This window comes from Diadema antillarum, unplaced genomic scaffold (assembly GCF_040938485.1).
Source record: "Diadema antillarum isolate AM-2024a unplaced genomic scaffold, OU_Dant_1.0 scf00000013, whole genome shotgun sequence".
NCBI lineage: Eukaryota > Metazoa > Echinodermata > Echinoidea > Diadematoida > Diadematidae > Diadema > Diadema antillarum.
The window spans coordinates 1,647,028-1,697,500 of NW_027270902.1; the positions used below are offsets into that span (position 1 = coordinate 1,647,028).

Below are 50,473 nucleotides of genomic sequence, written 5' to 3' on the forward strand. Positions count from 1 at the left end.
TTTACAATATTATGATAATTATGATATAACATATGATGTAATATGATGTATTATGTACATCAAAACCTAATATTAGATGTAAGAGCAAATCACTACAGATAGTTTTGTGGTGCACGACATGATATCGCAGTTACTCTCTCGCCGTCATTTAAAAAGCGTAATTTCTTTTCGTTTTATGGTAATGAGTAAGACGATTTACCAGTATAATGATAAGACACAGCGTCCTATACATTGCTATATGTGATGTGCTGTGGCATCTGTAGAGCTCTTCGTTTAGATTCAGTTAAGTCTTGGTGATTATAACACAGGGGTAAATGACTTCCACTGTTTGATTCACTGAAAACAGTCATCTAGCACAAACTCAGGCATGCGTTGATGTACACATCAGTGCAATGATACCCACGATCAAAAGGTATAATAGACCTAATTGTTCATATTTCACAGTCGCCATTCTTTTCCTCATACGCATTTGAGGCTCGTTGTTTTGGCTTTTAGACTTACGACGGGTATAAAGTTCATCATCGTGACTGTCTTTCTCTTTTTCCCGCGCGACGCAAGCCGATGTTAATAGAGTGGAATTATTGGATTGTCATGGTGACGCCTATCTGCAGTATACTCGACATGACAAATTTATAGCTTCTGAAATCCACCCGCCTCCCGCGCTTTCCACATACGACCGTTCACTGCACCGAAACAATTCATCTTTTCAGGCGTGAGCAAAGTTTGGGCTAGGAAGATTAATTCATCTCGCTATTTGGTGGTTTCTTGGACTTGAAAAGAACGCAGAATATCTACCATGTGCGGTTAAAAATTGTCAATGCGATTTATAGGGGGGGGGGGGGGTGGATGAGAATGCTCTATAGCAAAGCAGTATTAAATATCTGCCTTTATTATAGTTGTTCATAAGAGTGTTTCATTCTTTGCTTGGTTATACATCTTTTCAGATTCACTAGATACCGTGACAGGTCAGAAATTACTTCATTTGCTCCGTCGACCATTGCTATGAAATCTTCACAATCAAGGCTTTGAAAAGAATTTCATCAAATGTGTTCCAGAGTATACAGAGACGTTGATGCAACGTGCGTTATGTTTTCTTATCCTCCTGTTTCATCAACAATGGAAAACAAGATCTTGGTTGAAATTCTGATTTACGGATACAGGTGGTGGTTTTATGTTATGCCATCTACACTGCTATTATGAGATTGAATCCCCAGTCACAATGCTTAATATAAACGAAGAAAACTGGCGATAATCATGTTCATCTAATGTCTAACGATCACTATGCAGGGCTGACTTTCTAGGATAAAACACCTCGTTAGAGGCTATCCTTCAGAAATAGCATCATTACGTGTACTTATTTCAATACATATTATATATATAATCTCCTATGCACTAGAAAGCAAAGCTTCATGTGGCGATTATCGAACAATGTACGTTTTCCATCAAAATTGCTTAATTACAGCATTGTCAAATTCGTAATTTTGATTCGACAAAACATCTTGAGGAGATCACCGTCATTTTATCAACTATGACTGTCCTAGAGATGTAAATAACACGAGTTTAGAATTTAGGGAAAAGCCATGGAACTTTTTGTTTCGTCCACTGCTAGAAATAAGGCTTTTCATTTTTCTGCCTTCTCTACATAATGAGCATTGTGCCTTAATATGTGAGCTTATTGTTTGCTAAATCCAGTGATACCTAAATGCGAGTGGAATTACAATATTTGTGATTTTCTTTATAGTGTAAGAGTCAGATATCAACCAGGAATTGTTATGAAAAAAAAACACCTATTGTAGGCTGAATTCAGATTGTAATGCACTAACTATGTAGATGTATACGAACGGATAATTAAAACGCAGAAAACTCGACGTTAATGTTCGAGTGTTCGACGTGTTACATGTCTGCACTAAGAGCAACATCTCGATGACGGCAAGTGTCATTTCTCCCTGTGAAATTCACGATGCTAGAAAGTATGACTGAAAATCTCAAGACTGCTTTGATTAAACCCTTTCAGTGACCTGCCCAGGGGTAAGAAGAGTGTTAGGCGTTGGGTGGGAACCTCGGATACGGGCTTTAATCACTTGGCGGCGAGATGAGGGCATATCATCGCCACCGCCCTCAATCGTAGGGAAGTTAGCTCGAGAGAGCCGAGATTTCCTCGTTGGCGCTGCCACATGAATCTCTGTGAGTGGTTGGGAAAAGAGCGCGATTTCCCGTGAATTAGAGTTAGCACGAGCAAGGCTAAGGCGTCGATCTTCTGTGTGGTGCTTGAAGACTTTCAAAGAATCTCATGTCATGGTTTTCAGTAGATTGAAGATGTTGTCAGTTGCAGCGACCATGCCATGTTATTTCAAGCGCAACCCCTCCCCTTGCACGCATGGATTTCTTTCTTACAAAAATAAAATGGAAAGAAAACATATCGCCTCTTATAGTCCAACACAAAACTCCATGAATCTTTGGTTATTTAAAACTATTCCGAGAGTCTACCTCTCTTAATTCTCTTTATTTGGTTGTTTACATCTTCATGGAGAAAAGCGTGAGAATTTGGGACAAGTGTTGACAAAAGATCAAGCTGGGCGTGAAGTTTGCACGCGTCAAAAGCGTGAAGAAGCTAATGTATCCTCGTAAGTTGGCAAAGACATGATTTATGACAACATGGTGTACCAATCCACCGCTACGCAGTGAGCGTAGTAATAATATTTATCACGGCATTCATGAACCCTTGTAGAAACTTTGCCATGTCCACGTTCACCATTTCATTGAAAGATTGTGCATACAATCTAATTTGCTTCGAGGAGCAGGGCAGCTCTTTTCGCGCAAAATGACCATGTTTCTTCTGCAGAGGCGCACTGTGTTTATCAGCGGTCTGTACGTGCTACCTCGGCATCTTGTTTAAAACACACTTAGGAGGAAAAGTCACGCACAGCTGAAAAAAAGGGGAAATACAAAACCTAGATCCTAATTCCAATCAAGTGATAATGATATAATTCCAGCTCTAGACAAGTTTCTTTCCCAAAAGAATACATTATACCAGCAAAATAGAAAAGATGAAAAAAAAAATCATCTGCGAGAATGTAATAGTGGACAATTTGATGTGTAATTTGGTGTATAAGAACCAGAGTGTGTCTATGGTTAGCAGCAACAGCAAGTCCTCCTCTCTTTCATGAATATTCATTTGACATTTGACCTCTTAGCGACCAACAGTGATATACATTCCTGTTCTTAAATTGCTTTTGATATGGCGATTTATTGATTTCTCATCAGTTGTAGCGTAATTACTTTAACATATCACACAGAAAGGTCATTTCAGTAATGAAAATTCTATTTCAGTCAGCGACGAAATCAACAACAATGACTACATTATCTGCTGCTATTGCTACCACTACTATTTTTACTACTACTACCACTACCACTATTATAGTAAAACTACGATAAAAGCAAAAGATTATTAAGCAGAGGGGTGACCGATGAGGTAAGAGTTTTCTTCAATTTGCCTGGCCTCTACAAATGAAATCTACAAATGAAATCTAAATCCAATAACTACTTCTGCTATAACGGACAGTTTCCACTACTTTCACTTCTTCTTCTTCCTCTTCTTCTTCATATAAGAGTTTTATAATCTACATGACGTTTTGACTTTTGCCACACGACATACGGTTCGCCGACATCCATTCTGGGTTTTAGCGTCATTATGCGAAAATACGTGCGTACTCTTTTAAAGGAGATCTCCGGATGATTTTCAGACTTTTACATGTAAACAACTATAAACTATAAACTACAAACAACTATAACTATGTTACCTCGGTTACACACATGTTTTAAGAAGTATAGTTTGAGCTATCATGGGGCAAAATTATGGAATGATTTACGAACTGATCTTAAGCTGAAACCCACATATCATGACAGCTTTAAACAGAATATAAACCGTTATTTTGTTATCAATACTTGATAACAAAAGTATGTTCTTGTACTCATTGTATGACTTTATGATCTTTTTTCTCTCTATCTTCTTTTTGAATCATTACATTGTATATTGTTACCATGCTCATCATGTTATTATTATTATTATTATTATTATTATTATTATTATTGTTATTATAATCATTATTATTATTATGTATTCGGAATTTGCAAGATAATACAAGTGATACAGATAAACAAACAAAATGTTGTGTATTTGTTTGTAGTATCTGACTGATTATTTTTCACTTTCATTTTTTTTTGTATTGTATTGTATATTTCTATGTGTTTTTATCCGTGCACGGACATGTTGAAAAGCAGCCATCGGCTGAATCTAGTTACCGTGCTTAAATAAATGAATGAAATGAAATGAAATGAAATAAATTGGTTAAACTGGGTGCAGAGTTTTATAACGTATAGTGATTGGGATGAGGAAATACAAGTGTTTTCGAAATTTATAACAAATCACAATGAACAAGGATGATGACATGTCAGCCTCACCATAATAAGAATGCATGAGTAGTGACTCAAGGAAGTAGAACAAAAGAAGAAGGCATGCATAAATTCTACACAGGTGAACTTGTTAAGCACATGGTATTGCAATGGAATTACACTGCTACATTTCTGAAATACATGTATGTGAGGCTCCTATGTCTTCATCTTTGCTTAGTGTAATTTGTTTTTGGTTTTTCAGAGTATTGATTTCTCTGTTCAAAGACCACAATAAATTCCACATGTCTATACATGGAGCTGTCGATTTATGTACTACATGATGTTAAATTGTGGAAATCGTCTGGAATGTCCTTTTAATGAGCTTTACGACGAAATTACTCCCGAGCCTGACAGCTGAATATATTGTTTCATAACACCTCGCTGGTAGTTGTTGTTGTTTTTCCACAGAAGCAATATATAAATATATATATATATTATACACACACACACACACATATATATATATATATATATATATATATATATATATATATATATATTATAAATATATTATATATATGTATATATATATATTTTATACATATTATATATATGTATATATATATATATATATAAATATATATATATATATATATTTAATTCATTTATTTATTTAGATTTGGGACCAAGGCTAAAGAAAAAACTCTTGTAATCAATATCTGTGTAATAATTTGAGGACATCATGTACCACATTTCAGCCCTGAATGATGTATCTTTATGTATCTTTCTCAAACTATTTCTATCAAGGAAGCTGTATGACGTACTGCTCTCCCAGAAGTACCAGCATGGAGGCAAGACAAACCTTGTTACCGGCGAACACCTCGCCTGTTTCCATCGAGCTCACTTTCAATGGTGGGAAGAAAAGTAAGTTGGAAGTATGTTTGGATGCTTTGATTTATTTTTCACATCTAAAGTTACTGCCTTCATCTTTGGAAGTAAATGCAAGTAAAACTAACAAAGAAGGTGATTGAAGTTGCTGTAACTAAACATTCTATGCAAAGTACTAGAAAGATACTCGACTGCGTTACCATCATGGTTTACGACGTTAAATTCAAGTGTCTATTGCCAGCATCAGCTATTGTGCTATAAAGAAGGTACAGTCATGAAATACCTCCGCGGTAATATTCAGTGTGACCTTCGAGTAATGTTGAACGTTTCCTGACGTCATCCTATATGACAACTTAAAACATTTTTGAACGTTCATACACATATGCATTTCCTAAAATTAGTTTTACTGTTGTCATAATATATAGAATGCAATTAAACAACCAAGATATCTAAGTTAGTTTTCATTGTGACGAAAGCAGTACCGAATCCTCAAATCTCGACTGTAAGACGGCTCCATGAATAGATGTTTTCTTTCCTGTATCTTTTTCTGAAGATCTCTCCAGACATGACGCAATTTCCGCCATACAAGTCAAACACGACTCAACTGTATCACTGAAACTCATTGCTCCTAGACAACCCCGTTACCGATCCGAAGTATTCATCGTGCTTGATTCAAACTCTTCTTCAATATCCGGCCCAGTCACTCCTTCCACCGATCATAACAACCAAGTTCCTAACGAGACAGTTGTAACTACACCATCTCCCGAACGTGATCACCGTCTTGCAACCGAATGTCACGTTCTAGAACCATCAGAAACATTAAACTTCTCGTCAGAAAGTGATGGTAGTTCAACTTTGAAAAATCTGTCAGTACAAGATACCAATGAACAACGAGAGCACACAGCGAGTACAATCACCAGAAAAGCGCGCGGTGGAAACTTGCTACGAAGACAGAAACGCGTTAAAAGTTATGACGATGATCACGTGACCAGCCATGCATTCCATCCATGTAGTGCACAGACAGTGGAGGACTCGTCAACCACGCCTAGCAACCAAGCTGTGGACGAGTCAGAATATGTTTGTGATGCACATGGAGCAACGTGTGCAGTGAACATTGCTTCGATCGGAAAGCATAGCTCTTTTGATGAACTCCGAAAGTTGATACACGAGGAAAAAGAATGGCAGAGCTCAGGTCGGCAAGATTCCACAAAATCAGAAGTCATAGAGGACATAACGGTTGATGCAACCTCTCTTCAAGTACTTGATACAATTGCGAATAAAATCGAAAGCTTTCATACTTCAAAACACATTAGTGAGCCTCCTTATGTTGCAAATAGCGATAACTTATACTCTTCGGATATTTGCCTGCAAAATTCACATGAGAGAGAATATATGGACGAAAAGGGAGCACGGCATAATGTAGGACAAGACAATAAGAGACTGGATGTGAAGTTTGGACAACGTGATGGGTCGTCTGATCTAAGTGACGATAAAGGATCGTTTGGTTTCGAACCACATTACGAGGATTTCAGCGGATACATCGAAGGCAAGGAATATTTCAAAAGTCTCCCAACGTTTCACAATCTGTTGAAAAGCGTGGAAGAAACATCGCCTTCCGAGACATCTTGCCGCCAAAAGAGTGGAGACCAAGAACCTGTACCTCTAAATCAGACGACACAGATGACAGACCTGCAGACGTTGAGTGAGTACGCTGCTGATGCCAATACTTTGCGTTCAGAGCAGTGGGCGTGTCCATTTCCCAGAACCAGCGATTCCGAGGATGTCCCGACTTGCATTGAGGACCAGAACAAGGTGTTAGAAAACATGAGGAGAAAAGTGAAAGCACGATTTAGGAAAGCAGTAATTTCCAGCAGTGACAGTGGTTGCCAAGATACGGATGTCGATCATAGCTCACTTGATGAACCGGAAGTGAAACATCCGAATGCGGTGCGGAAGGCAAAGAGCTCTGAAGAATACACGGCAGGGAAGCATCGTAATCATCTAAGCCGAGCACGCACCACTGAGCCTAAACCTTCTTTCGAAGAGCCAACCATGGAAAGACGTCAAGTTCTGGCAGGTTTTATCAGACTTTGTTCTTCTTCCAAAGAGCTATTTAGTGCCCCAATAGGAACTGAAGAAACTCTACAAGCAATAATGAAAGATGAGTGCTTGAAACCCAATAGAAATGAAGTAAAGTCCGAATCGAGAGACTCTAATGCAGGACAGGTCGAAAAGAATGACGCAAGTGAACTCGTTCATGAAGACCGAACCAGTAAGTCCAAAATAGAACCGAAAGTAAAAAGAATTGATCTGTTAGAAATGGAAAGTGACACACAATCTTTGCGCGCAAAGGGATCTGAAGACATGGGAACTCTTTGCAAACCTACAACGGACAGTGACATTGCTAGAACTGACCGGACAGAGATTAAGCTGGCCATGCCGACGGCCAGCTCACCGCATGAAAAATCAGATCATCTCGTTCTTCAGCATCGCTCAAAATCAGAGGATTCTGGAAGACTTGGGAATGAACGAAGCTTAAGATATAAGAATATTGCGCCGGAGACCACTTCACAAGGTTTTGAGACATTAGCAGCAGATGGATTGGCGTTCAGTGACCCCAGGCTTTCAGGAAAGATGCAGTCCGGTTTTCGCCGAAGAAAGCTATCGAGCAAAAGGAGTATGGGGTCTGTCGAGGAGAAGGCTAACAGGAGAGTCCACAGACACAGACTCTCAGCTGATTCTTCTCTCCCTCCTGTATCCACAAACAGTGACAAAGATTTAGACTCCTTCAGAAAGAGTTGTCCGCCCATCTTAAACGTAGGACCGCACTCTGGTGAACATTTAACCCAGAATGATGCTCAGACAAGTACAGGAATTGAAACGGGCAAAGGTGAACTAAGATTTCCGGATATTTCTTCTTCTCAGGGTGTTTGTGAACCTTTGGAGAACCTCACACAATCGACTGTTAATGAAAGTGCGTCAAAGCGTTCCGAAAATACTCATAGTTCCTTTGACCATAATCCCTCCTCAATTCTTTCATCGACGTCAAAAACGAAAACAAAGGACAGTGCGGTCTCAAGTACTTACACAGAGCCACAAGAAACTGCGTTGCAGATAAGGGAAAAAGTAAAAACAAATAAAGACGTATGTGACAGTAAACAATTTACACCGCCAGATGTTGATATCGATTTACTCGATTCCGAAGTGCAGACGGTCACAAAGAAGCTTCAGTCCGTGTTTCGAGCCAAGAGAAGCTCGTCGAAGTCGAGCTCTTCCACCAGTCATCAAAAGAGCTTGTCACCAGAAAGAGACCAACCTAGTTTGCCTAAGAAGGATACATTGATATCAGCCGTCAGAGGCAGGGACGAAAATGAAACCAAAGCGCCGTCGCCATCAGCATCTGTCCCCGGAGTAGCAGTGGATGACGCTGATATCGATTTGGCTGACCCGGAAGTGCAAAAAGTGACATCAAAGTTACAGAAAATGTTTCGCATGAAGAGGGCCCCAGCTAAACATTCAAATTCATGTCAAGGTAAACGTCCTGGTGATGTGCAGAGAAATGACCAAACTCACGATGACGAAGACGTCAACATGTTGACAAATTATGCGTCAAATAAGATCGAAGCGAAGAATGTTTCAAACACACCCTGTAAGGACGCTCCAAATGTTCACGAGACAACCACACCAATGAATGCTAAACCACAAAGTCAACATACTTACCCGGGAGTGACGTATGCAGGAAATGGCAGGACAGCTCCAGTTCAGAGTGATGCCACCAGAGCCGCCATAAGCTCTGATTCGGCGGGAAACAATACAAGTACGCAGACGACTTTGAAAAACAAACCAACGTTATGTGATACTGTGATTGAGCAAACGCCAGAAATCCGTAACCCACCACAGCCTGAACGGCTGACTGCCGACAACGATTCCGTCGATACAAGAGGTCAAGACACTTCGACATCAGAGACGAAAGACGAAATGAAGGAAGATCGAAAGGAAGGCAAACCAACTAGTCTGAGATCGCGAAGAGAATTACAAGCTATCATGGGTAACACAAATTCGCCAATTCACGACTCAGCAACCATGAATCAGTTTTTCTCCGAGGATGTACATATTCAAAGGAAAAATAAAAATGTCGTAAAACAGGTTGAGGACTCCCCCAAACAGACGACATCATTCAATGCTTACGAAAACCTCGTGATAGCGAAGTCAAGTGAGAAAGGATCGCGCAAAAACGCAAATTGCTTGGACACCAGACATCAGGCCCTGACTGAATCTGATGTGTTTGGAGTCAGAAGTTTGGCAGCTGGGGGCGAAACAACGATTTCTACGGTGAGTAATAACAGGCTAAATTAACTGCAGATGAGTTTCAAATAAAAGTGTGATTAAACAACTAACGTACGTAAATGTATGTGCCGTGTACTAGTAATTGGTTGCAAAACTACTGTTATTAGCCGAGTCCGAGTCATGTCAAATTGAAACATTAGGACTACATATCATATTGTGATATTTCACCAGAACATATCATGTATTATATCACATATCATCAACACCGTAAGACAGATGTTGTAGAAAGCAATAACGATAAACGCAGCTGTTTTTCCTTTTTCGTCATTATTTACCTTACTACCATGACTACCGTTTCTAGTACATGCAACAGTGTCAGTGAGACAACTCTCGGTATATTGTACTATTACAGTCATCTTTGCAATTCTACTGCTTTTCCTATTGCAATTTTCTACTTTTTTTTCACAAGCACCACTTGTATTTGTAATTGCTTCTCCATAATAGCCATATAACAATATTGAGAAGGAGAAAGGAGCGTCAGGCGTAGCTATAGATTTCAACAGGTATTTTATTGGCCGAGCTGTCTGTACGCTTGATTGACCATCGGGGCTGCATTAACATACAAAAGAAAACGATTTCTTACAGCATTATTCTGCTTAAAACAATACATATGGGTAAATGTGTGTGTGTGTGTGTGTGTGTGTGTGTGTGTGTGTGTGTGTGTGTGTGAGTGTTCTACGTTAGTTTTGATCGCCCACACAAGTCAAAAGAGAAGATAAGATAAAGACTGCAGAGTTTTGATTATTTCAAAATTTTCGGCAATTAGTCTGTTTCGGGATGAGGCACAGTGAATCACAGTGCACATAAAACTTGATTTCAACCAAATTTTGTTCTCCTCCTCTTCCTCCCTCTCTCCCTCTCTCTCTCGCTCTCTTTGTCTTTCTCCTCCGTGTTTTCGTGTATACTGAAATTGATCAAATTAAAAAAAAGAGCAATACAATCAGACTCTATGAATTATTGAGCAAAATTTAAGGTGATAAGTAATGATGGTGTAAACATCATATATGAAGATTCAAGAGCATGATTCTCGTAGTGACAAATATATATGGGTACTTAATTTAATAATATAACTGTAATATGAAAACATATTCGTCTTTAGAATGTTATACGGCTTACTTGGTCTATCTGACTTTTTCGTTAAGGAGCGTGCAGACCCGTGTAAAGAGGAACGTGAACTCGGTGACCCGGTAAACCAGAAGTCGGCCGAGTCATACGGACTGTGCCTTCAAAACCTGCGTGACCAATCCGGGACTAAAGTTGACTCAACTCATGACGTCACAAAGAAGTGTCATACTCGGACGAATCACCCAGACGACAGGGGAGGTATGTCTAACCAACTGTTGTATGATTCGCGCCAAAGGAAGTTGCAGAATTTGTGCTAAAAAGAACGTTGTCATCATAGGGTCGTCGAATAGACCTAGACATAATCATTTCACCTTTCTCTGCAGAGGGAACGGGAATGAAGTATTCTCTTCATTCAATCCACTTCAAAAAGTTCAAATGAACAGCCTTATTTTGAGGGAAGCACTATGGGAAATGCCGTATCATATATTTGGTGAAATCGATGCTCAGTGGTGTCCCTGAGCGAAAAATAAAAACGCACTCAGTGCTCGTGTGATTCACTCCATCCCTGGCCTTCACTCTTGCGGCATTTCTCCCCAGCGATAACGGGCTCTTACAGGCTGCATGAAAGCTAGTTAAGAGCGTATTTATGTTTCACAAAGAGTATTGTGATATGACATTTATATTCATCATTTTATTCCAAGCAAGTAACATAATTATGATAAGATGTGCTTATTCAACTCCGATTGCTGTCGATGATGAAAAAGTTCGTCTAGTCGCAAAAATTGCCCTTCGAATAACTAAACGATGTGTATACTTGTTTTGTGTTAAGTGTTTGTTGGTCTGTCCATAATCATATTTGTGTTTGTTGATGTGCTTGTGATATGGCTGGGCACATGACTTAACTTGTGACCTACACTGTAGTGGGCTGTTTAAACATTTTGCACTACTATTCCCCAATTCAAAATCACAACAGACTACCACGACTTAAAGCTATATGGAAATATGAAATACATAAAAGTGGCACATGCATGATCTGCAGTGTGTATCGCGAGATTATGTTTATGAGGTAAGATTCAAGTCTCCTGTGGTAGCACATGTACATAGACACATATTTGTCGACATTAACTACAGCAGTACATGTACATATATGATGATCTTACTTAATCGAGAATGAGGACTACCCATCTAATAATGGTCACTGATAGTTATAGTATAAGCATACTGCATGATGAGTTATTAAAAGAACCTGACGTTGAAGCTTTCAGGCACAAGGCACAACTATGAATCAGAGAGTAAAACTTTGTCCTTGGTAGTCCAAATAAATCTGGTCACAAAGTGTCCACTATGACCACAGACGGAAAGTCTGTCCGGAGAAAAAGGAAATATTCTGCACCCTTCTCGCTCCCCTGTGAATAAGACCTGGAATACTGGGGTTTTCCTGACCGAACACTGAGTAGCTTTCGGTGATACACTGACGGACTCTTTTCACTCAGAACCAAGGAGATCAGAAGGAAGGATTCACACCATACAGCCGACAGAGATTTTCACGTGAACAGATGCAGACGGCAGCTGTGATTTTCTCACCATTCGCTGTTGATCTGTGAATAACGCTCAAATAGAAGCTGTTAGACCGGCAACCATGTTAAGAGTCCATCAGGCGTTCATCATACATACACGGTTTCTGTCGATTAAATCGAAAGAAACGTTTATCTATGTGCCCTGTACAACAAACACAGTGCCCGATTTGCTCGTGAGGGCATGAGGACCAATTCGATATGTGTCTTTGTGTTTGAGGAATGATCAAGCGTGCCTGGAAAGCGAGGGAAGGGCTTGGCTGAGATGCGAGGAAAATGGGGTCGGCTTGCTGCACCGCAGGTAGGAATGCAGATCAAATCAAATTTACGCGGTATCAGCGTTCTGATTGCATTTACCCGCTCATGGGACAGGTCTAAACATAGCATCGCCAATTCAAGATCTCTGGCAACACGGGAGCGGAGATACAGCTCTGCTGTGTTCATTTGTGTTGACATGACAGAGATCTTCATTGGATATCCTTCGGAGAAAGCGAATCCCCTGCCACCGCCGACAAAATACTATCAGCGAAAGATGATTTTGTCCACGAGGTCTTTGTTGAATTGTTATAATGTCTATATACACTGTTAGAACTTGCTGAATTGATTTATAGACCCCTTTGTCAGTGTTTGTGTTCGTGAAAAAAAGTAATTCTTTGGACTTTTACTTTTTTTTTATAAGGCTAACCAGAAACGTCAACATTAGAACGCCATGTGGAATCTGATTCAGATGAATACCCAAAGGACCACCATTAGATATATACCGGGTTTCCAGCTTTAAAAAAAAAATGCTATTCCATACTTAGGCTCGCCAAGTTTTCTTCTCGTCGGTCTCGAAAGATAGACTGTCCCTGCTCAGCTGCCTCGAAGCAAACTTCACGTAGACTAGGATCTAGACAATGCTACGATTCAAATTTTGTTTTAACTGATTAAATTCATTTTTTAAACTGGAACAAGGTGATTTAATCGCAAGAAAAAATAAGGTCAATGTCTCACTCTGCCTCGTACGTAACGATACTCTATTTAATTCTCTGAACAGTTGTGGAGTAGGCGCTAAATACATGTGATACTACGAGGTCCACGCAACATCGCCAAATACTCTGTGACCACTACTGAAGCCGCTACTAGATGTTTGTGTGTGTATGTGTGTGTGTGTGTGTGTGTGTGTGTGTGTGTGTGTGTGTGTGCGTGTGCGTGTGCGTGTGTGTGTGTGTGCGTGTGCGTGTGTGTGTGTTTTCTGCGATCAATAATAGACAGATTCAGGTTCATGTGGACGCTCAATGCATCTTTCATCAACACTATCGATCATAGTTTGTGCACTGTATTTCAGATTGTGATGTGTCCGTGTATTGTTAGCGTGGAAGTGTAACGTATTTCTCGTTTCTGAGCATGATTAGTGTGTAATTGCCTTTGTATGTTTTCATCTTTGCGGCCCTCATTATCTGTTTACTGGTAGGAATCCTCAGAGAAAGACATCATTGTCACTGATTTTGTCCTCTCAAGTTGAGTAATTTACTACGTCATCATTACGTACATTCTGAAAATAGAAGGATATTTTGTTGTTTTGTGTCAATATTGCTTAATATTCTATACTGGAGATGTTATGTATGAAGTAAATTGAAATCTAATTTGATTTCACATGCGTATATGGGTAACTAACATAAAGGCACCATTTCAATCACTAGGTCACATGCTTGTACGTATAGGTACCGTGCTGGTATGAACTCAAGGTGTGTACGTGTTTCTCTGCACTGACTGGCTAAAATAGAGTACGTCAATAATACAAAAAAAAAAAAAAAGAAATTGCTTGCATAGTGAAAAAATACGGGTTCATGAGAAAAGCATCGACTTTTAGCGTCTGTATCTTTGTGCAGCTATCATTTCTGTCATTATAATTACGCTTAATAACGCAAGACTTATCTTCATTCTAAACATTTTTAGTCACGGTTTTTCTTTATCATCGTCCAGGAGAGAAGATAAAAGTAGAACATTCTACCATCACGTCGACGAACTCGAGCCTCTACGAGTGTTTGGGACCGTCAATCTCTCGCTCGTCAACCAACGCGTCCCTGCTGCGGCACCACGATGACGACGTCGTCTGCTCGATGTCGAAAAAGAAACCACCACCGCTTCGTAAGCATGGAGAGTCCTCATCAATGCCACTTGGGACGCCCTTTCCGAACTCTCCTCCACCAGCGAGAACTCGTTACGTCAATGGGCCGACAATGCTGGCGATATCGAGTCCGAAGATGACCAGTATGTAACCGTAGTTTCCTTGCCACTCGAGATATCACTTACCAGTTGCTTACCGTTGACATTAACTTCTTACAGAATGAAAAATGTATATCGCCATTATAACTGTCTTTGCCTAAACCAATCGGTATGTCATTACAATGTATATTTTCATTCATACCTTGCACTGCGAGGTTTTACGATGCGATCAAATAATGAATATTGGATACATATTTCCGACCTTTATCATCAGAGTATGTCTTCAAAGCTTAGAAATCAAATCCAGTTAAATCGCGATCATGTCTTTTCAAATGTTGTTGTTACAGCAAGCAACGGTGTATATATAGTTCAAAGGAGACAAGTCGTTAATCGCTATTCATCGATAACGACAAATCGTTTTTACAGTTGCCAAAGTTGTTTTACCTTCTGCAAACAACAATCGTAACTTCGAAACGTTTCACTAAATAGCTGATACACAGTGAAAGTGACTGTATCAACATGATCAATACAAGGAACATTCAGTTTCTAATCAGCAAACAAAATATTTTCTTCTCGCAGATTATATGGAAATATATACCTACAATAATGGTATTGGTACCCAATTTCCAGCGGTGTGTTTATACATGTATATCTTGCCCTTACCGAAGGGGCACCGGCAATAGATTTAGATTCTGATTCAGAAAGAAAATTCCAACACAAATCCGCCTAAATGAAAACCAGCCCCTATCGTTAGACCTCTATCAGACGAGTGTCCTTGATTATAGGATTTAACCATTGACTGATCTCCATGGCAACCAGTCACTCCTCTTGTCCCTTGCTACCCGCAAAGGAATGCAATGTTCATTTCCTGTGTGCTTACAGGGATGTTTCTCTAACACAACATTTCCGTTTTGCCTCCTTCACTTCATGTTAACAAAACAAAACAGAGGGACGCATGCAAAGAGAGAACATTGTTTAAGCAGCCAATTATTCTTTTAGTTTATCAGTTAATGATCAGTTAGCAATCTTTATCTACACTCTTTGTCTATCTGTACTGTTTGTCTATTTAGTATATACTGACCATGCGTCACAATTATTGGATTAAATATTATTATCTCGTTAAAGTTTGTTTAAGCTTCATTATTGTAAAATGTTTCGTTTTTACTGCTAGCGCAGTTCTCGATGATTTCGTTATCTTAAGAAAGAGGGCATAATTATGTTCCCCATCACCGTACTGCAATGATCCTGTAGAAATAAGTCTTCTTGTGATCTTGGGAAGGAAATATTTTCTCTCGACGGAAATCACCAAGCCCTGGTTTTTACTAACCTGCCAAGCCTGGATTTGACTAACACCCTACATCCTCGATTAAAGTTTCCCCCAAAAGATTCAAAAGTCAAAGTCACGCAGGCTTTAAAGGAAGTCAACCTACTTTGCAGACCTATGATAAAATTTTAGAGAGATTTGAGTCACTGTAGAGTAGAATATATAAGTTTGTTGTAATCATCAATTAAATCACTTAAACTTGAGATAAAGGTGTAATGTGGTTTGAGAGAATCCATACATTTTTGCTTGTACCTATTCATACAGAACATACCTATAAACACATAAAGGGACTGTACAGTACTGGTTGAGGTAGGGATTCATGTTTTGAACATTCCTAAGTGAGATAATGAAAAGCCTCTTATGAAATATGAAAGAGCATGTAATTTTAAGAAGGATTCAATGTTTATTTGATGAAAATTGGTTTTCAAATGGCGGAGATATCCAAAAGAGTGCTAATAAGAAAAGGCGACATGCCACAACTTTATTAGGATCTCTTTGTTTCACCTTGTTTTTGGATATTTCAGCCATTTCAAAACCAATTTTCATCGAATAAACTTTTGATACCCCTTAGAACTGCATTCCCCCTTACATCTCATAGAGTGGTTTCTGAATATCTCGCAAAATGTTAAAAGCTAAATCTACTTCTCGACCAGAACTGTACACACCCTTTAAACGACAACAACTGAAATTCATCTTTGTTAATTTTCATGCCTAACCTTCAAACATAGAAAGTCTTATCTCACATGTCATGCATGTTTTACCAGATTTTATTTAGTGAACATAGGAGGCATATGTAAAATATTGTCCCCCTTTAATGTTATATGTGGCTAGTCTTTCATCCACGACCCAACGATGCATGCGTTCATTTCCCGTCCAATGTTGAGTGACCGCTATGGAGGTCGAATCTCATAGAGTTAAGATTTAAGTAGGTCGAGGTTTGAAACTACTTCCACCTGCATTTTCATTCTCTTCTCCCTGGGAGAAGATGGTAGTGTGAAGACTCTATGCGTGACTATATTTATGGTTCCAGGGATTTGTCTGGCTGTCTTTCTCATCAAATCCTTCTGAGGTTTCCTCCGGGTCAAAGCCAAGGAAATCTGTTTTCTCATCTTCTGGGTTTGTGTTTACGTTTCCTACCATAGGTTTCCCTGATGTTACTTCAGACGACACAGAAGACTATGAGACCGCATGCTCGGAGCTGTCTGACCGGTAAGAAACTTTGACAAATCTTTCAGTGTTTGCGTATCACATTTTCAAAGCTAAACTTTGATTTCAATTGTGACAGAATCATCAGGTATCTCAGATATAAAGAGAAACTCGGAAGTTTTGGAACTTTGGATGATTATGAATTTAGGGGTATCACTCGCTACGCCACAACTGCTGGGTTGCAAAGTTGCTAAGTGAAGTTACAATTCAGTAGAGCCCGAGACTGCAATATACGGTAACGCGATAGTCCACGATACTTTTTTTTCGTTTTGTTTAGTTTTGCATGAGTGTGAGCGTGAGTGTAGGTATGTGTATGTGTGTGATGTTCTATGGGCTTATGCATTGGTTTGTGGATGTGTAAGTTTGGTAATTAGCACACAAACTTGTAAATACACTACGTCACAACGGAAAAGAAAATTAGCCAAGAAACAAGTGCAGCTTCATGGGACCCTAACTTGAATTAATAGAACCGCATTTTTTGGATAGGGTTGTTGTGAGTATTTTGAGAATGATCTTTAAAGGGAAACGAGAATTGGGCCAAAACAAGTCGTAGATATCGATGTATGCGTGGCCCGATCTGATTGTTTGTAAATCAGATGTTCCCCCCTCTTTCTAGACCTGTACCATCAACTTATCAATTTTGTTTTTAATATGAGGAGTGCTCTGAAAACACAAAATCAATGATATTATCTTTCAACCATATTACTTTGGCCGAGTTTATGTCTTCGACTGAATAAGTCGGCAGGGTTTATGGAAACAAGTATCAGTCCGTCCTTCGGGGCAGACATAGTACTTAATCGTTAACGGAAAACATTAGGCATTGCATTTCATGTTGTCAATTGCTATGTTAAGCTTACCCTCCGTCGCGAACAACCCAATTTATAGGCTTGAGTTCAGACAAACTAACAAGTTGCTTCCTAAAGCTATAGGATAGGCGTTACCAGGAGCAACAAAATTCATTTCCTGTCTATGAATAACAATAATGATGATAATTAACAAAACAAAAGAAACAACAACAACACACAACCTGCACAGAATATTTTGACAGCGGGGATTAACTCGTTAATTCAGAAATTGTGAATTTTTTCTAATAGCTAAATATTGACGGGAAAATATTGACGGAAGAAACCGAGTAATGTCTAAATTTATGTTCGCAATGAAAAAGGCTGTATTCCTCGTAGTCTGAATAGAGGTGGGGATACGAATGTAAAATGTGGGAAATGTTGAAACTCCAGAGGCTTTACACAGATCATCGGCTGGGATTGGTTTTGCGTCTGTTGCCATTTTTAGACTAGGTGATGACCCTGTAATTTATGCACCGAAAGTGTAAGCCACATTTGTAGAGACGGAAGCTCTACTGCTCTCTAAACTTGAATGAGATATTAACTGTACTGAAAATATCTTGAACTAATCTAGACAGTGTAATATATAAAATCTGGCATTATCTGTCTTCTTTACTGACTAAAAGTAATCATTACCAATCGACGTATTGGTCATCACTTTTTTGTTTTTTGTTTTTGCTCCGATGAACTATCACAAAGATTGTTAATGGCAGAGTTTGTGGTTACTTACGTCATTTCGCGTAATCTGCTCATTTGTCACTTCTGTAGGAAAAGACCGTAAACATTTGTATCGTCAACGCCATTAAAAACGTAATGTCTGACGTCACAGAAAAAAGTAATTAAAGTGCAGGGTCGTGGAGACATGTTGTGTATTGTCACATCAGTATCACTATTGTATTTCTTCTTTTTGTCTCCAAGATAACGAAATAGAGCCAAATTTTACTATCATCGTAATTTCTTGTTTCATTTCGTGAATCAGCGAAGCACTTCAAAACGTTCCGACACAATTTTTACATAATAGTGAGATTGGTGTCAACAAACATTCTTTTCTTTTTCTTTTCGTTATAAACGCCATTTCTGACGTCACAGATATAGTCATTAACTTCTAGCGTCTTGTAAACGTATAATGTCTTTTATTGTCACATTGGTATCACTATTTCTTTGTTGCCAATATAACGAAATACAGCCAATTTTTATTATCATTTAGATTTGTTGTTTCATTTCGTGAATCAGCGAAGCATTTCAAACCGTTCCGACACATTGTTACGTAACAATGAGATGGATGTCAACAAAGATTCCTTTCTTTTCTTTTCGTCCTCCTTATTTTGATACATCCACGAAGAGGACAGGAAGATGTCTTAGAGAGAACCTTTACCTTTGATGACACAATGGCACAGACGGACTTTAGCCATTTACGTCATCATTCGCCTCGATTCATCATTAAGCCACGAAACAACACCTGCCCAGCTGGGGGCGAGGCTAGATTCGTCTGTTGCATAGCCGGTAAGAAGGGCAGAGAAGCGAGTGGGGTAGTCGTAGGGTGCGCAGGGCACGTCCAGCGCCCCTCGTTTCCTTTTAATAGCGAGCGGATTCCACTTGTTAACACATGGTTCGATTGAAAGGCTTTGCAGCAGTTGTATTTCTGTTTTAACTTGGCAGCTTAATTTGGCTATATAAAGTTTGATTACCTCTGTAATCTATTTCCTACACCAAGAGAGAGAGAGAGAGAGAGAGAGTAAAAACAGAAAGCCAGGGGGAGAGGGAAGGATTAAATATTATTCCTTCGTCAAAACTTTGACTGAAAGCACTGGAGTTTGAATAGACAATACTCTAAATGTGGTTTAAAGATGACATTATCTCCCCAAAGTTTGGCATATATAGTATCTGATCTGTGCCTTCTCACTGATTTTGGGTCATTTGCACATTCTGTGTAAATCTATTGCTCAGAAGAGATGTTTGTTTGTTTTTTTGTTTTTTTGTCCAGTGGAGGCAAATATTGTTTGCCTCCCATTCAACTATCCCATGTAGATCTATTTCAGAAGTGTTTTAATATTTCTTCTGTCCCACCATGGAACAGTGTCCTTATTTACTATAGAATAGAAGAGAGAGGGAGATAGAGGGAGAGAGAGAGAGAGAGAGAGAGAGGGGGAGCCGTTCTCCTTAATACTGTTCCTATTTTATAAAACTCATGTCAATTATTATTGTAATATAATATTTGTGCCTGTAGGGTCTGTGATACATATCAGATTTTCTATTTTTTACAGTCATTAGGTATAAATGAAATACTTGCGGCTTTTCCATGCTGCATTCCTATGCATCTGAAAATCTTAATACAAACAACAGCTGCGGAATCATTGAAAATCATATCAAAACTTTTCCATTGTTAAAGCTTTGGAGCGCATTATTCCTGTCAGATATTCACACGGAAGCACAGATAAGAAGATGTGAGCTATGATCTATCATTTCTTCAGGTTACCCCCTGCCGGAAATTAGCTGGTTCGCTTCTGGGAAAGCCGTCAAACAGGAGGCCTCATGTCGCATCCGTGTTACAAACTACGCTGACGGTGGGACCAGCGAAGAATCGGACGCATGCGCACTCGTTTCCATCCTGGATGTTAATGAGACTAAAGTCCGTGATGATGGGGAGTACACGTGTGTGGCCATTAATCCACATGGCCAGGCTTTCTGCTCGTGTCTACTTAGAATAGAAGGTATGTCATGACGATTTTGTGAGATCCTTTTGACTTATCAACGGACAAACAAAAAACAGACCTCAGTATAAAAGAATACTTTATGTTTGAACTGCAGCATGCAATGACAAATTACATTCAAAATCTGATTAATTGTGCATATTATTATGGATATATTGCGTACTTAGAGAACGTAATTTGTTACTTTCAAAATCCACTTGAAAAAGGAACAACATACATTGGAGACTACTGACTACGTCGAATGAAATGAAACTAGGTGTTTCTGTTACGACAGTCTCTAGTAATGAATTATTCATGAAGTGTCTTTGCACGAAGCCAGGGTACAAGACTAGACTGATTTGTACAACATCTTCCTGACAGTATATATATATATATATATATATATATATATATATATAATATATATATATATATATATATATATATATTCAGAAACGGATTTTTAATCTAACATCACATCGCATCCTGCTCGCTGATGAAGAATGCGATGACTAACCTGTTTTGGTGTCTTGTTTCTAAATCATGCGCTTTCCTCGCCAGGAAAAAGCGTTTTATTGCCATTTTAGGTTTTAATCTCATATATATATATATATATATATGTAATATATATATATATATATATATATATATATATATATTTCACTGTACGTATACCATACTATATTTCGGCCATCAAGTGCAGAAAAAAAGACAACCTATTTTAAGACTGAAGTATAGTCGAATAATGCAGAGACAGAAAAAAAAATTAGATATTTCAATGTACCAAAAACTGTGTTTTGATATAAGATCATAACTATTTCCACTTGTTATTTCAAAACCTTACGACGGCTAGTTCATTTAAAAAGTACACTGTAATACTTTTGTTTGGCAAATGTCTTTTTGAATACAAGTTGTTAAAATCTCCACAATCCACTTAATGTTTCCTTATCTAGGTGAGATCATCGGGCCAAGGAGTGCGTCGTTTCTCAGTTCGGAGATACCACTCCCAGAGGGACTTGAAGATGCACCTGTTGAATCTCCATTAGTTATTGAAAGTGACACGGCGATCATCGGAAAAGGCTACCTAGACGGCATCGACGACGAGCAGGATCTAAATGTCAATGATGCCGCTCAGGAAACATCAACGGCCAATTGCAACATCGCAATGGATGTCGACACAAATAAAAATACAGAAAAGATGATCGAAACAAAAGAAGCAGTGACGGTATCCGAGTCGCCAGTAGAGGGAAGCAAATCCATACCCCCTGAAGTAGACCCTGCTCAGAGTTCGTCAATGGTAGAAGTTAATGGAAACGCGCAAGCAGATGTAAACTCGATGAATGGGGACGTTTTTCCCGATGCAAAGAGAAATTCCTCCGAGTCTCTACAAACTGACATCGCTTTGTCTGAAATCCTGACGACCCAAGATGCTAATAACTCCGAAGTCTTTTTATCAGCTGACGCCAATCCAACTGATAGTTCTCAGAACGAAATAAGTAGTTACGATGCAAGTCATCCGCAAAACATTAAAGCTTGCACAAAAGCACAGAAAGAGACTAATAGTGAGAGGGGACAGAAGCGAAGGTTAGTCAGACGTAGCTCAAGGTCTCCTGTAGGACTGAAGCAATCTGCAATGCATGATGAGAATTCCGAAATAAACGAAGATGATGTTAACTTCAGAAAACAATTCTCAAGGCCAAAGTCATCAAAAAGTAGGAAAAAGCGTCAATCGAGTAGAAAGCGAAAATCTGTGAACGCCAATGAATCGGAAAGAGTGCGTCTAGATTTGGAAAAAGCTCAGGAGCTGACAGAAAAGGTAGATACTTGTTTGGACATCATCGACGACCTCCTCAATCTGACTTCTTACGATGAAAACGAGAACGAGGCAGAGGAGAAGCTGAGACAAAAATTAGACTCTTTGGTCCAGAGATTTCCAAATTCTGATACAGAAGGCAGTTCAAGAATCAGCACTCCGTCCAGGCGACTGAGAGGTAGACCGGCAAGGACAGATCTGATTCAAGTGTCAGACAGCAATGGGGAAGGCTTTGATGGATCAGATATGAACCTTAATGCGTCTACTTACCAGGCAGATTCGGGAGTATGGGGACAATGTAGCCTAGAGGATTCTCTGAAGGTCATGGCGGAACTTGTTGGAAATATTAAAGGTACCGTTCAAGGCAGTGAGACCAATTCAGGCGAAGTTAATCATTCCGTTATCTTGAGTTCTTACAATACGACTGAACCAAGCCTCAACGGCAACCAGAACAACAATAACGTGGAAAAACATTCTGCCAGTAGACATAATGCTGAAGGCAGCCAAGTCAAACGAACTCCACTTCGCGAACTCCTGAAGACTAGTCTGTTTAGTCAAGAACTCAAAACCCAAAGAACTCGTCGAAGGCCTTTACCAGCCACCAGGTCGTTAGACTTCGGAGGCGAATCCTTTCCAGACAGTGCCACGTGGAGCGTTCCGAAAACAGGTGAAGGTACAAGGCGGCATAGCTGCGGTAGCCTTCATCAGCGGACTCGCTCCGGACGTAGCAGACACAGCTTCGCCATCAGGTCAAGATCTCGTATCTCATCAACTGATTCGTCTTCTTGTGACGAAAGTTACCCACCAGAGCTTGAGGGCGTCAGTAGCTTGATCAAGTCTTACTCAGAGAAAATCGTTTCTTCACACTCCTTGGATCGTGAAGGCGACTCATCACCAAGCAAACAGCCTGAAAACCTTCAAGATAAAAGCCAACAATTTCCACCCGGACAGACTTTGAGCTCCTCGTCAGATGACGAAGGGTTTCCGACTATGAACTCCATTAGGTATCACTCAGGTAGAGTTCTCCGGTACGATGCTGACTCGCAGCTAAGTCTCCTACAGGATTTGGAGGAAGAAGTGGCTTCTCATTCTCAGTGTAGATCGAGCCACAAAGGTCTCGCTTCCCATCTCACAGAAAAGACTGCTAATTGGGAAAACCAAACGCGAGATGAATTGTGTCGAAATGAGCTTACAATGCACGGGAACAGAAACCATGATAGGTGTAAGCACGGTGGCGAACCCTCAAAGGGTTCTGAAGCGGAAAGTCAAATCGTTGATCCAGATGAAAGTAAAGCAGAGCAAATAAATGGTCAGCCAATGAATGGAGAGCTCACCGCCGAAGGAAGCAAAGAAATAACCCTTCTAGTAACCAGCCATCTTGCATCCATGGAAAGAAAACACAATGATGTACGCAAGATTAGTTGCAGCACGTCCGACGAAGACGATTTGCGAACTAATTTACACCTGTCTAGGACTGACAGTGGTTTCAGCTCAGCACACAGTCCGGGGGTGCATGGAAAGAACAGAGCTTCTGTACTTCAATAACTTTAAATTTCAACCATTTAACCGTTTCCCTGTTCGTTGACATGAAGTCGTGTAAGGTCATATCTAATTCATCTACATACTACGTGCTTGGCGAGTGATTAAAAAAAGATAAAAATCGTCTTTGTGTAGATGTGGCAATTGCTTGTGCAATACAAAGACATTCCTCGCTGCCTGCAGCTCAGTGCAATAGTTTGTATCATCTTTTATTTCTATAAACGAGATTATAATAGCGATTCTAAACTGTGACGCAGAATTATTTCAGCAAAATACCAAGACACGTATTCTTTCTATCCGCGAACGGATCATTGTGAAGCCAGATTTTCCAAGGAACAGTTTTCAAGAGGATGAAAATTCCCTGACGTGTTGTACGTGATTCCCTACTCTGCGATCTTCAACTTAAAAATAGTCATGTCCAGCGCTGAAACGGATGACATTTTGCTGAAGCGCATCACTGGAACCACACTCTAAATCCGTAGTTTCACAGTGCATTGTTATCATGTAGCTGAGAAATCCATGCTGTGGGAATTTCGACAAATCTTTTCTCGCATTTGGTTATGGCCACGACCATGTTCACCTGTCACGACTAAAATGGTCCCGACTCATTAAGAAGACAGAACAGCTGAAAAGAATCCTGCAAACCCACGACTTAACCTAAAGATGGTCTGTCAAGGATAGATATGTGTAAAAGGTGTGTGTACGAATGTCATCATTTGAATGGTGTTTTCTGGAGAGGGAAGATGCAGAAGTAGTGTGCACCAGACCATGCAGACTGGTGAAGCTGGTACGGAGTGAGATGCATGCCGTCGTAGAGGGCGTACTGTAAGAATGGCGCCAAGCTGGAAAAGAATGACGTCGAAAGGAACAGCTGCGCAGCTGCTTACAGTGAGGTGAGAAAAACATGTTATTCCTTACCGTTTGCATCTTTTGTGTCATGATTCACTAGTATAGAATCGTGTGGCCTATAGATCCTCCATTTTTAATTTGAAGAAATAACATTTTGTTCTCTTAGTTGCGCGTTAATCAGCAAAAGTCGTTTGTGAATTTCCTATTTGTCTCTTTTCTCTAATAATCAAACTCCATTCCACTTCACTTTGTTTGTTTGTTTGTTCATTTTTTCCATCTGAGAAGATGGCTGGATAGCCCATATTCAGCTACGTTAAGCTGGTCTTCCATGGGGTCCAATTGGATGTGAGGTTTACACTTATATGGAGCAATCAGCAAAATGCAACACAGAAAGTTTCATTGAAATCAACATGAAGTGAGAAGATGAAGGAAGATTAACGTTTCACATATTTCCACGAAACAATGATATCTATCACAAGGAGGCTTATAGAGTCACCGTCCCTTATAACTCTGAAACTGACATTCTGCAATGTAATATAATTACTTCTTTTCTCAAAACTTCCTTTTCCATTAGACATCCTGCGCATCAAATAACCCAAGAATTGTAATGCTTATACTGTAAAAGCAATATTGACCATTTCTTCAGGTTAAAGGAGTGATGATGATTGCTAGATTATTGACGCGAACAATTTGCATTTGTGATATCTTGATGGTTCAAACAATTCAAAGAGAGTTGAAAGACGATGACGGCTTACTCTACTTTCATACAAACTTGTGACCAATGCCATTCTGTTATAATGATGTAATTATGTGATAATGTGAAGCTCTACAAGTCCAAGACTTCCTTATTTTCACTTTAATAAAAAAATTCTTCACCTCTCTGGTTGTGCGATTCAGTTTAGGAAAGTAAAGTTGCCCTTGCTGTGGAGTTCTTCCTCTATCGCCTTCTTTCTCTCTCTGCTTGTTAGCCAGAAAATGCTAGGAAAAAGTGGAGAATCTTGAACAGTAACGACAGAAGAAACACAGTTTACACTCATACTCGAAACGGAAAGTGAATTTCAAATCCTTCCTAAATTGACGATAAATTCCAGAGTTTGTCCCAAGATGGAAATTCCTGCATCAAAGCAAAGTTAGAGTCATTTGCACAAAAATGTCAAATGTACTTAATGGCGATATTACTATATATACGATATAATGTGTGCAGCAACGCAGAAGTCTGCCAAGGGTTTTTGAGGTGAGGTGAAGAGGGTTAGGAGACTGAATTGAGCGGAATGTTGAATACCAAACTTTTTAAAATGGCCGTTATGCGTAAAACTTAAAAAAAAAACCCAGACCTTGTAAACCCCTTCAGGGAGATTCTCACCCACTCAAATGATACTTTGCCTCCAATCCGGACTACCATGGGAAATACTCCAGCCACCATGCCACTTTTCATTAACAATTAATGGCGTTCATCTCTTTGTGAATGGACCCAGCTACTAAACCCTTCACCTCGGCGTCCTTCAGCGTCTAAAACGTGCAGCTCCTTGACAGGTTATTTCTTGTGTTTTTCACAACACACAAAATGTTGCTAGATGATGTTGAGGGTGCCGGTGAGTTAGCAGTGAGCCCTCTACGGCTGTAGACTGTGCACTGTAACGAAGATCCCCATTCACTTCTGAGTAAAACCCAAGGTTCTCTTCGATTCAAGAGAATTTTGAAGAGTTTTATGACAAAAGGGCTAAGCGCCATTTTCAAATACTTTCAAGTACGTCCATCAGATAGAGCAAAATAAAACCATTCCAATGATATCTTATATGTTGCATGACAACGAATATTCTTAAAGTTATGATTAAAAATATCATTTTTTTTTAACAGCTAGGTTTAATCATGAATATTTCAAATTGACAAGACTGAAGTTAACTCGATTTGCTATCAAACTTTTCATTTATATTTATATAGTGACACTTCGGGAGGCTGCGCTGCAGTTTTCTCTTTTCTATTGGATTGATGAATATGATATACAGATATTTTTAGTGAAATCGATCGCACATACACGCTAATTTGTGCAATGCCTGTGGAAAGGTTGTTGTGTTTCTTTTCTTCCTTTTTTGAAGGGGTGGGGTTACGTTCGCCATTTTTGTCAGATAATTCAATATATTGTTGAAATGACCTCACCTGACATTTTTGCAGTGTCAATATGATCCTCCATGAATAACTATCTTTTTTAGTTCCAGTAGGCTTTCGAAGGAAGGGTGATAACTTCAGTATCTTTTTACTTTTGTAGACCAGTTTTAAAAGTTATATCAGAATATGCATTCACAACAGAAGCTACGTTTATTCCTATTCAAAAAAATACAAAAGTAAATGTACATCCTGTTATCTAAGCTTTTAAATGTAAAGATAAAAAAATCTTTACTATATTACACTATTCAAAACTACTTCGTTGTGATTTCATGTGACTGGCTAAATAGATATTCTCCCCTTATTGGGAATAAAAATAATGGTATAAAAGTGTGAATTTTAATACACCATATAAGTGTCTTTCGTAATTTCATAGGTGCAGTGGAAATATAAATCAGACTGAAGGATATTCTATTAGAATGTATTGTACTTTTTAATTTCGTTGTATGAAAAAAAAAGCATCGTAATATATAAGCCACCTTAACCTTAGAAAATATTTTCCGCAACAGAACTATTGCTATGTCACCATAATCCGAGATTATAATTCGTTTGCTCTCTTGTTTTAGACTAATTTTGCTACTTTACCAGAAAAAATGCGTACGATATTTATGATGCGGGAGTAAGGGCACGTGAAATAGGCTCTACCGTGAATAAAGTTCAGACACAGAAGGATGAATGTCTGACAAGTCCCACTCATTTAAATTCCCGTCTGCTCATGATAGGCGGCTAGTCATGATAGTTAATTTCACCGCCAGACTTTGATTGTAAAAACTGGAAACGTGTGCCCCCTCCTCTCTGTATGTCCAGAAAAGGTAGACAAAAGTGACATAATTTAATCTATGACCGGCACATTCCGGCAGACACAGCTCTGGCAATGTGGTCATACCGCCTGCTAGGTTAGTCAGAAAACGCTCTCTAATCTGAAATAGATTGCCCTCTTGGTATATGCCATTTTGCGGAAATGCCCCTTCATTAATCAGTGACATGCCGCTTTACTGTCCGTCTCCCACGTTGGAAATAATTTTGTTGCAGGCGAGCTGGCTCGTAATGTGAAATGGAATGATGATAATAGACATGTGGATTTCGCCGGAAACGAAACATCGGAATAAGTCAAAACTGATTTTATCGTCTGTCAATCCAAGTTAGGTGATCGATGTCTTTATGGTGTGATGGAAAACGATCGTCTTACGTTGGTCCTTTTCTTGTCATGTTATTGATATCATTATCAATATATAAATCATTATTGTCATTAATATATAAAATTAATATAGGGCGGTAAGTTGGCTCAGTCGGTAGCTTGTCTTCCTCACGATCCTAAGGACACGGGTTCGAACCCGAGTATGGACTGAGCAATGTTGTATGTAATCATACCGTCCCCTCTAGCAAGAGGCAAAACACTCTGTCCCTCGGATAGGACATAAAATGGAGGTCCCGTGTATGAGAGAGTAACAACTCATGCACGTTAAAGATCCCGCTTCATTCATTCATTGCAAAGAGCAGGGTGTTTAACCCGGTGAAGTGGTCAAGCCTCACATCCAACTGGACCCCATGGAAGACCAGCTTAGCATACTGAATATGGGCTATCCAGCCCAGATGGAAATGAACAAACAAACAAACAAACAAACAAACAATATCGGTAGTGTTGACATCTAGTGTAGTTGCATGGTTATCATTGTCGGCGCTGTTACCATGACTACAATTGTTACAATACGTGCTTTTTTGTTAATTTTTTTTTGTGTTCAAAGTCTGTCTTTCATATGGTATAAATTCTGACTCCCAGTAGAGATGATGTAGAGGCAGAAGCCATTCAGACCCTGCTAACCTTTGAACAAGCTCCAAGAATTAACTGAGGAGAGTGTATTCATTGGACGTTCTCGAAACTCGTCATGGCTATTCTCGTATTTCAGCACCCCGTAGATGAACGCTTAACCAGCGCATCTCATCCAGGGGTGCGGAAGAGAACAGTCGCGTCGCCTGCGTAGAAAATGATACCCGCCGGAAGAATATGTGTGACACCCCTCACTCTAATTGATAAGTTCTGGGCGCGGTAACGCCAGCAGCGCGACAGTCTTCGCTCACAGCGTTGTTATCGACGGGTCCCTTGCACGGTGCATGGATCGGAGTGGGACTCGGATCGCCCCCGAGGAGTCTCTCGCTTGTAGCGAACACGGAGCAAGCCTTCGTGAAAGGGATGCACGGGCGGAGAGCCCATCGATAGCTAAATAAGGAGATGGCGTTTCATCACCACAGAGCGCGATACCCGTCGAGAGGCGTGATGGAGGACATATTTGGTTGTGGTTTGGCTCCGGAGTGCATCCTCTTCGAACCCTGGATGCAGCCAGCACCAGGGATCTCTCTTAATGCGCGTCTTCCATGTGCCTTAGGGATCTTCTCATAAGTGTTTGGCTGAAATCGTATTTCGCATTGACAAGTTTATCCTATGTCACTGCCGTTCCCATTAATGAGCCAGCTAAATGAAGAAAACAGTTCAGATGTTCTTCACTTGTTCGGAAGCTCACTCGTCTTGGTTTTCAGGATTGATATATGACTAGACACCTCTCCTTCTTTTATAGTTCAATGTAGCTGACAAACCAAACACGTCTTTGGAGAACGAATTTAGGAGAGAAAGAATGCGCTGTCACACATGTCAAATAGTGATTAGGAATATACAAGACAGAGTAAAGAACCTAGTTGATATTTCAACTTAACATCAAGTTTAAACACACTAATGTCAGTGAATTATTGAATGGTCCATAGTGTAAACTGCCTGCGTCATTGGTAAAGCGCTGAATTCTGCAGAAACTCCAGAAACTCCCTTCAAATTCTAGTCTAGCTTTTTAAAGATAGGAAGCGTTTAGAAACAGAATGATTTATGCGTGCAGGGACTATAATACGCCCACTTATCAACACAAAATTCTGAGCTACGGCTCTGAAATAACATATTATTGTCATACGAGAGATTAAAAACCTACAACGAAACAATGATTTCTACTCATAAAACATTTCTTCAACAGACTCACAGTCAACGGCATTTTACATCACTTTTTTTTCCTCTCAAATTACATTAATTCATATTTCAAATAATGATAACATCAACATTTTCGTTTACATGTGTTATCAGGGAAAACATCAAACAAAATCGAATAACTTATTTGGAAGATCGATGATAATGATAGTAATGGTAATGATCATAATAATAATAATGATAATGATAATAATAATAATAATAATAATAATAATAATAATAATAATAATAAGGCCTTCTTTATCCAGGGTAGCCTCTTCAGTGTTGCCACTGCTCTATCAGAGGGCCCTGCCATTAGTATTTCCCTAGCTTTGCCAGGTACCCATTTATACACCTGGGTAGAGAGGGTCATGATGAGTAAAAACATCTTGTCCAAGGACGTACGCACAATGGGAGGGAACCGAACTCGAGACCTCCGATTATAGGAGTCGGCAGCCTTATCCCCTATGCAACACCATCCCTACAAAGCTAAACAAAGATCTGCCAAAACAAAACTTGTTTACCTCAAGCTTTTTCCAGGGTTCGGATACAAACATCTCACTCTACATTCTCTATGGTAACCATCTTTATAATTGCGTAACACTATCAATCTATGAAAAAATGGCATAAATTAATGTAATCGTCTATTCCTCTCCCTCACTGTCCTTTAGTAAATGTGCAAAATTGATGTTATCATAGATATGAATAACTTGTTTGATTAACCAGGAGATATAATTCCAAACGCTCCTATTTCATCTTACATGTGATGAGGGCATGTCTTATATCCTCATCCATTTGACCAACATTGCATTCGGGATTATTACTTATTTTCGACTAAAAAGATTTATATTTCACCGGTAACAAAGTATACAACACTACAATCGAATTCTTTTTCGTATTCCTTTTTAATCTGGCAAGTTGAGTATATATGGAAAAAAAATTCTTCACCTCAGGTACATTTCCCCAAAGAATATAGGTATATGCTCTTTGATTTATCAAATCATTATGAAAACATGTAGGTGTAACATCACATAATCTCTTTACATTTTCCCATTTCTATGTGTAGAACAGTTATCAATAAAACATTATGTTCTCTGTCAATGGATATTAATTTTTGTAAACTAGTTTTTCGGTATAGCTTGGCGAAGTTTCGAATAATTAACAATTGCACATAATCTTTTGCTATTACCGGATAGATTTTCATCCTAACATGACCAATAGGATTTCTTCCACCGTTTCAAATCCCTAAAAAAGTCTTCCAGCCCGAAAATACCACTTTCAAACCATCCTTATAAAACAGAGGTTTCTTAATGAAAGCAATATTCTGATTGTGCCTTAAAATAGTCTTTTCCGCAGTGAGTTTTTCCCCAACTATCTATTTGTCGTTGAAGGACCCAGCACGTATCATTTAAACATAGAACAGAGACATGTTTTAGCCGAAAATGGACGTGACGTTATAGACTTTAAAATAATTATTCTCTGGTTAAGATTAGCTTACACTTTAGATAAATTCAATAATCCAAATGATATGAAAATGTTAAATGCTGCTTAGATATTAAGCTTATTAGCAGTATGAATGATATCATATCTTACGTAGATAACTATGTATAAATTAACCAGTCTTACCTATGAATACACACTATCAATATTTCATAACTATTGTGAATATGATCTGTCTGAATCAAAACATGTCTGAACTAAGACGTTTGTTTAAATTTATTCACTTCAAATGAATCATCTTTCATAATCATGTCAGTTCTTGATATTTCAATGTCCAGAAAAACAAGAGATTTTTCATAATCTACACGAAATACGACTTTAATTATCATCAGATTTAGAATCACTATATCTCAAATCCTCGCCAGATGATGATGAATAGTCTATTTCCAGACTTTCGTGTGTTATTTTCCTCCTCCTCTTCCTCCTCCTCCTCTTCGCTGTCACATTCATCACACCAATATCACCATTAATAACATCATTTTCATTGAGGTTTGAATCTTCTTCAGTATGTCTCCCTCTAACATTTGTTAGGGGAGACAAATTGAAGAAAATTCAAACCTCAACCTTCACCCCTCTACTTGATATTATCTTGCATCATTATCATTATGTTCATTATCATTCTCACCATAGCTACCACCGCATTTATCATCATCACCACCGCTAACACCAAGACCACAAATTGAAGAAAATTAAAACCACAACCTTCACCCTCTACTTAATATTATCTTGCATCATCCTTGTGATCATTATCATTTTCACCATAGCTACCACCACATTCACCATCATCACCATCGCTAACACCAAGACCACAAATTGAAGAAAATTAAAACCACAACCTTCACCCTCTACTTAATATTATCTTGCATCATCATTGTGATCATTATCATTTTCACCATAGCTACCACCACATTCACCATCATCACCACCGCCAAAACCAAGACCACAAATTGAAGAAAATTCAAATCTCAATCTTCACCCCTCTACTTGATATTATCTTCCATCGTAATCATTGTGATCATTATCATTCTCACCCTAGCTACCAACAAATTCATCATCAACATCATCATCATGATCATGATCATCATCATCATCGTCATCATCATCACCAACGCTAACACCAAGACCACCAACATCACATGCAAGCTTGTTTGCATCTTGTCTTCCCTTTCTGCCCAATTTCGTTTCATCTCCATCACACCACTTTCCCCGGAGAGTACTCTCACCAGGAAATGTCGTTAACATCCTTCCACTGAGATTCGAATATTTATCAACAGACATAATGCTTGCTGTTTCGCCTGGCCTATGGGGGATTCCTCCCCACCATTCAGGGTGATGTCTTCTACCCCACCCCCTGCTTGAGAGGGGGTGGGGGATGGGTATGAAAGCTAGCACCATTTACCCACTGTGTGAAAAACAACAAGCCCCGTTTTGAATGAATTTCCAAGTCTCAAATGGCTAAGCTTTCAAAGTACTGGATATCATTATCAGCATGATATTGCCAACATAAGAATGCATATTTTGCATTATTAACAAACCAAAGTCAGACAAATTCAACAGATGTTGTTTCAGGCGGTATCTGGATTGTTTTGGTACGTTTTGATGTTTTGTTCTCCACCAGTTAAAAAGCCTTTTGATAATCAGATTACATTCACACATTGCTCGTCAACTAAGAACCACCAAGAAAGTTGAAGTGTGGGAAGATTTGAGATAGATTAAATGATATAATTAATTCAATAGGGATGGTGTCTCTTTCGCTAGTGATGATAATATTGATTCTTTAATTGGTAGAGAGAGTTCAAGTATATGTAAACAACGTGACAGATACATGTTGTTATGCCTTCGCAATCATATTGATAGAAAAGAATTAGATACTCATTGTGCACGAGCCATATAATTTACAGGGGCGGATCCAGGAATTCCGTAAAGAGGGGGCGCGTTTACAAAATTAAAGGGGGGCGCACGCACACCTCCCCCATTTTTTCTTTTTATTTCTTTTGTTTCAACAAAAAATAAAGGGGGGGGGGGCGTGCGCCGGTTGCGGTCCTCCCTGGATCCGCCCCTGATTTACCAGGGACTTGTGCATGATCACGCTATAATACGTTTTCATCCGTTGTCCCGTAAAACCCATAAAGTGAATGCAATTACGCTGTGTAAATTGAAACCGATGCTGATTATTCTTAGAACTGAAAGGCTGTGTGACATCCCTGGCAAACACAAAAGTAAATCAAAGTGTTATGTTCATCAGAGAAAAGAGAGAGAAAGTACATGACCCATTTCTCGTCGAGAAGCCTTTAGCTGAGTAGCATTAGTTTATTCTGTAGAAAGGATCAGGGCTGATATCGTTTTTAATCAATCAAAGTATCATCCCCGGTATACAGACAATGACGGGTGTTTACCCAAGCTGGCCAAACCGTCTCTTCCCGAAAGGGCAGGCGATGGTTCGAGAACTTCGCTGCACCAAGTTTCACCTCGCTCTCAGACTCCGTGCCCACCGCCCTGGTATTCGTGGCCAGTCGCCTGGCAGAACGCTTCCTTGTGACCCAGTAATGTACCTTCTAAACGCGCACTGCGAAAAAAAAGAATTAGCTTATGAAAGAGACATGATCGCTCCGAAAGAGAAAGTCTGCCGCATGTCCCAAGTCATCGTTGACAAAGTCTGTAAAATTAGACACGCAGATGAATAGAATATTTATACAAATCGGACAAAAGGAATAAGGGAGTTGCAGAATCTGAAAATCATTAATATATTGTCGAAGCAAAATCATGGTAAACCCCCCCCCCCCCGACAACAAATACCATATTATTATGACTAATGAGTAATTCATTGAGAAGAATATAATTGCCTGCTCTTAAACTCTCTGTTTTGTGTAAAGCAAAAAAAAAAAAAAAAAAAAAATGAGGAAATGTCATCAAAATCTCATTGTCCTTTTATGTTTGTTTCATTAAAAAGAAGGAAATTTGCAAATTCTTTACTTTTTTGAACTGTCCCTCTGGCATTTCTGAAACGTCGATGATCTTCTTTTATTTTATGATCATTAGGATTAACTTAACACTGCGTGTGCGTTGAGTGCCGATTGGCACACAAACACACACACCTACACACAGACACAGACACAGACACACAGACACAGACACACACACACACACACACACACACACACACACACACACACACACACACACACACACACACACACAACACCAAAATAAACCATAGCATAAAACAGCACACACTGGCCCAAGTCTCTGACACAGAAAGAGTATACAAGGGATGGAGATTTACTGTAAGTTGCAATGAACACTTTTCTGACACATTGGAATATAGGATGTGCAGCCTTATGAAAACGAGTTTGAATAAATCCGCACACGACATGCTGCTGAGTATTGAAGAGTTCAAAATATTATATCGTGTGAGGGACTCTTAAAGATTCATACAATTTTAGAGTCGTTGCTATGGTGGACATGCATATGTATATTAATTGTTTATTTATCACTACATTACTTTTAATCCTCTTCACTGTTGTTATATCGACGTTAATATGTATCATTCCACTTTTTTTTTTGTTGAATACGTACAATCTAGGTATTTTTTAGAGCAAAGTTTGTTCGAGAGAGACTTTAACTTGTATCTGTTGGATTTTCTCTTTAAAAAAAAGACTTAGAATTGTAAGTGTACGGGTTTGTGAATGAGTCATTACATAATTGATGAAATGCCGCTTTCTCAGTTCACTTTTTTTTCATCATTTCGTCAAGAACTTCACATGCGATGCCAGGCTTTAGCATTATAGGACGATCATAAAATGGTGCTGTTGTATGCGTACAATGAACAAAAAGCAACAACTCAGTGTCTCATGTTCTCGAACCCAATATAACACACGTCGTTAATCTGAAATGATGTGTGACTCGGTGAGGTATGCTATACGAGGTGCAGAGGCAATCCAAGGGCATATTCAAACCAATTTATTTTGAACAACTTCTTCATCTTGTTCGCATTAGTACGAATTTGATATTCGTTAGAAAGGAGACAAAAAAAGTTCAACTTGTGGCGACTCCACTGGATAACAGTGTCCTGATTTGTGACTCGATTCTTTTTACCCTCTGCAAACACTCCCAAACAGAAGCTGGTGATTTTAGGCGGATTCTAAAAAATATGTGTTCTTTCATAGAATTTATCGAATGGCCTTCGATCTATGAGCTCGATCCTCGATTACATCTTCGATTTATTCTCCATCAGGATAGTATATTCTTCCTCTTTAATCGACGGGAGTAAAAGAATTGGAAAGAGGTGATAAGTCTAATGAAGGATTACCTCAAGCAGTCACCAGTCAATGGTCTAGCTTCCCGAGCTTTGGCTGTGGTTCAGCTGCTATATCGCCTGCCAAGGAATTTGTGGTGGCGGCGAGTCAACTCAACACAGTTACGTGTCTGTTGTCACACCAGCTTGTGAATCGTTACAATCCCCATTGCTGTCTTTACCCTTATATCTTTGAACAAAGCATGATGAACAAATGAACCATAATCGCATACATGTCTTAACGTTGCTTAATCAAGAGACACCTGACATTTTATGAATCAGTGCTGCACAGTTTAGACAAGTTTATCTATTTTTTTATGGAGATGAGTATTGTGCCTGATATGTTCTCCCTCAGTTCAAGTTCAGCCCGAAAGAAACGAGATGATAATAAAGTGTGAAATTAATCAAAAACAGCAGTAACATAAAACAACAAAGGGTCCATTAAATCTAGAAACATGCTCTCGATTGAAAAATAAAGCGTGAGATTGAAACGATACACAATACAAGAGGAAGGTTGTACAGAGTGGTCTGTTTGAAATTAGTGGTCTGTTTGTCATTTCTGCAATGGTTTAGTGAAATTAGTTCCTTATTTGGAAATAAACATTCTTTAGCGCCACACAATGAATCTGAGAGAGCCTGAAGAGTCTGTCTAAAACGAGGTTCCGCCGTACTACCCCTGAGAGATTGCTTCCCAGCACTCGTTGCGTGAGGTAAGGTGAGTCAAATTGAACTCGACACGAAGCTATTAGCGTGCAAACTCATGCTGACGCACACGTACGCGTTGAAACGAGGTGAACAGATTTCAAACCCTGGGTCGTGTTAACATTGCCTTCCCGAACCACGATTTATCAGTCACAATATATATATATATATATATATATCTATAAAAAAAGGTGCATATACAAGAGAAGCAGCCCTTGTAGCATATTAGGTTTCTATGCAGTTACTTGTGGGTTATTCACGATAAAAGTCTCCGCCATTGCACAACAAATTAAAATGCCAAGGAAACTCGATATAACTTTTTTTTTAAATATTTCTGGGTCTAATGAAATCATATTGCTTGAAAGTTTCGTTTGCAGGTTATCATCAATAGAGGAAGTCAACCCTGTTTTTGTTGAATTGACAGCACTTAGATCTCGTAGTGTAATAATGGTGGCGACAAAAATGCATTACACACAACTGGACAAGTTTATTCTGAATGGTTGGTTATGCAATTCCTAATTTCTCACTTCACAAAGTGTGCAGATAACGTTTCCTCAAGAGATATATTTAAAAAGTATACCAAACCTTATATCATTTAATGTAATGCATTGTAGTGTATTAGAAAGATATATAGATACATTACTTAAGCGTTTTAATTTGGTCCAGAAGCAGAGTTCCATTATTCTAAATGTTGTTTTCATCATGATATGAAGCCTTCTATCACGGCTTAGAAAAAAAAATACAATACACAACGTAATGAAATCAACATTTTTTATTTGCCAGGTGCGTTTGCATTGAAAGGAACACCACGCAAGTTTAACAAAAGTTGGAACTGTGAGGCAAATTCAAAAAGAATTAAAGATTTCATGCTTTAGGTCCATGAAAAGAAAAGGGTACTGTCTGTAGTCTCTTTGAAACTGGGTATTATAATCTGTGTGAACGCAGCAAGGTTAACCGACTAGTGAACTCATCCACTCTGAGTCTGGCTGGAGGGTGTAACTCTCTCACTGGGCAGCAAACTGGGCTGGAGTGCGGTTACCATGAGGGAGGTTGCGGTTTTCTGCCAACTAATTATGGCTGATTGACAGGTGATTTACAATGCCTGGTTCATATGCACGTATTATATATATATATATATATATATATATATATATGAAGAGTTGAACGCAAAAACAGATAAATACCATTTTCAATATTTTGTAAGGTCATTATTAAATCGGAGAAGATTGAATCCTTTCATTGATTCTGCACTGTTGCATAACAAAATTACTTTAGAGATAGGAAAATAAATACATATGGCCTTAGTTTAATTATTTTCTTTGTTCTTCATCAGCTTTAAAAAAAAACGTATGCATCTGTTTTTGCATTTAAACTCTTATGCATAATGAACATTAGATATTGAGAATATCATAAATCCCTGTCTAATCAGCATTAATTTCCCTGATTTAAGAGCCATCAATGTAGTGTATATAAAGATCTGATATGCAGTTTTAGTATGTTAACTCTGAAATGTCACATAATGCATAACGGTACAGTATATCAATAGTACGAGTACTTCAGAGAAATATCGTTAGGCTGTGTTACATAACAAGCTGCATTAAGCATGAAACGTTCTAATCAAGGATCATTCTCTAGACATTGCATCGTGTTGTGTTAAACGCCCATCTTTTTCACTCTACTTTGGAGGTCCTGACTTCGTTTAGTAACTTTCTGTGCACTATTTTTCTGCTTTGTCAAATTTGTTTTTAAAGCGGATCTTTCACCTTTGATAAAGCAAAGGTAATTCCTAGGCTTTATATACTTATTTATATATATATGCTTGAAATTTCAAGGAATTAAGTGTTCATTGATCATCATCTACAAACAGAATCCGTGACGTCATCAATTGAGAAAGATAATCATTGAACACGCCCCAGCGATGCCCCCTCAACCTGTCCACCCAAATGACATGAGCCGATTGGTCCAAACGGCCGATCGCTACACCTTGTGGCATTTCTTATCAACAGCCTACTATGTGGGTCTATTTACCCAGCGATGCGTGGTATCTTCTTAAAATGATAAACCCACGCCGGACGTGGGTTGAAGCCTTAATAAAGGTGTTGTATATTTGTGCAATGTTAATTTTACTGCAAAAACATGGTTCTGATACACGTCGTTAACTGACAAATAACTTCTCTGCGACATGCCGATAATGTTTATAATGACATATATGTAGAGATTGTCATGAATGGATTATTTTTCCATAGGCCAAGCTTTGCAAGTGATAGAAATTCATGAAAATCACAGTTTGAATAAGGAGATATAAGATCACAGTCTACGATGCAGATTCACAAAAATACTTCATTGAGCAAAATAAAGCGCAAAAATGCTAATTTCAATTTCAATTTTAAAGTTTATTTCATTTTTCGACAAAACATATATATTTCACTTTCTTTGATAACAGAGAATAAGGTAAAAAGAACATTGTAGAATGAAAAGACTATACAATAATTGAGGAACCTTATAGTAATTATACATTGTAGTAAAAAAAAATGAAACAGAAGTGGTCGATGTAATAAAACGTTAAAGGTTACAAACAATCATGAAAATAGTAAGGAAATGACGGCAATAACAATATCAGTATGACAATGTTAATGATTATATGATTCCAATGAAACACATACTTATGCAAGATAATCATGGTCTTCTTACACACAAATAATGACAAAGAAAACGTCAACGACAGACATCTTTTTGTTACTGATTTTTAACTGAGCAATGAAAGAAAGCGTTTTATTCCTCCACTGTAATATAATCATAGAATAATAAATGACATAATCATGAATTACTATGGTAAAGGGATCTCTCAGCAAACATTAGCAAAGCCAGCCACAACTGGCAGTTAAAGGGATCGTACAGTTCTGGTTGAGACCTAATTTCCGGTTTCTACCATTTTCAGGTGGGATAATGAGAAATCTCATATGAAATATTAAAGAGCATGCAATTTTATGAGGAATTCAATGTTTATTTGTTGAAAATTGGTTTTGAAATGGCTGAGATATCAAAAAAGAGCGATTCCAATAAAGTGTGGGACCCACACTTTGTAACGATCGCTTTGTTTTTCTTTGTTTTTGAATGTTTCAGTTATTCCAAACCCGATTTTCATCAAATAAACTTTGAATTCCTCTTAAAATGGTATGCTCTGTACTATATCATAAGTGTTTTCTTGGTATCTTGCAAAAATTTAAAAGCTCAATTTTCATCTCAACCAAAACTGTACTATCCCTTTAAATGTTTACGGTGTAAGACTAGTGTTTGTATGTTGCCGACGTTTCCAGTCTCATATCGATGGGTTTAGCTGAAAGAAACCTACAAACAGCAGATACACAGTGAATGTGCGTGCAAGTTGATATCCTAAGAATGCGTCAAGGGAATTTTATGTTATTTCAGTGAATGTAGTCAAGGTATGGGCAGGCAGTACCACGGGGTGTTTTGAATAGTTTTAACGTTCATATGCCGACACTGTTGCAGATACCGTATTTCAAGATCACATGCACTGGCATGCCAATTCGAGTGTCCATCTTTTCGTATCAAACTTTGAACAATCATCTCTGGGTATAGAGAGCTTCTGTGTCCCGATGATAGTTCATTGTGTGGTCCGTGTTATGAATTCTTATTTCATTATCTCTTTTGTATTGGTATTTATGGTCATACTGCATGATTGCAATATTTTTCATCTAATTCATTCTGATATTATGTATATATATATAAGGTATCAAATTCGCCTGCTGTTTAATCAACCGATACCATTAATATTAGCGTATGAAGAAGTAATGATCGGATCAAAATGTGATGAGAATATATGATCAAAATAAAGCAAAGGCAAACTGGTGGTTCTTTTTCTTATTTCTTCCCTTTTTATACAAAAGTGGATCATCAAAATCAGTCAATAATTGATGCCCCCGTCAATGTATCGAGCATGTATAAATATAGGCCTTATCTTATAAAACCTGGCCGTTTACTGACTGGTGTATGTCATATTCGTCCACAGTTAGGTACTTGTAACGTGTTTCTTTGGAGTTACTCACTTGTCCTTTCCTTTCTTCTCTTCCCCCTTGCACTCCGAAACATTGTGTCAATCGTGGTTCAAATATGTATCATTATTATCAGTACCATTATTATTATTATTATTATTATTATTATTATTATTATTATTATTATTATTATTATTATCATTATTATTATTATTATCATTATTATTATTATTATCATCATCATCATCATCACCATCATCGTTATCATTATCATTATTATGACCATCATTATCATTAGTGTATTAGCATTGATATCAAAATCAAGTGCACTAATTACTGAAGACTGAAGGAGAGTGTTTGACAACATAATGATACCTCGGTCATTCAAATTACATCCACATCTCGAGTGTTTTCTGAACTCCACTGAACATTTCAGTAAAACACTAACATTCGCGATCAACCTTACTGAACCGTTGATCGATTGTAGACACATTGTTTGTTTGTTGTTGTTGTTTAACTTTGCTTTACCTAAAGTTGGATGTAATTTTGAATCTCTTAAACCAAACCAAACGAACAACGTATCTGATAAATTAATATGTGTGCATACATGATTGTGTAACATAAAAGGGGGGGGGGGGGGGGGGGGGTAAGGAGACGCAGTTGATAGCACAGAGAAAAAAAAAACTTTGCATGGAACAGGAAACAATATAAATTGGTTGGTTTTGAAACAGCTGCTTAGGCTTTATACTGTGAGATATTCCGAATAGCATCCCTCTATAGCCTGTTTGCATCATCTAGCCTGCACCTATAATAGCTGTAAATCTGATCAAGGCATTTGTATTATTGATGTTTTCAACCTGGTCAGGGGAATAAAAAGATTTGGCTATAGACCATAAGTGAGATTATGACGCGAAATCCCTCATAAATGAATTATGCCTACCTCGGCACGCCATAGCCTGCTTGACGAAATTTAGCTGAAAGAACGTTATAAAAAACAACAACAACAACAACAACGGGCAACATTACAAATGTACACCAAATGTACCTATTTCATGCTAAGAAAGACGAATAGCAGGAAAAAGGAATTGATTCAGTTGATTTCTTTCAGTCAAGTCCGTTTGATGTGATATCACTTTAACAGACATGTCTTTGAAATAGTTTGCATGGTTTTTGCAGAATTTAGCAAAATCTTATTACAAACAGGTATGCAACGACCTAATCGTTGCATTATGAATATAGCGAACTGCGATTCTGTTTTCTGAAGATGTATGCCTTTTTCACAAAGGTCTCTGAAAAGGCATCTCATGTACTGTAAAATGAAAATACCCCTTGAGACCATAGCTCATACACTAGGGCCTACTAATTGGAAACATGATAATTATTATATATTTTTTTCTTACCGAGAGCATGATAGAATGTTGATTGTCACGTGACAATGAAAATAATCGAGTATTTCAATTTAGTAAATCTGCCATCGGCCAGCCATCAAAAATTTTGAAACGGCCTCATCTATAAAGGAAATATTTCCTTTGTCCTTTGTCTCCACTAAGAATAGACGTACTATCCACTTTCATTTCATAGTTTGCTTGATTGTTTTAGTATGTTTGCGATTCTAGCGGCCTCGCATTTCTTACTAACCACCATCTTCTCCAATCGTACAGAATCTTTGGAGATACTAGATAACAGATGTTAGATTACAAATGAAACAAAAACGTCTCTGTTACTAATCATGATGTAATGTTTCATATGGTCAGTGGCCAAGTTACACTATACTCTCAGTGTCATCACTGTTACATATTAATTTATGTGCCTTATTCCTATCAATATTGCTTATATTTTAGTTTCCTTATGTAATTTCATAAAAGTTCTGACGTTATCATCAAAAACATAAATCTGAATTTTAATCTGTATTATCATAAACTATCGTCATGCACGGACTTGAAGAAATCCTATGCTGTTGCTGTTGCTGGAGCCGTAACTCTGCATGTTTATTAATCATTGAAAAAATATATGGGGGTGGGGAAGTAGACAAAGTTTACACAATCTCTCATTGACTTTGAAGCTTAAATATCCATTCCCGGTGATATAGGAGGCACAAACAGTCATTACTCCTAGGTCGTAGGTTAACAATTACGGCCAATTAAAGCAAGTCCTACTGCGCACATGTTACTGGTCAAACTGACAGGGATTAATGTCCATACCACTAACTATAGTGTTATACGGCCGTTTGTCGGAAAGCATTCAGGAGCTCCATTAATCATAATTGATTGTTCTCTTTGTTTCAGAGATAATATCAATTCGCTGAGCCCCGAAATGGGAACATCCATGTTCTTTGAGTTACCTGGCATATCAGTTTATTTTCTTCTACTTCATTATTTTAATGGCGTACATTTCATTTAAACACCCTATATCAGTATATGCAACGTGCCAGCTTGAAGAGTTAAGACACAGAAATGAAAACATGTGCCACCAAATCTTCCGGATACAATGTCAACACAGGTAACAAAATGAGGAGGCAGATATACCAAGATAACACTTTTTTCCCGTTTTTAATCTGCGTTGACTTTCGGTGCTTGGTTGGAATGTAGTGATACCAAACATTTATCAATGATATCGGCCATAAACTCAGTAAATGAATTATGATTTTTTTTTTGCTTTGTCTTTCCTTGTTTACCAGAAATCCCAATAATATCTCAATTTCTTATTCCTAATCGATATCCGATAAAAAGAAGAAAAACACGAACCTCCTATCTATGAATCTGTTAACTTGTGCAGATGCCATTATTCAACTTCCTATCCTTTTTGTTTCGCAATGTGTAACAGATTGCCCAGAGTGCGAATTTTATATCGTTTTTCATAAATAACATCTGATTGTTTCAAATACTAAGAATAAGTGCGTGCCTTCTCTGGTTAAATGATTAGTATACGTGCTTCATAAACTAGTATTTACTTCCAAGTTAGTTATTTGGTAGGCCATGTTGACCCCTCAAACAACGTCATACACAATTCGGTTCGACTATTCAGGATTCCATGTACAGATACACCGATAGTGTGACTTGACCCAGCATCACAAAATTCCAAAGCAGTTTTCGATAAATACATGCAGTCCATCTGGATGACGAACTGTAAGTTTTGAATAAATTTAAACCTAATCTAAAGCCTGATCTAAACTCTTTATCAAGACGTTGTATGGTGACCTTCATGTTTGTGTACTTTGTTTTGGTCCACGCGAAGAATGCACAAATATGGAAAGGTAGTCGATAAGAATTATCAACACAAGAGAGCTATTTATTAAATCCATTTTGTAAACTAGCAGGTAATGCCCATCGCACGCACAGCTTGAAAGCAGATGAACAGATGAACGAACTCGCCTCTTTGACCAATCGGCTTACTCGAAAGTAATGCTTGGAGCAAGCTTCCGACTCTCTGATTGGTTTGGCTAACGACTTTTTCTGTTTTCTTTCACTCCCTGTCTGTCCCCGCGTGTTTGGGATTCCTAAGCCTACCCGGGTATCGTGTACGTGTGCTTGTCTTTGTATCCGACAAGTGTGTGTGTGTATGTGTGTGTGTGTGTGTGGAAGAAAGCTGATGTGTGTATTGTGCGTGTGTGAGATAAAGTGCTCGTTGGTGTGTGCGTGTGTGTTGACTAAGTGTGCGTTTGAGAGCCGAGTGTGTCTCGAAACTTCGATAAGCGCCATACCTGTGCGCGTCTGTGCATGCCTCTATGGAGTATGCGAGAGTGTGTGTGTGTGTATGTCTGTGTATAAAGGTGACCTTTAACCTTCGTTAAGATTTCAGTCTTCTCTCGCCTCCCTCCCCTCCTCCCTTCTCTCTCTGGCTGTCGGATCGACTGATGCCCTCCAACATACCTATTTCCATCACTGAGTGTCTGCCCAAACTTGAGTTCGCCACTCCGTCCGCTCGTCTCGGTCTCTCTACCAAGGGTTAGTGTAGTTCCATCGGTCGGGATTTTGCTTCAAATCCGTGTGGAGATCGCAGAGAAACCCATTTTCACTCTCAACATTCTTCATTTTGCAGATCATTACCGTAGATACATCAACCAAAAATGAGTGGTAAGATGCTTATATATTTTTTCCTCTCACCATTTTCTCATGTTCGTCACGCGTGCCGATCCTGCATGGTGCCGTCTTGCGCTAGGAGCTTAACTTAATCTTCACTATAATCCCTCCGGTTTGACCGTGACTAGCTACGTATTATGCCAAACAAATCATTATCGTACGTTGTTCGCAGAAAATGTGGAAACTTATATTGCATATGATTCAATGAGTCGATTTCAAAGTATTTAAAAGGAACAGTTTGGATTATTTGAATGGATGATTATTAATCTGGTCAAAGCAGGCGGAGAGCGAGAGGGGTGCGCGACCCCTCACTGGAATTCCTTTTATGGATCTTCGGCATTCGCCTTCCTCTTCCACTCCCTATCACGTTGCTTTCAGCTCGCAGCTGGAATGTTCAGATTTTACATACCTTCGTCATTTATTCTACTCTTTAAAAAAGTTTAACATAGATGCAAACACTAGGGTCACCTACTTTTTTATATATAGAAATTTATTTTCTGCGAGTAATATACCAGTTGTACTTACTTTGCCACGCCTATGGTTTCCATCGCCTGACTTGTGTGGACGAGCTCCAGTACTTAGAACAACTGTTGTCATATTGGAATTCTTAGTCAAAATACCTTCAATTTTCCCCATTTGTCACCACCTACCATTCCAGGCATCAACACTCTTGTGTCTTGTTCATAGTTGAAATGGAAGATTAATAGCTTTTATTCCTCTGAGTCTTCATGTCATCGTAGGTCAAAGGTCAAAGGTCACTGAACTTATCAATTCAAATTGAATTATTTCATATACCCATAACTCTTGAGTCATTGAACGTTGGTAAACAGATGTCACATCTTTGCAAGAACTTCTTTGTATTTCGTTTTCTCATGTCGCTTTGTATTTCACTTCGACTGATCAACTGATTTTTGTTGGAAAGCTGACATAATTACGTATGACATGATGATCCGCGCGTTTTCCATCAACACTGAATCTAGGAGTGAATATCACGGTCCGGTCTTTTCGCGCTGCAGTAATGCTTACTGCTTATTGTTATAATCTTTAATGGATGTTTTGATCAGTGTTTCTTCGAAGATGTCACAACGAGTGATTATTTCACTTGATTCTGGCGTCGTATGAAAAGAAATACATAAATCAGTATGATTCTGTCAAGCGAACTCCCTATGCAAAGGATAGCTATCTTTTGGTGTCGAATGCCAATTTGTGTCCATGTGTCATAATATTATAAAAGCGGAACAGGTGTCTTTTTGGAGGAGAGCAAGAAGAAGTTTGTATACCAGTCCTTGCAGGTTAATTTTTGGTTTGGGATTAACATTCTGATTCGCACATTTATGATATTTCAACTCTTGGTCACATTATCTTTCCAAAATGTGAAGTTGCGATAGCGCGCACATTGTCAAGAACCTTTTGCACCTCAACATTTGACTTGTATGTTTCTGGTCTGCTTTGTTTCTCTCTACTTTCTCGTGAAAAGAACTTGTATTCTTAGCCACACATACGACCTTCTGCGTCGACTGGATCCTGTCCTTACATCACCATGGTTGTCAATTATCAGATTATCAATTGTCGAATTATCTACGCTCTATGCTGTTTACAAAACTAATGATAGCTTTGTCCTAGTGGTGTTTTTTTTTTTTTTAAATCTATGACGTGTTATTTTCCGCTCAATGTTTTTGATTCTTGTCGAAAGCTGTCAAAGTTTCGATGACATGTCGATTCTTTTATATATCTTGTAATGTTAAATACAGGAAAGATATCATTCAGCGGGGTGAAGGTTCAGGTGTGAGTTTCTTCAATTTGTCTCCCTATACAAAGAAATTTGTTCCATGTTCATCGTGTCCTTGCTGGCAACCAGGGACAGCGTGGTGGTAGTGTCGCTGCCCGGAAAGCAGTATAATATATATATATATATATATATATATATATATAACATGACAGGTTCGCTTCCCACTGGTTCCTTTTTTTGAAATGTTTGGTAATTCACAGATCAGCAGTTGCGATCTTAACAAATTTAGTTTGTAGAGGGAGACAAATTGAAGAAACTTACACCTGGATCTTGTAATATTATCACCAAGACTCAAAGCCTTGCATCCTGTAGCTCATGGTTGATTTTGTGGATATTTCGTTCACGATGTGATAATCAAAGCACAAACGCGTTTGCGGGTTGGACCCCATGCTCAAGATTCTATTCAAATTACCCTATTGGAATATCATACAAACGCATGCAGCGAGTTACCCGTGCCTGTCCCAACCTTAGTTGATAAAGTGCACCCCTTGTGGACAATGCAGTAGCAAACTTGTAGATGTACATAGTTTCTGCGGTGAAGAAATGATTGATTATTATTATTATTATAGTATTACTATCATTATCATTATTGTTATTATTATTATTATCATCATTATTATTACTATTATTATTATTATCATTATTATTATTATTATTATCATTATTATTATTATTATTATTGTTATTATTATTATCATCATCATCAGTAGTAATAGTAGTAGTAGTAGTAGTAATATCAGTATTATTAGATTTTCCAAAGTTTTGGATTCTCTTTGCGTGGGTAAAAATGGTTTTGATACTGAAATCTGATTAGTCGCTCGTGCCCTCTTTTATTTGATGCCCAACCAGGCATATTTACTGTGTAAGATGGGTTTACAGGTGTCCATGTAACTCATTTGTTGCTAAATAAAAAACAACTGCAAATTACAATAGGGCCTATAATCTTGCAATAGTTACAGAGAAATTATATGAAGTCATTAATAAATCAGTGTGTGTAAACTTTCTCTTGCCCACTATGAGGGCAAAGAAAAACGACAAGAGTGAAAATATTCATGGCTTTAATTATAGCTGTAAGTAGCTATAATGAAATTTTCTTCTCCTATTATGTGTTCATATGTTAATGTATATTGTTTGTGTTTATGTACATGAAAATGGCCGTATCTGTCTGTTTCTGCATGCACACACTATTTTTAATTTCTTTATCTTTCAATATATATATATATATATATAATCAATATACATATATAAGCGAGTGTGTGTGTGTGTGTGTGTGAGGATGTTTGTGTATAGATGGAATGATGCAGAGAGAGAGAGAGAGAGAGAAATAGAATATGTCTATGTATATAATATAACTTATGCTTGTGATACCAGCTTGCAAATGGCACATTTTCTCTTCTCCTTTTTTCCCCAGTGATCTTCGCTCGTGCACTTCCTGACTCCACGCAGGTCATCGAGGAGAGCGGTGAGCGACTTGAGGTAGAGGTCGAGAATCCTGCCGAGGTCGGGAGCGTAGTCTGGAAGCATGCCGTCATCGACGAAGAAGGCGACTACGGCGAAGAAACCCCAGTCAAATTCGACGGCGTTCGAGTGACACAAGAAGATTCAGCCGAAACAGGCATCTACGCCATCGTCTTTCAAGAGCTCAACATGTCAGACGACGGGAAGTACATTTGCATTGCCACAGACAAAAAAGGCGGGGAAACGAGAGTAGAGGGTGATCTAGTCATCGAGCCACTCCCAGACACCGCACGCAATCTAATCAAGAAGACAGAGCACAAAGCTTAATTTCTCCTCCCCCAAGTAGGTTTAATCATAACAGGAACACAAATGCAAGTTGGTTATTCGTTTTAAGGGAAGCCGCAAAGACATAGGTATTCACGCTTCGCAAATTGGTTTTGAGAGTCACGCAATGGTGTAATATTCCATCACTAGGGAGAACATACCTCCCTCTCAAATTCCACCCACTTACGAAATCTTTAACAAATGTATGTGACGCTCAGAAAGAAACTACAGATTTGCAAAGCGTGGATCGAGATGAAGCCAAACCACAGAACTATAATACTGGGTTGTGTGTACTTGTTTACATGTTATCCTAAGATAATGCTCGTATGTACACGTGCTGGAAAGTTCTGCAGGTATCTTTAAAATCTTGTATTCAGGGAGCAGCCTCTGAGCGTCACATTTACACTAACCACTTTACACCCAGACCGCAGAATGGCAATTCACTTTCTTTCTTTTGTATAATATTTCACTCAGAGCTCGATAAAACGTGTACATTTGCTGCTTCTTGGTAGTTTAGTATAAATATGGTCAGACAAAAATTTTTGAGAAGGTCTCACATATCTAGACTTTTCTTTCTAAACAAAAAGAAAAAAAAAAGACAATGTCATACATTCTCAGTGCCTATTGTACAGACGAGAGATAAGAGGTGTCTTCATTTTTGTGTCCAGTAGGCTGAAGAGTGTGTTACTCAGCTTACGAAGGGACCGGTGCTTCACATGGATTTACTACAGGTATTACCTTTCGTAAGGCAGGTGAAATTCATACCAACGTTAATAACACCAGAAGAACCACGCCCAATTTCCACGTGGTTAGTCTTAAAGGGCCTTGCTGGGTTATTGAATGGGGAGACACGTGTATTTTGTACAAAGACAAAACGAATGTCTTCCAGTATTTCACGAAGCTAGCACTCGTGATGTGATTTTCACCATGTCAGATACAAAAGTTTGAAAATATCTATCAAATGTTTTAAGTATGTTCATGTGTGTAAAAATTGCAAAGTTCTTGTGCAAGCTATATGTCTGTTCAGAATTTGATTTTTTCTTATTTCTACACTTTTTTATTTCAGGAGATGTCGGTTTGTACGAATCTATACAAATCATACTTTCAGGTTTTCAAACCTAGACGGAGACGACTAGATTGAGAAATGAGAATCTATTTGGTTTCACATATTAAATGCTTTGCGTTCCAATGATAGTTTTTCTGAACATAAAATGAATTAGCAATGAAATAATCCATCACGACTATTTCAAGTCTAAGCAAACATTAACCCATACTGTGGCATGAGTACGGAGATTGTGCAATTACAAAGCTGATACCATAGGTTACCTTCTTTGTATGGTTACAACTCAATAGGTGATTGGCATGAGAAAGTACATTAATTTCTGGTAGAATACCTGAGTAAAGTTGAATCGGTTTGCATCTCCACATTCGTTTAATGTTGTCATTTTTTGAAGGTAGAAAAGAGCTAATGCTGATTTTGTTTTATTCATAGTCGATACAAGTACAATTGTTTCTTTTCTAATCTATCTTGTGTTCCTGGTTAAGAATTTTTATTGTGTGTGCCCATATCATGAAAACAGTTTTAACCTTTAAATCTTAAAGCACCTTTTAATTTCAGAATAGCTTGCAGTCATGCGACGCAGATATTAAAGATTCAGAAATTAACTCCACAATCATAATCGTAGTTATTCTTTTAATACATTTGGTATTTCTAATCATTTACTGATGTACAATCATTGATAATGGTTATGATATTATGTCGGATAAAGAATTGAACAACACAAGGCCGTGCACTCGTGTTGTTGTAAGATATATTCCATTGTATGAGCCCCACATAGTAAAATAAAGTTTAGATAGACCGTGATATTCAATAAACAGGCCTTGAGTCACTGTGTAAATATGATATTCCGCTTCCTTCATGCATACTCTATTTCGTACCTTCTAACCTTAACAGTCAAAAGGTAAATTTGGTTTAAAACATATGGCTATACCTACATAAAATAAGATCAAATCATGCTTTATCAATTTAAGCGTGCAAATACAGTGTATTCAATTATGTCCTTTCATTTTGTGATGAAAGAAAGCTTTGTATTGATTTCACACTGCGTCTCGTAATATCTACTCCATTTGAAGACAAAAGGAAGAAAATCATGATAAGTGAGAATTTAAATTGGCTATGAAATGTGGTTACATAATCTAAATTGACTGAGATTGTGATTATCAATCAAATACTGTAGTTGACTGTGAGCAAGGTTAGAGTTCCGATATTAATCTCCGTTTACTGTAGTGCTGGTAGACCTGTATCTGTGTGCGCGCGCGTGTGCTTCTGTTGAAAGTGTGCTGTCGATGTGAATTTAATGATTCATTGTTACCATGGTTACAATGAACCCAGTGATAACAAATGATTTAT

The 50,473-nt window shown here is 38.4% G+C and overlaps 3 protein-coding genes across 3 annotated transcripts; all 3 read left to right on the forward strand.

Annotated features, from left to right (window-relative positions):
* Nucleotides 1–5,171: 5,171 nt before the first annotated feature.
* LOC139721448 (uncharacterized) lies at nt 5,172–14,352 on the forward strand. The gene is made up of 5 exons (XM_071632766.1): nt 5,172–5,316; nt 5,834–9,612; nt 10,770–10,950; nt 12,498–12,567; nt 14,232–14,352. The coding sequence occupies exons 1-5, from the start codon at nt 5,208–5,210 to the stop codon at nt 14,350–14,352; spliced, it is 4,260 nt and encodes a 1,419-aa protein (XP_071488867.1). The 5' UTR covers nt 5,172–5,207.
* On the forward strand, nt 14,178–33,951 carry LOC139721458 (uncharacterized). Its single transcript, XM_071632778.1, has 6 exons — nt 14,178–14,519; nt 16,941–17,007; nt 19,189–19,349; nt 20,318–20,557; nt 21,490–23,882; nt 33,832–33,951. Exons 1-6 carry the CDS (start codon nt 14,369–14,371, stop codon nt 33,949–33,951), a joined length of 3,132 nt encoding a protein of 1,043 aa, XP_071488879.1. The 5' UTR covers nt 14,178–14,368.
* Nucleotides 33,952–44,234: 10,283 nt separating this feature from the next.
* Nucleotides 44,235–50,054, forward strand: LOC139721257 (uncharacterized). The gene is made up of 2 exons (XM_071632582.1): nt 44,235–44,486; nt 47,693–50,054. Exons 1-2 carry the CDS (start codon nt 44,480–44,482, stop codon nt 48,064–48,066), a joined length of 381 nt encoding a protein of 126 aa, XP_071488683.1. The 5' UTR covers nt 44,235–44,479; the 3' UTR covers nt 48,067–50,054.
* Nucleotides 50,055–50,473: the final 419 nt, after the last annotated feature.

Coding starts and splice junctions, on each gene's coding strand:
- LOC139721448 (XM_071632766.1), top strand. CDS start 5,208: ATGACGTACTGCTCTCCCAGAAGTACCAGCATGGAGGCAAGACAAACC. Junction 10,951..12,497: donor TCACCCAGACGACAGGGGAG/GTATGTCTAACC, acceptor GGAATGATCAAG/CGTGCCTGGAAAGCGAGGGA. Junction 12,568..14,231: donor GTCGGCTTGCTGCACCGCAG/GTAGGAATGCAG, acceptor ATCATCGTCCAG/GAGAGAAGATAAAAGTAGAA.
- LOC139721458 (XM_071632778.1), top strand. CDS start 14,369: ATGTCGAAAAAGAAACCACCACCGCTTCGTAAGCATGGAGAGTCCTCA. Junction 19,350..20,317: donor ATTCGTCTGTTGCATAGCCG/GTAAGAAGGGCA, acceptor TCATTTCTTCAG/GTTACCCCCTGCCGGAAATT. Junction 20,558..21,489: donor GTGTCTACTTAGAATAGAAG/GTATGTCATGAC, acceptor TTCCTTATCTAG/GTGAGATCATCGGGCCAAGG.